The 72,089-nt window shown below is 37.1% G+C and overlaps 3 protein-coding genes across 3 annotated transcripts; 1 reads left to right on the top strand and 2 right to left on the bottom strand.

The window, feature by feature from the left end:
- LOC109230061 lies at nucleotides 23,628-28,079 on the top strand. Its single transcript, XM_019395597.1, has 2 exons — nucleotides 23,628-24,178; nucleotides 27,843-28,079. Exons 1-2 carry the CDS (start codon nucleotides 23,708-23,710, stop codon nucleotides 27,885-27,887), a joined length of 516 nt encoding a protein of 171 aa, XP_019251142.1. The 5' UTR covers nucleotides 23,628-23,707; the 3' UTR covers nucleotides 27,888-28,079.
- On the bottom strand, nucleotides 30,245-35,825 carry LOC109230055 (F-box/kelch-repeat protein At1g55270-like). The gene is made up of 2 exons (XM_019395590.1): nucleotides 35,155-35,825; nucleotides 30,245-32,240 (listed from the first exon to the last, which is right to left on the bottom strand). The coding sequence occupies exons 1-2, from the start codon at nucleotides 35,215-35,217 to the stop codon at nucleotides 30,990-30,992; spliced, it is 1,314 nt and encodes a 437-aa protein (XP_019251135.1). The 5' UTR covers nucleotides 35,218-35,825; the 3' UTR covers nucleotides 30,245-30,989.
- LOC109238191 (uncharacterized mitochondrial protein AtMg00810-like) lies at nucleotides 47,547-48,305 on the bottom strand. The gene has a single exon (XM_019404620.1). It carries the CDS (start codon nucleotides 48,303-48,305, stop codon nucleotides 47,547-47,549), a length of 759 nt encoding a protein of 252 aa, XP_019260165.1.

Raw genomic sequence — 72,089 nt, 5'->3', positions numbered from 1 at the left:
GAGCTGGTCCTGCTAGAACAGTCTAAGCTAGAGCCTCCTCATCAAAATCCACCTGAGGCTTTGCCGCTAGTGCTGCTGCTCGAGCTCTAGGTTGAGCCCTGCCCCTGCCCTGCCTCGGCCTTTGCCCCTCGTAGGGGATGCCACTAGGGGCTCTGCCTGCTGCTCAGTTGAAGATGTGGTACATGTTCTCGCCATCTGCGAGAGATATAAGTGTAGAAAAGATTTCAATTAGCAATGAGAGAACAAAATCACATGACAGAGAAGAATAGAAGTGTTTTTGTTCCTAAACTTCATAGCCTCAGGAAGATAAGTACAGACGTCTCCGTACCTATCCTCCAGACTCTACTACGCCTGCTCGTGAATTGTGAGACTTAGGCAACCTAGTGCTCTGATATCAACTTGTCACGACCCAAAATTCCCACCGTCAGGATCGTGATAGCGCCTAACATTCCACTTGTTAGGAAAGCCAAAATTAGAAGATTACTAATCCAAACCTTACTCAATTCAACAAGTAACAGTAAATAAGTTAAAGTGAAATACACCGGATGCGGAATAATATAATAACTTCATCATTTACTACTACCCGGATCTGGTGTCACAAATTCACGAACATTCTAGGATTTACTGCAAGTCGAAGTCTGAAAGAAGTACAACTGTTTGAATGAAAGAAGCAGTAAAACAGAAAAGATAGACGGGGACTTCTAAGTCTATGAACCCCGATAGATCTACTTTGAGTCTCTGGTGACCCGGTCTGAGCCGCTATGCCTCTCAATTAATGGGGACCAATACCAAAATTTGCATAGGAAGTGCAGAGTGCAGTATCGGTACAACCGGCCCCATGTATTGGTAAGTGTCGAGTCTAACCTCAGCGAAGTAGTGACGAGGCTATGACAAGACACCTACAAACAAATCTATGCCGTATAGCAGTATAAGTACAAAGATAACGACAAGTAAAAGCTAGGCAAGAAATATCGGGAAGGGGACATGCTGAGGGGACCACAAGATAAAGAATCACAGCAGTAATAAGAACTTAATCAACTGATATACCTTGAACAGATAGGAACAAGTAAACACAGTAAAGGAAATGCACAACATCACCCTTCGAGCTTTTACAAACCTCACCATATGATTCAATAGAAACGGCACAGTATCACCTTTCGTGCATTTACTCTCTCATAACATCGCACAGCATCACTCTTCTTGCATTAACACACAAAATATGGCACGGCATCACCCTTCGTGCATTAACACTCACAAAACATGGCACGATATCACCTTTCGAGCATTAACACTCTCCCTCACCCAAACAATGAACAATAACAACAGGGAGATGCAAATAACATGAACATGTCTTACTTCAATGTCTGGATCCACAATACCAACCTCAACTTTGAATCAATACTGAATCAATACCAAAGTCCGTAAACATGGTAAGAACGATTAACATAATCATTAACTAGTCTAAGCATGGATAATATGATCACGGAAAGCAACAATTGCAAGAATAAGAACCACCGCATGCTATGACCCGACAACAACGCATAGGTACTCGTCACCTCACTTATACGTTGTACCCAACATTCAAACACGTTGCAAATAGGCAAATAAGACCTAATCACTCAAGCCAAGGTTAACCACGACATTTACCTCGCTCCAACAGCTAAACTCAAAGCTCAACCACGCCTTTTACCTTCAAACAAGCCTCCGGACCAATAGAATCTAGCAAATTACCAACCAAACGATTCAAATAAAGCCTTAAGGACTACCCATGATTGCAAAGAATTCAATTTAGGCCATTATTGAAAAAGTCAACAAAAGTCAACACCCGAGCCCTCTTGGTCCAAACCTAAAATTCGAATCAAAACCCGAATACCCATTCACCCCCGAGCCCGGTTATGTAATTTTTTTGGAAATTGACCTCAATTTGAGGTCTAAATCCCCAATTTATCAAATCCCTAGTTTCTACCCAAAAAAAAACCCAATTTCACCATGAAAACGTTAGATTTTTTATTGAAATCTTGTAAAATATAGTGAAAGATTGAAAGAAGATAGTTTAGAATATCTTACCAATGAGTTGGGGAAGAAAAGTTCTTTGGAAAATTGCCTCTAAGGTTTTAGGTTTTGAAAATTTTGAAGAATGAGAGAAAAATCTCGTCCAAGTCATATTTACCCAACTGCAGATGTCGGAAATGCGATTTGGACTTCGCAAATGCGAGAAAGGCTTCGCAAATGCGAAACTCCACACTTTTTTTGCCTTCGCAAATGCGAACAAAGTGTTCGCAAATGCGGAACTTGAGGATCGCAAATGCGACCCATGTCTTCACAAATTCGAAAAATCCCTGCCTAGACTTATTTCGCAAGTGCGAAGGATATTTTGCAAATGCAAAACATGTGTGGACCAGCTTCTCTTCGCATTTGTGATGAGAAGATCGTAAAAGCGAACCCCTCAGAGGTCGCAAATGCGATGCTTGATCTCGCAAATGGGAGATCAGAGGCCTGCAACAAGATCAAATACACTAGCAATTTTTCCAAGTCAATTTTCACTCTGTAGCCTATCTGAAACTCACCCGAGCATCGGGGTTCCCATCCAAACATGCACACAAGTCCTAAAACATCATATAAACTTGCTCTCTTGATCAAAATACCAAAATAACACCTTAAACTACGTATTTAGCACCAAATCAAATGAAATTTTCAAGAAAAACTTTGAAACTTCTAATTTCTCAACCGGACAACCTAATCACGTCAAACCAACTCCGTTTCTCCCCAAATTTCACAAACAAGTCATAAATATGGTATTGAACCTATACCGGGTTCCAGACCAAAATACGGACCCAATATCCAAAAAGTCAAACTTTGGTCAAACACTTCAAATTCACTAAACCTTTAACTCTCAAATTTTAACAAAGTCCGATATCTCGGGCTAGGGACTTCCGATTTTGATTTCGGGCATATGCTCAAGTCCCAAATTATGATACAGACCCACCGGGATTGTCAAAATACGAATCTGGTCCTTTTACCAAAAATGTTGATCGAAGTCAACTCAAATGAAGTTTTAAGTAAAATTTCTTATTTTTATCAACTTTTAACATAAAAGCTTTTCGGAAATACGCTTGGACTGTGCACGTAAATTTAGGAGGGTAAACAATGAAACTTTGAAGGCTTAAAAGTGCAGAATTGAGTTCTAAAACATAAGATGACCTTTTGGATCATCACAACTACGGTTTGACTTTTGAGTAAACGACCTCTGAATCGGGATTTGAAGATTCTAATAGGTTCGTATGATAATTTTGGACTTGGCGTATGTTTGGTTTGAGTATCGGGTGGTTCGGGATCATTTCGGCGCTTATTATGGAAAGTTCGCATTTTGAAGGCTTTAAAATTTCCTAAGTTTGGTTTGATGTGGACTTTGGTGTTATCGATGTCCGCTTGGGGTTCCGAGCCTTGGAATAGGTTCGTATTGTGATTTATGACTTGTGCGTAAAGTTTAGCGTCATTCCCGAATATTTAAGTATGAATCGGATGTGTTCGGTGAAGTTTAAAAGTTTGAAAGTTTAAAGAAAGGTTTCGATCTTCAATTTGTAATTTTGATGTTGATTGACATGATTCGAGGCTTTGACTAAGTCCATATCGTGTTTTGGGATGTATCGGTATATTTGGATGGGTCCCTAGGGGCCTCAAGGGTGATTCGGGTTGAAAAACGGGTTATAAAACGGGTTGAAATTTGGATTTGAGGGAATGCTATTGCTGCGGAAGACTGGTGTCATCGCACCTGCGGAAGGAGTGGCCGAAGGTGCGGTCACACAGGTGCGGAGGGGTTGTCGGAGGTGCGAGATTTGTGGAGGAAACTTGGGAGCGCAGGTGCGAGGAATCATCCGCACCTGCGAGGTAGCATATGCGGGCAGGCGGTCGTAGAAGCGGACCTTGATGGGGAAGTCTGTCGTCGGAGAAGCTGAGGGTTCTCCGCAGGGGCGGTCCTGGAGGACTGGACCTTGGACCACAGAAGCAGGATTTTCTGCCGCAGAAGCGGCTAGTCGGATTCTTAGTGACCTTCGTAGAAGCGGAGATTTTTCCGCAAAAGTGAACCGCTGGTGCGGAAAGTCGTCTGGGCAGATTATATTTTAGCCAAGACGGATTTGCTCATTTCATCCCATTGTTCTCTCTTGGAACCGACTTTAGGGAGATTCTTGGAGGGCTATTTCATCCACCTCTTGGGGATAAGTGTCTCTAAGCCACCTTTGATTATATTTCATTAACATATATAGGATTTTAACATGAAAAATATGGAAATTGTGGGATTTTAAGAGAAAACCTAGAAATTCGTACTTTATTTGGCCACGAAATTGGATGTGGAATTTGAAATAAATTATATATTTGAGTTTGTGGTGATATGGATAATGATTATCTTCAAGAATTTTCGGAATCCAAGCACGTGGGTCCGAGGGTATTATTGTTTTTTTGAACGAAGTTGAGAATTATTATAAATTATAAAATTATATGCATTGGAGTATATTTTGATTGATTTTCACATTGTTTGACTAGTTTCGGATCGATGGGCATTGGTTTGAGGTGTTAGACAGGCGTTGGAGCCGATTATGGAACTTCGGAGCGAGGTAAGTCTCCTGTCTAATTTTGTGAGGGGGAAAGTACCCCGTAAGTATTAAAAAATATTATGTGCTACTAGTTGTGGGTTTTACGTAAGCACAAGGTAACGAGAATCCGTACATATCTAAACCATATTTAAGGCCGGGTAGACTTAGGACTCTATCGTGTAATATTTGAGTTATATGAACCCATTCCTCTAGTTTGATTAATTTAATTTATAATTGGAATCGATCTAGGAATATTTATTAGGCGAGCCTTATCATTTTGAGTTGTTGTTAAATTATTTGAGAAATGGTAAAGGTTATATTCACTTTATGCCCCTATACCTCTATTGTAAGCACGTGTCTCGTAATTCATTAAGTTCTTTCCTTTCTTTTGGAGCGGGCCGAATGCCTCGGCAGTATATTGAGATGCATATATGGTTCGCACCGGTCGACCCTCAGCAATGTACACACCACTCTGGATTGGGTCGTACGACTTCGCATAATCGTGCGTTATATCGCTAACAGTCCGGATATTCACGAGAATTCCCTTCTACTGGTGCCTAGCACTTTATATGGTATTTCATATCCGTTTGGATTGGCACTTGATATTTCTGATATGTTGAGATAGAATATGAGGTTTGAGAGATTTATATCTCCAAGGAAATGTTGGGGGATTATGCTAGTTACCGTTTTACATCTTTATTATATTTGTACTTCATATATGTTTATGATTTATCATACTGATTTATTGGACCACTAGTAAGTGTCGATGTTGACGCCTCGTCACTACTTCTCCGGTGTTAAGCTAGATACTTAGTGGGTATGCGTTTATTTACGTACTCATGCTATACTTTTACACTAATTGTCCAGGACCTGAGAGGTTCATTTGGTGGTCATCTTGGCGCGTAGGTGCAGCTGCTGAGGAGACTTTATAGTGAGCTGCACTCCAGGCTTCATATCGTAGCCCACAGAGTCTCCGTCGTACTATTTACTTTATCATGTCTTATTTACATTCCAGATATATGTTTTATTATTATTGTACTCTGTCCATGCACTTGTGACACCGGATTTTAGGATACTCTAGTGGTTGTTTATGGTTCGGCTTGATATTGTCATCTTTTATTTTATATCATACTATTTTAAGTATTCATGATTTTTGAACGCATCGAATCCTTTACCTAATAAGACTTATGATTTTAAAAATAACAAAAGAAATAATTGAATTGATAGTTCACCGCTAGCTTGCCTAATGGCGACGTTGGGCGCCATTACGACCTATAGTGGGAAATTGTATCGTGACAATTTCGTTAAGGGGCTTCATGCTTTTTAATATAGTCAAAATATAGAAGATATGGATATAGATTACTGGCTATAATAATCTTTCCAATTAGAGTTAATCTCAGTCAAGTCATTTTAGATAGCCATATTTCAATTTTTATACCTAATTTAGCTAAAAAATAATTATGATTCTTGTAATGTATTTATTTTAATTAATACTCTTGGAAACTTAGCCATTTACCTTTTCTGACCTGTTTTTTTCCATATATCTTGCACATTTCTTCCTATATATTGTTCATAACACCTCAATCCAGACATCAAAAGCCCCATAGATACAGTATTATATTTGAACTTTTATTCGTATTGATACAAAAAATCATGAAGAACTTCTCAAGCATAGCTTTCTTTATATTTGCCCTCTTTGTTCTTCTTGGTAAGTTGCATCTACATATGTCCAATCCTTTTAATTAATTGAAATCTTATCAAATAGTTGTTCAATTTTCTAATCTCAAAATGTTTTTTTTTTTTTTTTTTTTTGTCCAAACAAATGAAGACGCTAAAACAAGCCTCGGAGATCAAGAAATATGTAAAATTCAACCCCCGGGAGCTGCCACACCTTGTGAAATAACAAACTGCTCCAACACATGCGACAAGTTCAAAGGAAAGCCTGCACCTCCTGGTATTTCTGGACCATTATTTGGGGCGAGTTGCTCAGCAACTGATACTTGTATTTGCATTTTTTGTTGTAAACCCCAGTGCAAATAATATCTCCGTACATCAGTTCTTTTGCTAGCCTTTTTTTTTTTTTTTGGTTTTTCATTTATCAATATCGTATTGAAGTCCGATTAAATTTGAATATTTATGAGTTTTCATGGTAGCTATTTCTTGATGGAATAATTAAATTTATACAGTTCCTTTTTGTTATGGTGTCAATTTCCCCTTTGCTTTTAAGGTAGTGGCTTTTAAAACCCACAGTGAAATTAATTCTCTTAAATTTGTCATAGGGTATTCACAAATATTTAGAAAATTCATACGCACTCTGACAATAACGAATAAAGGGAAGTTTCACCCAGGAAGTATTTAATTGTCTAAGGGATATATGAGCGAGAATTTAAAAGTAATACAAATAATACTGTAATAATTACAATTCAAAATAAGGTATATGACAAAACTACCGTTAAAAAAGTTATCAGACTCTCAAAATCCGAACACCGCTATATAATTTGGGACGAAAAATGTGCGACAGAATAGTTCTAGATTTTAGGAAGGTATTTAGCAGTTAGAACTCTACTCCAAATATAATCCTAATTTCTGATTCGGGAACATTCATTTTATTTTTTCTTTATCCTTTCATCCTAAAAGCGCCAAGACCTCCAACATCTTTAGAAGTGGTGATGTGTGTCACGACCCGAAATACTCAATCGAGGCGTAATGACGCCTAACATACGCTTACTAGGCAAATTAATATTAGTACACACCTAATTATTTTTAGACAATTGAAAGCAATATAATAACGGTTAAAGTTGTAGAATTTCAAAATAGACATAATAATTCGAACGCTGGCTAGCCAAAACCCGAATCTGGTGTCGCAAGTACATGAGGCTGTAGTTTGTACTTTATGCATCTTTGGGTCTGAGGCCACAGTTATGTATATGTATACTTGGGCCCGAGGCCGCAGTTTGTGCACATATATATTGGGCTTGAGGACACAATTTATTTATTCAGATAAACTGGCAGTTCATTATTAAAAAGATGGGGTATTCATATCCTTACTTTCTATGTTCTATTTTGTTATCGGTTATCATTTTAGTTATCAGTTATCAGCTATCATTTTAGTTTCAGTTTCAGCAGTTATCATTTCAGTTATCAATTATCAATTCTCAATTATCAGCTTAGTATCAGTTTCAGCATTTATAGTTCTTTCTTTCAATTGATTTACATACCAGTGCAATTCAAATGTACTGACGTCCCTTTTGCTCAGGGCCTGCATCTCACGATGTAGGTAATGATTTACAGGCTGACGATTCATAGCGCTAGGATTCTCGTACCAGCTATTTGGTGATCCCCAGTTCTTTCGGGGCATTATAATTACCTTACATTCTTCAGTATTTTCAGACAGTCAGTGTTTTTAGTATTTCATTAGAGGCTTCATAGACTAGAGTAACAGTTAGACAGAGTCGTAGGCTTTTCAAATTAAGCCACATTGGCTACAAATATGTTTTAGAATTGTATTAGTGTTTTCACACTTTGATTTATTATCATTCAAACTTTCAGTATATCAGGATATGTTAGTGTATCTTCCGTATTCAGTATGTTACGATATCACATGTTGATTCAGTCACAGTTGGTTCGCTAGGTCACATGTAGTCGGGCACCGGGTGCCGTGTTACGCCCAGGCCATGGTTCGAGGCGTGACACTTACAATTTAAATATAATAGATAATAAAAGTGTGTATATGGTAAGCAAAAATCACAAATACCTTCTAGAACATCCCAAAATCCGGTGTCACAAGTACATGAGCATTTACTAAGGAGTACAATAATAATACAATATTTGTCTAAAATATAAATAAGACAGGATAGAGTAAATGGTACGATGGGGACTCTATGGGCTGCGATACATAGCTCGGAATGCAGCTCACCATAAAGTCTCCTCAACGGCTATGCCTACGCATAGATAACCACCAATTGAACCTGTCAGATCCTGCACATTTAGTGCAGAAGTGTAGCATGAGTACGTAAATCAACACGTACCCAGTAAGTATCTAGCCTCACCTCGGAGAAGTAGTGACGAGAGGTCGACATTGACACTTACTAGAGCTCCAATAAAGCAATCTGATAAATCATAACCAGTATGAAGCACAACAGCAATAATGGGGTAAAATTATAAGTTACATAATCTTCCAAAAATTTCTTTTAAAGATATGAATTTCTCAGTCTCGTATTCCATCTCAATAGCTCATATGTATCAAGTGCCAGTATCAAACGGATAAGGAATACCATATAAAATGCAAAGCATCAGTGGAAGGATAATCTCGTGAATAATCGGACTGCTAGCAGTATAATGCACGATTATGCTGAGGTCGTTCGGCCTAATCCAGAATAATGTGTACACTACCGAGGGTCGAACAAAATGAACCATAGATTCATCTATTATACTACCGAGGTGTTCGTCCCGCTCCACAAGAAAGGAAGGAAATTAACGAATTACTAGTGCTTACAATATAGTACATGAGCACAAAGTGATATAACCTTTACGTGTGTGTGTGTATATATATATATATATTCCTAAATCATTTTCAATTATAGATTCAATTAATTAAGCCAGCAAAATGAGTTTAAATAATTCAAATATTACTTGATAAATGCCCAAGTATAGCCGGACATAAACATGCTTTAGCTACATACGGACTCTCATCACCTCGTGCGTACGTAGCACCCACAACTAGTAGCACATAACAATTACATCACCTAGGGGCTAGTTTCCCCTCACAAGGTTAGACAGGAGACTTACCTCGCTACGAAGTGCCATAACCTGCTCCAAGGCCTCTCTAACACCTCAACTCAAAGTCAAACGTTCCGAAACTAGTCAAACAACGTGCAAATAAATTAAATATACTCCAATGCTTACAATTTAACATTTATAATGATTCCCAACTCCGCTTGAAAAGGCAATAAGGTCAAACCTCGGGTCCACGTGTCCCGATTCCAAAATTTTTTGAAGATAAACTTTACCCATAACACCACAAACTCAAATATATAATTTATTCCTAATTTCAGGCCTAACTTCGTGGTAAAAGTCTAAAAATACCAATTTCTAGATTTTTCTTCAAAATCTCAAAAAATTTCCACAAATTCCCATGTTAAATCCTTATAGAATCCATGTAATTAACTTACAATATGTGAGAACAACTTACCATGCAATAGATGATAAATATCTTCCCTTGAAGCTCTCTAAAAACCGCCCAGACCAAGAGAGATAAATGGTGAGCTAAAACCCGAAATAAGTTAAAGTTAGCCCAGGTCCTTTCCTCTTCGCGATTGTGAAGGCAAAAAATCCACTGACCCCAAAGCTCTTCTTTGCGTTCGCGTCACCTACGCCGCGTTCGGGATGCCTCAAGGTCCTGATGCTTCGCATTCGCGGTAACATAGCCGCGTTCGCGAAGGCTTAACACCTCCAGGCCCCCGGCTCCCCTTCCTTCTTCGTGTTTGCGGCCTCCATGTCACGTTCGTGTAGGCTGCTCCGGGTTCTCTTCCGCGTTGGCGACCCCTGTGTCGCGTTCGCAATGAACAAAAATCTAGCAAGCCAAAATCCTTCTTCGCGAACTTGTGAGACCCTTCTTGTTCGCGAAGAACAAAACCAGACACCAGCACCAGCAGCTGCAAAATTACCCAAACTTGGTCCGAAACCATCCCGAAACACACCCAAGGCCCCCGGGACCCCGTCCAATCCCAACAACCAATCCCAAAACATGACACGAACCTGCTGGAGGCCTCTAACCACACCAAACAACATTAAAACTACGAATCAACGATCAAAACCTTTCTTTAAGCTTTCAAACATTCAAACTTCGACAACGTGTCCAATTTATACTTAAACAGTCCGGAATGACATTAAACTTTACGCACAAGTCACAAATCACGATATGAACCTATTCCAAGGCTCAAAAACCCAAACGGACATCGATAACACCAAAATTTACTTCAAATCGAAAATCTAGAAATTCTTAAACTTTCAAAATGTCAACTTTCCGTAATAAGCGCGAAAATGCTCCCGGACCACCCAATACTCAACCCGAACATACGCCCAAGTCCGAAAGTACCTTACAAACCTATTGGAACCTTCAAATTCCGATTCCGAGGTCGTTTACTCAAAAGTCAAACCTTTAGTCAACTCTTCCTACTTAAAGCTTCCGAATTTAGAATTTCCTATCTGAATCAACTCTGAACTTCCCGAAATTCGATTTCGACTATGCATACAAGTCATAAACACATGAAATGAAGCTACTCAAACCACCGAACGACGCGCTAGAGCTCAAAACGACCATTACAGAAACTTTGAGAACAAAAACTATAATATAGAATACTATTATTAGTGGAATAATCTTGTATATATTCATAAATATTCTAATATAGAAGAGTTTCATATAAATCAGAACATAAAAGTTTGAAAAAAAATCGACCACTTCCGTTATTGTCCAAAGCCAAACGTATTTCCTCTTTCATTAATATTTTTATTCTTTCCTTTATTTATTTTATTTGTTATTTATGTATAATTTACGTGTGAAATTTATATAAGGTAAAATATTAATGATTTTAAAGTTCTAAATGTTATAATTTTTATTGTAGTTCAAATAAGGAAAAAATTTATTATACAAACTCCTAAATGTTAGAGAATTAATTAAATGATTATTTCTATATATTAGAAAAATAATCAAATGATTATATTATTCAGTGCGAGCTCTTTTTTAAAAGGTAAAAAAGACGAGAGACATTTTTGCTAAGAGCCTTCGTGTTTTTAATATAATATAGATATAGAGATAGATAAGTACATGTAACGTTACGTGAGAGAGTTAACTTTTTAGGAAGAAAACATACTCATAATGACAAGTTAAAAGTTGTTTTTACCTAAATTCAAATAAGGAATATATTTATATAAGTTAAATTTTACTTGACTTTAAATACCTAAATAATAGGATTTTTTTATACCCAAATAAGAAAAAACTTTGCAGTCGAACATTTAGTTTCAAGCTCCTAAATATCAGGAAAATAGGTAAATGACGATTTTGTTTAATATCATTTCTATTTTAAAAGGGTAAAAAAGACGAACGACATTTCGCTAAGGGGCTTCGTGCTTTTAGTATAGTACAGATATAGAAGATATAGATATAGATTACTGGTTGTAATAGTCTTTCCATATGAGAGTTAATCACAATCAAGTCATTTTAGAAAGCCATATTTCAATTTTTATACCTAAATTAGTTAAAAATTAATTATGATTCTTGTAATTTATTTGGTTTCATTAATACTCTTGGAAACTTTGCCATTTACCTTTTCTGACCTCTTTTTCCATACTTCTTGCACATTTCTTCCTATATATTGTTCATAACACCTTAATCCTGACACCAAAAGCCCCATAGATAGAGTTTTATTTTTGATCTTTTACTGGTATTGATACAAAAAATCATGAAGAACTTCTCAAGCGTAGCTTTCTTTATATTTGCCCTCTTTGTTCTTCTTAGTAAGTTTCATCTATATTCTCAAACTGCTTTTATTTAATGGAAATCTTATCAAATAGTTGTTCAATTTTCTAATCTTACAATGTTTTTATTTTTTGTCCAAACAAATGAAGACGCTAAAACGAGCCTTGGAGATAAAGAAGTATGTGATATTCAACCCCCGGGAGCTGCCATACCTTGTGAAATAACAAACTGCACCAACACATGCATTAAACATTTCCAAGGAAAGCCTGCACCTCCTGGCATTTCTGGACCATTTTTTGATGCGAATTGCTCACCAACTCATACTTGTATTTGCTCTTTTTGTTGTAAACCCCAGTGCCAATAAGAACTATCTTGCTATTTTTTTTTTTTTTTTTTTTTTGGTGTTCGGTACCGTATTGGGGTCCGAATGAATTCGGATTTACGAGTTCTCTTGCTAGCTATTTCTTGATGGAGTAAATTTATACGCATCTTTTTTGTTAGTGTCAGGTTTCCCTTTGCTTTTGATGTAGTAGTATATGGATCATTTGACCCCAAAGTGAAATTAATTCTCTTTAATTTGTCATAGGGTATTCATAGATTTTAGAAAACACATACGCACTCTGACAAGAACAAATAAACAAAAGTTTCAACCAAGAAGTATTTAATTGTCTAAGGGATCTGGAGCGAGAATTTTATCTGCGTTGATGTATTAAAATTAAAAGTTTTCTTCTTATATATCTATCAAAATCTTAGCGTGACGAGTTATAATATTTAACAACTTAAAATATTTTGACTCTGGAAATAAGGAGGGATTTTTATTTCTCGTCTGTGGAGTGTGGACCTCCAAATAAAATTCGTTTGAGATCCAAACTGCACCAACACATCGTTAACTAGTTAAATATTTTGCGTGACATGGTTAGGAATGGAAGATAAAGTAGCCTTAGCTAGAGTAATTCTACGAGCTAAATTAAGATATTTACTTTTCCAACCATTGAGTTTATTATTAACCTTGTTAAGGATACATATAAATAGTCAGACTTTTCCGGATTATATTTAGTTAGAGGGAAACTTAAGTATTTTTTTAAGGTTTTCGATTCATTGATGGAAAGTCTTTTGGTACAGTTAAAAAAACAAATAAAATATTTACAATCGTTCCTAAGCTACCTCGCTAGAAGAAATTCATGTTTGGTGTTGCATTAAGGGCTCGTTTGGTTTGCGGGTAGGGAGAATTAATCCCTATATAAAATTATGTACTATAATTTATTTGTTATAAAAAAAAAATACTGCAAAGTGTTTAGTAAAAAAACTAGACTTCTCGGTCAAAGTGAATATTTAGAAGAAAACAGGTTACTGATAATCAAGATTTACTTCACTTTCCCGACAATTTTCGGAAGAATAGATCAAAGAGTGGAAATGATTGGCAAAGAAAAATACGAAATGAACTAATAATCATTCCCCAAAAATAAAGCTTAAAACTTGGAGAGTAAAGCAAAGAATAGTAGTATGTATTTCAATAATAATCGTAACTTGTCCTTAATTACAAATGAGATTTCTGTCCTTATATAGGAGCATATAATTATAACAGTTCTCACACTTTGGTATTAGTTGTATTGATTGCCCCGCTAACATATGTAACCGTAACTGATACATTTATGACTAAAGATTCCTTGTAACTGTACCGATTTTCCTTCCCTATTTACTTCTAGTTCATGTATCTTCCCTTATTTGCAGTCTTTATTCATTTCGTTTTTGTTTCTCTTTTAACAACTATCAGGCCCAGTTCTTTTCTCTACATAACCCCGTGGGTGTTTCTCCCGTGCCTTTTCTGCATTCTTAATTCATCTAATTAAGAATGCCAATTGTCGTTACATGGATGCTCCACGTGTCATGCCCCGTCAGCTTGTTGACAGTCCACGTATCATTTTTTTTTCACCAATACAAATAGTCCCCCCACTTTCTGAATATTCGAAAAGTGGTAAGTTTTTATGGAGGGAATTCTTTGCCGCCGTTTCTCGAGTATCATCATGTCTCCTTCAGAATCGATGTGACGTATGTCACATTCATTTAATGCCCATGCCACGTGGCTTCTTACGATTGGATTTACAGTTTCTCGGTGCTTTTTAGGGTTTTTTCTGCGGCTGCGTCAGTCACGAAGTGACGGTTCCATTATGACACTTCATAATGACCAATTTTAACGATGGTTGTATCTGCTTATAAATACTTCACTCTTTTTGATTTCTTGAAGCCTTCTTCCTCCAGTATCCATTACCTTAATCCTATTTCGTATCCCTGTACCCTTTCTTCTCTATTTTCTTTGTTAAACATGTCTTCGTCAACACGAGTCCCTTGCAAAGTTGTGATTGTTGACGAACTTGCTCATTCCACTGCCACTACTCGAAGTAGGAGAGGTTGTAGACTTCGTAGCCTTGGTTCATTATCTAATCATGGTTCCTCTTCTCAAAGTAGTTCTGCCAGGCCATCTTCTTCTAGACCTAGGGCTCCTCTAACCCCTAGATCTTCTTCTAGAAATAGGGACCTGAATGAACCTGCGCGTGAACTTACAGTTGCAGAGATTGGTCCTCAACAGTTTTCTTTTGTAACAGACCGTGAGACCATGAGAAATCAAGTCTCTTCTATAGCTTCCTTTAACCACGCTGAACTTTACCCAAGTTCAATCACTGCCGATCTTCGTTCCTTAGTTCGACGAGAATGTCATTGAAAACCAGATTTCCCAATTTTAGTCCCCAGTGTCAACAAAGAATCACCTCTTACCATGCCTGTTTTTCTTTTGTTTATACATACCCCTTTACTTTAGGGTTTAAGCCTCCCATTGATCCAGTGAACATATATTTTTGTCGCTACTTTAATGTGTGCCTTGGCCAGGTTGGCCCTATCGTGTGGAGGGCTGTAGCATGCCTTCATTATTTGTCGATTTGGTTTCCATCCCTTTTACCTTTCTACACTTACTTTATCTTTATTCCCCCAAGTTGTTTCGTGAAGAATTTTTTTCCTTCGTAGCTAGAAGTAAAAGAGTATTAGTTAGCCCCGAGGATGACCGAGACTATGGTTGGTATGCACGCTTTGTTGCTACCCCTACTAGTGGGTGAAGAAAACATGCCTTTTCCATAAAAGTGGAACTTTGCACATAAGTTTTCTTCTCTTTTTCTTTTTATATGTCTTGAACTACTTCATGAATTCACATACCCATCTTTTCAGCAACCATGGAAGTCTTTGATGAGATTCCCGACTTCCGTGCTTGGGTAGAAAAGATGTCTGCTGCTCTTATGGACAAAATATCTTGGAAGTTTCTTTCTCAAAAATTCGGTTGCAAAGTGAAAACGCAGGGTAATTTTTACCTTCATAATTCTTTTTCTTCTTTTACTTGTTCATATGAAAATTTTTCATCCTCCCCCTTTTTTTATTAGGGTTTGTTATTCTTGGAATTAGTCGCGCGTCTGTTCCATCAACCCAAGCTTACTGTGAGTCTTGCCCAGGAACGGATTTTGAGCGCTTCTTCCTCCAAGAGGAAAACTGATGAGCTCGTGGCTCTAATGATGAAGAGGAGGCAGAAGAAGGTTCTTTGGTGAGAAAACTGCGCGTCAGGAGACGCGTGATTTCTGATGATGAAACTCCTGCTTCTTATGACCTTCCATCGAGTTCAATTCCTTTCAAACTCATAGATGAGCCAGAAAATGCTCCTTTAGTGATTCTTTGAACTTGATTACTTGAAGCTTGAAACTTGTGGAGAAATTTACAACGTTTGATCCACGAGCTCTTTCTTGCTTCTTGTTATAACTTCTGGTGTCTTTTCTAGGTTATGAGGATCCTTATTTATAGTTGTGGAAGGGAAGAGTTGTGATGAGAACAAACTCTTTCCGACCAATCAGATTGAAGAGTGACAAGGTCGCATTTTATTGGCAAAACATGTCACTTGCACATGTGGCACAGTGTTATTGGTGATTTAATTTGATTTGGCATGCCTTGTCATTTTTACACGTGGCATGATCCTATTGGCTCTTCCATTTGACTTGGTGAGCCACGTCATTTGACACGTGGCACCAAATTTGGCTTCTAGGAAGATGATATAGTGGGCTCATCGTGTGTACCCCAGTTAAATAGGCTAGCCCAACGGATTAAGACCTATTTATTTAACCTATATAAACTAGACATATACAATTGATCCAATTATATTAGCCCACTATATTTATTTGGACCAAAATATATTTAATTTAAAGTATAGTCCAAATTATTTTATGAATTTAATTCTCATAAAATTTGTATGCCTACTACGTCCACATCCCAACAAGTGTTGAAGTATTGGGCATTTGTAAGCATACAAAAATTGTTGGATTTAAATTCAATAAAATATTTGGACTATATTTTAAATATATATTGGACTCCAAATTAATTGCATGGACCAATATAATTAGATTAATTATATTGGTCTAATATATATATATGAGTTAAATAAATTAGTCCAAATCCATTGGGATGCCCCATGTGATTGGGTTAAAAGTGATGAACTCATTTTATTAAACCCAAGATGTCGTCTTCTTAGACTAGTTTGGTGCCACGTGTAAAATAACATGGCACGCCAAGTCAAACGGAAGAGCCAATAGGATCATGTCACATGTCAAAATGAAAGGCATGCCAAGTCACAGTAAAAGACCAGTGAAATCGCATCACATATGCTAGTGACATATTCTGGCCAATCAAATGCGGCCTTATCACACAATCTGATTGGTCAGAAAGAATTTATTCTCATTATAACTATTCCCTCCAACAAATATTAATAGGGGTCTTCATAACTCAGAAAAGGGACCAGAAGTTATAAGAAGAAGCAAAAAAGAGCTCGTGAATCAAACGCTGCAAATTCACAAGTTTCAAGCTTCAAGCAATCAAGTTCAAGTTCAAGAAATCAAGTTCAAGCTCAAGAACGAAGAACAAATCAACATTCGAGGAGTACAAGTTCAATGAAAGTTTGTGCTACTTGAATTCAAGATCATCATTTGTGAAAATAAACATAGATTCATGATCAAGCTCAAAGGCCCTTGAATTTATTTACTATTGGAAAGAAGAATCAGAGGATTCACAGAGATTGTACACTCATATGATTTAAAATTAAATACTACGATTGTTGCAATATTTTTTCGGTCTCAATTATTTTCTTAACGCAAATTTATTGTCTACAACTATATATTTCTTGCAAACTCTCGTGCTTATCCATCAGTAGAGATGAAAATAATAAATCATGGTTCCTTCTTGCAATATTGTTCTTCATGAACAAATTTATCGCATGAATTTCCAAGTGAACTAATTAGCCTCCTTAGGACAAATGAACAAAAATCATACTATTAGTAGCACAAAACAGGAATATTTGATGTGAAGGAAGTACTAACCATTTGAGTAGGACTCATAATTATAGTGATTGGTTCTGATTTGTATCCATAGGCTATTTCTAATTCAACTCAACGAACAGTTAGTGTTAAGCAAATATATGAAAGTGCAAAAGTTAATGTTACGGTTGCTACAAACCTACTTCAAGATGACAAATCAACAAGGAAAAATAATTTGTCGTTCACAAAGACAAAGTGATATAGTAAAATCGTTAAGCCAAACATCGAATCATTTCCATGCTTACTTTGCTAATATGGAAATAAAATAGCGACGCCAAAGAAATATCAATCGTTCAACCCACTGTATAAAGGGTAGAAATCCATAAATACAATAATTTGGTCTTACTTATAGTGAGAACTGATGCCTTTGGATGAGGATAACTACAGTAATACATCTTTCAAAGTAAGTGCTCAAGGCAAGAGTCTCGTACTAACAACGTGTTATAAGATAAATACTGTAGAGCAAATAAACCAAAGACAAGTATAGAGAGAGACTCATATATTATCCAACTTCAAACTGATGTACATAATGAATTGAATTATCCTCTATTTATAAAAGAACGAAAGCAGTTGCGAGGCTTTCAGGGATCAGCTACGAGGCTTTTCTTGAGCTCCTTGCAAGATGTCTGCGTGAGCTGCTTGCAACCTGCCTGTTTAATAAAAAATTGCTGCAAGTCGTTTTATTGAGTTGCTTGTAACCTGCCTGCATCAGCTGCTTATAGATAAACTTTAATGAAGTACTAAATGGATAATCTTCTTGAGGAAGATTATCTACAGTAAAATATTAAATTAACATCCACAATATAATATTTTCATAACATTATTTCATTATTTGATTAGTATTGTAAGAAAAGTTAATCTTGGTATAGAATCCAATATAGATTATATAATATTTGGTTAGGTTTTCTTTATACCCGTATAAATAATACCTGTATAAAATAATGAAAGAACTTCTGTACTATTTTATGCAGGATAAATGTGGAATGAGAATATGCGTATTAAATAACACCTGATTTAAACTAACAAATGATAAAAATACACTTTTATGCTAATGGTTTGTAACGATCCGGGTGGTCGTTTTGGGAGTTGGAGCCCCGATCCCCTATTAACTGCTTTTTCTGTATCTTTTTCTGCTATTATGACTTGCCGGGAGGTTTCATTTTAGATTTTGGGGTATTTTAGGACACTTAGTCCCTAAACAGAGGTTTAAGTCATAGAAATTGGACTATAGTCGGAACTGTGTGAAGACGTGTCACGACCCAAAAACCACAAGTCGTGATGGCACCTAACTCAACCCGCTAGGTAAGCCAACTAACAAAAAATACAACTCAACTGAGATTATAAGAGAATAATAAATAGATAACTGAACATTTATAAATTTACCCAAGACCTAGTAGTACAAATCACGAGCTTCTAAGATTTGAAATTTCAAAACTAATACAAATAAATACACGTTCTGTTTGAAGGTTACTTAAACATATTAGCAATAATTTAGACTACCAAGGACAAGTGACATCAATAACCAAATGCACAAACATCTTCTGGATCAGCACCCGACGTCACCAGCAACTCCACTCCAAAATCTGCACGAAACGTGCAGAAGTGCGGTATCAGTACAACCTACCCCATATACTGGTAAGTATTTTGTCTAACCTCGTCGAAGTAGTGACGAGGCTTTTAGTTAAAAAGATGCTTATTTCTATAACATGTACAACCGACACATTTTCTCTTACCTTCAACATCATCCACTCTAACCCTTTTGCTCTTCTTTTTCTTAGATTTTCCAACAACATCCTTTCGAGATTCTAACACTTTAACACTGTCGGAACGATTTTTCCTTCCCATATTTCATTCATCAATCAATTTATTAACTAAAATCGGGGTTGAATGAGGAGATAAACTCGTTGACCTAGTTTCTCTTCTCATGTTGCTCGATTTTTCAATTGAAACCGACTTTGAATAAGGAGATGAACTCATCGAATGAGTTTGTCTTGTCATATTGCTCTGTTTCACATTTGAAACTAGGTTGAATGAAAATTTTAAAAAAAAAAATATTTATACGAACAAACGGTTACAGAATTTTGTGAAGAAATTGATACAAAACTCAACAAAACCTAACAAAGTCATCTGTAATAGATACCTACAATGCACTCTAACTAAAGAATTCAGTCGCAAAAGCCTAAAATAAAGCAACATCGCTTCTCCAAAAACACATGCAATCCGAAAAAATATACAAAATAAGATATTTTCTACTCCAAATTACCTGGAATCAGACGAAAATAACAGCGAATGTATCTTGTTTTGTCGCCAATTTCAGCAATTTTGGTTTAATTTAGCAAAAAATCACATAGAGAGAGATAGAGAGAGAGTGAAAACTTAGAGAAGAGAGAGAACGGTGTCTGTAAACATAAAACATTAATTGAAACTATTTGGGCCTAAAATGATATTTGAGCTTTTTTAGTAGATATTTTATTTTGGATTATTTTTGATTGGAAAAGTTTATAGAGTGACAATGTAACGATCTGACCGGTCATTTTTCCTTTTAGAACCCCGTTCCCCTAAATAAGAATTTTCGTACTTGCTTTTACTGATTTATGATTTATGGGGATGGTTAGTTCGAGATTTGGAGGAGTTCAGGTTGAAATCGTAACACTTGGTTCCTTAAGGTTGGCTTAAAAGGCCAAGTTTGACTTCGGTCAACATTTTGAGTAAACGACCTCGGAATCAGGATTTGACGGTTCCAATAGGTTCGTATGATGATTTCGGACTTGGGCGTATGTTTGGATTGGGTTTTGATGACCTGGGAGCATTTTAGCGCCTAATAGCGAAAGTTGGTTTTGAAGGTTTTAGAAGTTCTTTAAAATTTGGCTTGGAGCGGGTTTTGGTCATATCGAGGTCCAAATAAAATTCCAAGATCGAGAATTATTCCGTAATGTCATTTAAGATTTTCACACAAAATTTGGTATCATTATGAGTGGTATAAGTACGTTTCGGCGCATTTAAAGTAAATTGAAGAACTTGAAGTTCTTAAATTTGATTCAATTAGTTTTAGGGTGTGATTTTTAGTTTTAATGTTGTTTAGGGCGTTCCGAGAGTTCGAGCAAGTCCGTTTTATGATTTCAAACTTGTTGGTATGTTCGGGCGGGAGCCTGGGGTCCCTGAGTGTCAATCGGACGAGGCTCGGACCAAGTTAGAAATTTGGAACAAGCAATTAAATGCCTCGGATCTGTCATAACCGCACCTGCGGTTGGTTAGCGCAGGTGCGGGCTAAGTCTCGCAGATGCGATCAAAACAGGGCAGCCCAAACTCCATAGGTGTGGCCCCTCCACTGCAAAAGCGGTAAAACGCCCGAGAAGCGGTCTCAATCAGCCCAGCAATTTCCGCAGAAGAGGACTCTTGTCCGCAGAAGCGAGGACGCAGATGTGGCCCTTTGACCGCAGGTGCAGAAAAGCTGGAGGCAGTGAGGTTTTAATACGGGAGGGGAGTTGGACCAAAACATTTCACTCACTCCTTGGGCGATTTTTGGAGCTTTTTGAGAGGGATTTTCACCTAGCTTTTGGAGGTAAGTAATTTCTACCAAAAGTGAGTTAAATACTTAGATTTTGGGTACATTAACATGTAAAAATTAGTGAAAAATAAAGTTTTAAAGGAAAACCTAGGGTTTTTTAAAAATGAGATTTTACAATGAAAATGATTATGGAACTTAGTGAAAATCACATATTTATGTTCCTAAGGTTATGAGTAACATATTCCTTAGAAAATTTCTAGAATCCGGGCACGTGGGTCCGGAAGTGAATTTTAGGAATCTTGCATTTAGAGTTGAGAAATTACTTTAAAAGTTAGAATAAACTTTTGAACATATATTGATTAGTTCTTACACTATTTGAACAGTTTTGGATTGCTCGGCTCTGATCTGAGGGTTGAGTGCATTCTTGAGTTTGGAAGTAGGCTTTGGGATGAGGTAAGTCTCTTTTCTAACCTTGTAAGAGGGAAATTTCCCCATAGGTGAACTTAATCAATATGTGCTTATTTGTGGGGGCTACGTACGCACGAAGTGATGAGAATCCGTACGTAGCTACTATTCCTGATTATGTCCGGGTAGTTTTAGGTTTACACCATGCTTTGTGGATACTATTATTTTATTATATTTGCTAATTGTAACAAATGTAATTAAGTTGAGGATTTCTAAGGACTTAAAGGCTTCAAGTTGAGTTGTCTTTATTTTTTAAAAAGAATCAAGAAAGGGTTATGATTTAAATGATAAAATTATACTTGACCGCGTCGCACGTATGATCCGCGAGCGGAGTAATTCCTTAAATTTATATCTGACCGCATCACATGTATGATTCGCGAGCGGAGTGAATAGATGCATCTATGGTTCGCGTCGTTCTACCCTCGGCAGTGCACAATTTATATTTATGTTGGATCGGGCCGAACGTCATCGGTGGAATTTGTGTGTGTTAATAGAACTGGCAGTCCTTTTATAACTTGAATAAAATCATCATTGAGAGATCATTTGTTTTAAATAAAGGAAGTGTTTTGGGTTCTTAAATATGATGAAAGAATTGTTCAGCTATTTCTTGTTCTGAGTTTTATTGTTGTCTCTACTTATCATGCTTAATTAGAATCTCATGTCATTATATTGTTGGCGCTAGTAATGTCGAAGTCGATCCCTCGTCACTACTTTTTCGAGGTTAGACTAGATACTTATTGGGTACATATTTTTATGTACTCACGCTACACGTATGTACTTAATTGTACAGGATTTGAGGCAGGTGCATCTGGCCATCAGTCCGGCGCGTAGATTTGACCCCATCTTGAGACTTCACGGGTGAGATGCCTTCTGAGCCGTCCTGCAGCAGGTGGAGTCTTCTTTATGTTATATTTTCTGTGTATTTTCTTTCAGACAATAGGCTAGCATTCTTTTGTATATTCCACTAGATTGCCCACATACTTGTGACACAGGTCGTGGCACACACACTAGTGGACTTATGATTTTGGTATTGTATATATGATTACTGCTCGTATTCGTTACTTTCGTTTTAATTTCTGCTTTATTGGTAAATTTATAAATCCTTTAACAAAAGAAGAGTTTTTATGGACTTGGTAATTTATTTAAATGCGAAATTATTAATTTGTGTTGGCTTGACTAACAATGGTGTTAGGCGTCATCACGACCTACGATGGAATTGGATTGCGACAGACAATTTGGGTAATTTTTCCTACTATAAATTACTCCTATATGCCTTTCCTTTCTTTTCCAAAACGTACACGAATGTGACCCACATTTTGATAATGCAGAACACTTTCAATTGACAAGAAATTTGACCTCTACCACACAAAATGTCCAAAACAATTTTCTCTCTTCTCAAATTATAGTACAACTCTTTCGGTGTTATGTACAGCCACTTAAGAGCCTGTTTGGATGAGTTTAAAAACTGGTCAAATCAACTTTTAAGTCTTTTTTAACTTTTGAAGTGTTTGGCAACTAGAAAAATGGCTTAAAAAAAGCTAAAATCAGCTTAAAAAATGCCAAAACCAACAAGTTGGGTAAATCCAATTTTTTTTGAATTGGCTTAAAAGCCATATTGCTTTGACCAAGGATATTACATTCTTATCCCTTATAATTTTTCTTAATCTCAAAATTACCCTTCAGTACCAAACTTGAAATTGCAGCTGTCTTCTTCCTCCCAAAATTGCAGCATCTACTTTCTTCATTTTACTCTTTTTCTTTCCATATTTCTCCAGATGGTAACGTTTGTTTGCTTTCTATTTTTTGTTTTTTACTAATTTTCTTTGAAATATTAATTATTGTTTTCATTTGATTTCTTCATATCGAAATTGGGTTAGTTTTCGTTTGCTTTCTTCATACTACTTTTAGTTTTTTAAATTAAAAGTGAATTAAAATATTAATTATTATGTATTTATATTATTTAAAATAAAATATTATAGTAATAAGCTTCTTTATAAGTTTAACAGCTTTAAGGATATTTCAGTAATTTTAATAGAAAAAATGCTTACTAACACTTGTTTACCAAACACTTCAATAACTTTTTTTCAGCTCCAACACTTTTATCGAAATACGTAGCTGGTTATTTGTAAAATCAGCTCCAGCACTTATAAAGTGCTTTTATTAAAAACTACTTTTTTTAAGCCAATCCAAACGGACTCTAAACCATCACCGGCCTCCCAAACTGCACTATATTTGCCCTCTCTCCCCTTTCCCTGGAACATCAAGAACAATGGGTTTCAATCCAAGAATCCAACTGGGTATTCTCCTACTACTACTCTTATCCCTATACACTTCTGCCAACAACACAACAGTATACGAAATCCTCACAAAATACAGCCTTCCGAAAGGGCTTTTACCAGACTCTGTAAAATCCTATTCTCTTTCCAAAGATGGCAATTTTGAAGTTGAACTAGAAAAGCCTTGTTATGTAGAGTTTGAATACTTAGTTTATTATGCTGAGAAGATTAGTGGGAAGCTAAGTATTGGGTCAATTACTGACTTAGAAGGAATCCAAGTTAAAAGATTCTTTCTTTGGTTAAATGTGAATGAGATCCGAGTGGATTTGCCATCATCTGGTAGTATTTACTTTCATGTTGGGATTATTAACAAGAAGCTTGATATGAATCAGTTTGAGACTGTTCATAGTTGCCGTGACAATGCTTTGGCCTTGTGTGGAGGTTCTCTGAGACAGGTTCTTCAGGTGATTTTCAAGTTTCATTCGTGTTTGATTGATTATTTTTCTTCAATGGTATAGCTCCCTCCATTCAATTTTATGCGTCACTGTTTGATTGGGCACGAGAATTTGAAAGTTAAATTGTTTTTAAATATAGAGATGTGTCATTTGTTTTGGACACCCGGTAAAAGAAAGTGTGACACGTAAATTGAGACATGCGACAGAGGGAATAATATATTATTGATGGAGAAAATGTTAAATACTACTTCCTCCCTCCCAATTTATATGATGGTACTTGACTGGAGTTTAGAATGTTAATTTGACCTGTAAATTATATTAATGATGTGGAAGAAAATATTATAAAGGTTGAATAGTTAGTTTGGTTGAAGTACATAATATTCGTATCAAAGGATACAAATTGGGACACAGTGATGAGTAAGTAGGTCATATGGCCATGTCCAATAACCCGTTAATGAGATCCGCAGAAACGTGAGTTTTAGAATGTACTGAAATTAATGTGATTGAAATTGTGTTTTTTGCGCGTTTGGCAACCACTTATATTGTGATTGAATTTGACCACTTATATTTTTTGGTTCTCGTATATGTCAACGTGGTTTTGTGAGAATTAAGTGCTAATTTCTCTTCATTGAGAGACAATTTTTTGTGCAAAATGTGAGCTTTGGAAAATTGTTGTCTTACATGTCCAAGACTTGCAGGTTTTGGCATGATTTTGTGTATATGGTTCGATATTGTAGACCTAAAAGTGGAACTTAAAAATCACAATTCACAACGAAGCAGGAGATTCCTAGAATAGAAATTAGGATCTGTAGTGGAACTAAGGAAAGGGAAAATTTGGGCTTTGGTGGTTTGGCAAGGGAGGGGGTTGGAAGGGAAGTAACGACGTTATCTTTCAACGTCATCGTTACCCCACAATATCTTCTCCATTATTCTCTTGGTCAAGCAGAACAGCTTCTGGAGAATGCAAAATGATGAAGCAATTTTGGTCACATATGTATATGGGCAAATTAAACATTGCAAATCGAAAATTGATTCACTTTCTTCTTCACAAAGTTGTTGAGCATTAAGTCTTTAGTTGAGAAAATCCTGATTAAAATTTACATATTAGTTTAATTTTTGCCAAACCATGCGATTGATTAATTTTCAAGGTTAGGTGGTAATTGGTGCTGTAGTGTCTAGTTAATTTCTTTGTTCAGCTGTATTGATTTATTCTCCATGAATGCTCTTGTATTTGCAGTTGTTGCAAGCCTTTCTTTTATTAGAGAAAGAATGTCCCCTTTGCAACTCTATATTGTGGTTATCGTGTTGAGTTAGTTCTATATTATTCACCTAGCAAGATTTGGAGAAATACTTCCCTCTCACTTTTTGTTTTCGTCTTGGTTTACTCATTGCTTCTCTTCTTGTCTTTCTGACTTGCTTTAGCGGAGCTCCAATTCTACTGCGCAAACATACTTGATAACAAAAGATAAAGAAGGAGTAATAGAATTTCCTGTCCGGATGCTTCCTCCTCCTCTAAGTTTACTCATTGTTTCTGTTTTATTTCTCTCGATTTACAACTTGGCTTGACAGAATGCCAATTTTCTCAGAAATTTATAGAAAAGGAAGAACAGTAAGTAATGACACAGGCTGTTTTCATTAGCTAATTTAACGAAACAGAAAAATGATGATAGCCTTCTTACAGAGCTACTCTTTGTCTGGTTGGGCGAAGCTATTGTTCACCACTATTATCAAAGGTTGGAAAACTTCTCTCCAGCTAATTTTTTGTCAAATGACTTTTTGGAGGATACCGTTGTTTGAAATTTTGGGTGAGTGTGGACAGTTAACTTGTGCTTAAGCATTTCTACTGATCCTAGATATGAGAATCTCTACAACAGGTCAAAGTTTTGTTTTAATCAGTGATTGACGAAATTACTCTTTTAAGCATATTATTTCCAAATGACCTATCTGACGACTGATGAGATTAAGGGAAATGCATAGGATTGAAATGAATAGAAGTAATAAAGCTTAAGAAAGAGCGGCAGTATCTAGTCTTAAGTTCCAAAATGCATTGCAAGCTTATGATTAAAGACAAGTAGCTTGGCTAATGGCATTGTTCCTTTTTTTCATGTCCAAGTTCTCAAGCTTGAGAAATGATCTTAATTTATCAATCATTTTTCTCGGCTCATACAATCTTCAACTTGTCCAAAATGAGCTAATTTAGTTCTAGAAATTAGGTAAACCGAAAAAAGGAAAAAATGCTGAGACTTTCTAGCTTCTATTGCCGTCCACCCCCTTCTTCTCCATCCCCTTGTTTGAGATCTCTCATACCTATGCCAACTCCCTGTAATATGTTAATCGTTCTCCCCATGTTATTGCCATCCCTACTGGTTCATGATGGGATTGGGGACTGTGATTTGCTGGGTTCACAGTGCGATGTTGGTGAGGTTACCGGGAGTTCGGTAGCTGGAGCAGTTGAAGACGGCAATGGAGGACTGTAAAAGCTAGTGGAACTTTTGAATTTCTGCTTAATCATATTGACTCTTTAACCAGAGGACTTGCTTTTTGATAAGTTTTATTAATAGGAGTTCCAAGATGGTACACAAAGCTACAATAGAAACAGACAGCATCTGCAAGAACATGCAGTTACATATTTCCTAGCAAATCCAAAAATTGATCCATACTGTCTACTAGACACCTCTTACACCAAAAAAACGGATTTTGCTTTTCTAATAAGGTGATTTTAAAGTGTGTTGAGTGCTGAGTAGACAAGCAAGGGAAGTAAATTTCCTTTAACATTCTGTTACTTTCAAGCATGAAAGGCGAAAAGACCTCGGTGCTATTGTAGCATATTCTCTTGATGGTGATTACCTGGTCTGCATCTAGTTCAAGTACATCTCTGATTCTTTTGACATTCTATTACTCCTTGAAGGAAGGAATATAGGAGGAAAACATATTTTATACACATGGTTCTTGACGAGATTTGTGCACCGGGCTGCCCTATGGTACTTGATGAGATTTGTCGTTTCAAATCTTTGTCTCCTTTACCAATCTGTCTCCTTTAGTGCTTGCTGGTGTGACGACTAATCCTCAGCTTCTAGGTTCCAAATGTAGGTCAAGTGCAGCAATTTGTGTTAATCCTATTGAACCATTTTCACAAGAGCCCTAACCTTTCAAAACACTCATACTTCAATTAAAGAAGGCTCCTCGGTGTTAATGACTTGCAACAAGCAAAGGTTTGTGACTGGTAGTTGCACTTTGTAGAATTGTATGCTGTAATCGTCTTGGTTCTTTTTATTGTTATTAGTTATTGTCTATCTGACTGTTAGGTGAAAACCTCATTCGTCACTTGATAACACCTTAATAGCGAACGTGACAATTAGAATATAATAAAAATAGCTACTTTTGCGTTAGGGTTACACTGCTATCTACTTTGTCGAGTACATGTGATGATCTCTGTTTGGTTGATATTTCACTCTTCCAGTTCTTTTTCCTGTATGTTGGAAGGAGAAGAAAGAAGACCATTACACTGGTCTGCTATGTTTCTCGGACCCTGCAAAAATACCGCCGCACACTTTTTGGAGGGTTTGACATGTGTGCGGTGGCATCTTTTGGCTCGAGCTACATAGCTGGTTTGAACTTGACCTTCTGGTCAAGTCTTGATATTTCAAACTGACTGATCTCTCATTTTTTACAGCTTCCGAACCCTGTCAATGATATGCCAATGCTTATTACAGAGTAGATGCGATCTAGTACACATCTCGAGCCAAAAGTTGCAGCAGCTGGACATATCATTTGCTTGGTTTCTTTTGGAATCAGGGTCATTAAGTCTTCATGTACTAGATGTATGATCAAGTAAATTAAGATTCCACGAATGTATCGTGTTTAACGAGTTTTTCAATTATTTAGTTCTGATGCATATTTCTTTCTCGCACCTACTCCCTCTCCTCCTGCCCTGTTTTTGCTGTTTTCGTGCAAGCTAAGACGAAAAGAAGCAGCGCTAGTCACAGAAGAAAATGGATAAAACCCATTGTTGGAGTTGAATTTCAAATAGAATTTGGATGGTCAAGAGCAATAACCATAGGAAGTTAACAACTCCTTTTTGTTATTTCTTAATGTTGCTAACTTAATTTTTGGCAGGAGTCTACAACTAATTGATTACTCGTGATTCTAAAGTAGGTTGATTTTACCCAAACTTTACAAATAACCAATCTATTAATATCACCATGATCCATGATTTTGCATTGATGAGAAATTTCATACTTAATTATCTTGTAACAATTAAAATCCACTAAGAATATTGTTTGTTTTAGCTCTAGGCTTACACAATTTCAAATTTGAATAGTTGATTAACCGCAATAGCTTCCCCTCCGCATGGCGAAGGGAGAGACTAGACGTAAGATTGCACTGAGGTTCCAAAATTTGAGTTAGCTTCAAATAGAAAAGGGCCGCCTAGTGCACTAAGCTCCGGTCAAGGGCCCGACCACAAGGTTCTTTTGTTTATTGCCTTACCTTGCATTTTACTTAAATTATACATTGTGTTTATTTTTTGAAAGAAACTTTGTTGTCTAGTAAATAAAATTTTGCACTAAGTTTTCCCATTTAAAAGCCATCATTCATTAATTTTAAAATATGTTCTATTCACAAATTTTATAGTCGGTTTCTTGCACTGAAACAAACAAATCCTGCTTGCAAGTTCCTTAAAGGCAGAACCACTATAGAAACTTAAAGCTGGCTATATACCTAAAATAAGAAAGTGTGTTTCTTTGTGGCTTCAAATATCCAAGAAAATGCCTTTCACGCATGAAAAAACATCAATAACCAAATTTTCTAACCTTTACTTTGCTTTTTTCCATGAAAATCTGATGCTTTAAAGCCAAAAACAACCCCCCTAAACAGTTAAAACTCTTCACCTCTTATCTATCTTTCCTACTATATATAGCCATTGTTGCTGGCTAGCAATCCATCAATTAAGAAATTTTTTTTACCTCCCCGCCTAGCGCGAAAATTATACAATAATCTTCAAATGGATCATCGACAAAATTCCAACTTGAAGAATTTGGAAAAAGTTGGCAAGAAAAGAGAGAGAAAAGCAGCAGGGACGCGGTTCGTGGTGGAGGATGTGAACAAGTTGGCTGATGATTTTATCAAAAATTTCAGGAAGCAACTTAAGTTTGAAAGAGAAGAATCATTTAAGCGTTTCCAAGAGATGATTAGAAGAGGAACATAGGACTGATGTTTGTTCAATTATCTTTCATAATGTACGTTGAAAGTTTATATTCTTTCTGTTATGTCAATGGATTCTCTAGTATTTTTTTTTATATTGGTGCAAGTTCAAGGAATAAAGTTGCTAACTATTACAAATGAGAGTATATTTATGTGACACTGGGAAATGATTTCCAAAATAAGAGTTCGTGAGTTCATACTTGATAAAAATCTATATATACTACAAAGGAAGTATCCAACTTTTAGTTTGTAAAAAATCTATATATACCTCTAGGGTGCGGCCCTTCCCACTTCCCGGGCCTTGCGTAAATGGGGAATGCTTTGTGCACCGGAGAACATCAATTCAATACTTTGCTCTCTTGAATCACAGTATTTCAAACTTTTATACCAATCCTCGTCAAGAAATTTGTCTGTTAATTGTTTAATACATCGGGGCGCAGGTAAGCATTTTTTTTCTATGCCTTTTGGTATAGCTGCAAATATTAGAACATCTTAGCAGCAAATTTTCCCAAAAAAAAAAAAAAAAAGCTTTGGAGTTAAATTTAGATTGGATAACTTGGAAGGCAATTCTTTGAAATGTAGTGCAACAACCCATAACTGAACTTTTCAAGATATACAGAGCTTCAACAAGAAAGGAGGAGGAGATCAAGACATAACTTCGAGCCTAACCAACATGATAACATACCCAGTATAATCCCCACATAATAGGGTCCGGGGAGGGTAGTATGTACGCAGACCTTACCCCTAGCCTTGTGAAAGTAGATGTTTCCAATAGACCCTCGAATCAATACTTAGGCTAACCATATTTCAATAATTCAATGCGACTCCCACCCAATGAAATAAAAATATTGAAATCAAGAGAGGAGGAGAAAGTAAGAAGCAAAGGTTCCAGCTATATTTCATGATCAATGACCAAACTATATTCACAAAAGGGTATCTAAGACTAGAAGCTATCGGTACAAGACTACAGACCAAAAGGATGTACAAACATATAGCTGTCTGATTTCTTTGTGAATGTTTATGAATAGCACATTTTTACAGCCAAAATTATCAAGAAGATAGCTCTGATTGATGCATGGCAAAGTACGAAATTACCATAGAAATTCATGCACGAGCCATTAATGAAGAATCGCAACCCCCTTCTCTTTCGAGGCTACTGTGAGCCAATCCGAACAATTCCAGAAGACATCCATCCACAAGCACTTGAAGCCACGCACTAGCTGCAGAGGACTGGAGAGAAGAAATTCTCACGAATAAGATATAATACTCAAACTTATCGCATACAACTTTTATTTACGACAAGCCTCAGCTCTTTTCCTTATAGACTCTTCGCTCCATCTGTTGGTGCTCTAGCTGTCGGAAAGCCATGAGCAGCTACTGGCCTGGACTGATAGTAAAGAAAGAAGCTAAGAGGCCGCCTCAGAAAGGGTACTGTATTCGGGGTGCTGCCGAAGGACATTGGGAATTGTAAAAGAACAGAAATTGTTTGCTTCATAACCAACACAGGAGCATGTCGATGATGTCAAAAGTGCTTCTCCGGAAAATCTTGTTCTTGAGATGAGAGAAGTTGAAGTAACTCTCGGTTTCTCATCAACGATAAGTGGCTAAGATCCAATGCTCAAGCTTGTAAGACCTGACAGTGCACAATATGACTCTTCAACCCTGCTCGTCCTGCGATGCTTGACCATAAATTTGTGAACAAAGTTCTGAAGTGACCTTTACCAGCAATGTTCTCCCAAAGATGCGGGTTAGTTTCCACTCGCTTATCAGGATTTTTCACATCAACTATGCTGATGCTCATGTTGTTACGAATTATACAAAGTTTACCATTAAGTGGAACCAGAGCGGCAGCCTCCAAAGCACGAGAGCTTCCAAGGTGGAGCTTGCTATCAATAAACCTGATCCATGAATTCATAGATTCATCATATACTCTAATTTTACACCCATCAGGACAGTCCAAAGCATATAGACGACCATCCATCGAGATGCTCGGGTTGCGCCAACCAGCAACCATCCTGTTGTTGACTGGGCTCCACGCATTGATATCAGGGTTATAAGCTTCACTGAGAACTTCTCTGCGGGATCCCAACCCTTTTATGAACCACTTCCCATCATATACAACCCCAATAAAGGGCACCATCGCTGTGCTCATATCAGCTATAAAACTCCAGCGCTTCCGGTTGGGGTCATAAACTTCAGCTGAACGGAGAGTCCTTTGTATTCCTTCACATTCTCCACCAGCAACATAAAGACAATTATTAATTACACAAGAACCAAAAAAATGGCGTTTGCGGAGCATGTCTGGTGCCCTGTGCCATTTATTTGTTCGAGCATTATAAAAGATTACCCGTCGCATAGACCCCCTGATTGGATCTTTTCCTCCAATCAAATAAAGATGGCAACCGCTAAGAACAGCACAACCAAATCCAAGGGCTTCACTATAATCCCCTGGAATGGGTGGAAGTGGCTGCCAAAGTTGGTAAGTTGGGTCAAATGCATGCCATGAAATCCGTCCATCACGATCTCTTTTTATAACGTATACCCACTCTTCAGCCATTCCAAGACTCTTCCTTTGAGAGTAAAAGAAGTTACCAGCAAGAAGCCGATACCACCTTTTGCAAACTAGACGGAGCTTGCTATGTTCAGCACGAGGAACACGCACGAGACAAGCAATTGCAAGATCATCAGGCAGGCCAGGTAGAAGAGGTGGCTGCACTCTTGACCTCTCTCTACGAGAATTTTTTGTCTTGTGTGCATGAGAACTGATGTCTGACTGGATGCAAAGTTTTGATCCTGGGACAAATTTTCTTGCACCGGCAACTGTTTTTAACCCCGAATCAACATTGCAATAGCATGACACAGAATCAACCTGCAAATTGTTTGCCAATTAGGAAATGCATTTCTCTTAACAATCAGAAAACTGCAATTTAAAACGCCTGAGCAAGGTATATACACCAGAGCTTGAAAACTGACGAGCATAATTTTAATAGCAAAAGCTGTTCAAGTAAGCCCTACCCGATAATAAACCACAAGCATTTTTGTCGATTTCCGTTCTTCTTCGTTTTTTTTTCTTTCTCTCTCAGGAGATTAGAGTCTTATTGATCATTACTGTAAAAATAGATCAATAAAGATACACTTCGAAAAAAATAGCTCAATAAAGCACAAGACAGCCCGATATGCTTATAATTTAAGTTGCTCGGACTCAGGTGCAGGTGTCCGATACGGGTACGGATCTAGAGGTCGGATCCTTCATGATCTAAATGTTTAAGATTCGGGGGTACGGATGTGAGGATTCGGCTAAAAATAATTCAAATATCTAAAAGTAGAGTTATAAAAATATATCTAAATTATGAGACATTATGTGAAAAATTTATAAGGTATTTTAAGAAGGAAAAATATTAATCAAGAGGAGAATCCGAGGAGATAAAAGAAAAAAGACTGACATAGAATTCTATATACAAGGTATTCTATTTCTTCAATTTCACCGTAACCCTTGTTTTGATTTCAAAAATCATTGTATCTGTCCCGAATTTATTCGTCGATTTTGGTCAAAGTACCCGAAATCGATTGATCATTTGATGAAGTGAATACCGAGCAACTTAGCTTATAATAGCAAGGTAAAAGCTGGGCCTTTCTCATACGTAACTAACTAAACAATCTCCCTCCACAACCTTCATTAACAGAGAGAAAAAAGATAAATGAGTGGCCCTTAATATTCAATCCAGTACCACAATGAGATCTGGACCACTTAAAAGATCATAGTACTTGGAGCTATTAACACAATGTGGTATGCATATAACTTATATTTCCCAAGAAAAAGAGTGACTGGAAAATTTCTATTTCACTTATTGCAAGTACTTTCAGATAATTAGCACTCCCAAATAATTTATTGTAATAACAATATGCCTACCCAATGTTAACCGTTTGACTTTTAGTGCCTTCGATGCACATCAAAGCTACATAGCCTAACAATTTATCCATGCTCTGCATCTTTGCAGCTCCCAACTCTGGAAAAGTTAAATTCACAAAATTAGCTCAGATGCTAACCACATCAGAATTAGCTAGTCTAAGGACTATCTATATCCTGATCAAAGGTAAATACACTGCTGATTCCTGATCTTCAGTAAGTGTTCTATTGCTCTTATAAATCCATATTTTTTCCTCCAACGTAGTTCCACTTTTTGTGTGACGCATCTTCATCATTGTACCAGTACGAATAAAGAGCACACCTGACAGAAAGGCACTTCTATAAAAGTTGCTAAATATAGCAGTTGAAGCTTTCAGAATGCTGAGCACCAATATTAGAGAGTACCTCATTGTTACTGAACACTCCTTTTTCTTCACTTTCACTTGTTGATTTTATTGCTTTTACCTTCAACTTTACCGGTCACTCCCTAGAAAATATCAAGCTTATATGTTTTCTCATCGTTAGCTTCCCTCATTTAACCAATCACTTTTTGCACCTCTTTCTGATAAAAGAATTACCACCTCATTCACTAAAGAGTACTTAAAGTGCTACTTATCCACGATCAATCTCCCCAAACACCATAATAATTTTAATATCCATACATCCATGAATGCTTTGTGCCCGCATAAAGTAAGCTACTATTTCTAGTAGTTAAACTATTCTTAGTCCATCCGGAAGAATGACCTACTCTTTAATGTTGTGTTAATGGCATTGTACCACACCTTATGGCTTCATTTACAGCAGCACTTTATCAGTCCTAAGGGGAAAAAAATTCAACATGCAGACATATGAATCTACCTAGATTAAGACCAAATATACCACGCCAAAATCAACCAAAATATTCCTTGGTGAATCGGGCGAAAACTTGAACTATGTACATACATACTTTTAAAAAAGGGTAAACCCAACAGACATATAAAAACTGGTGCTATTGCGGCTACACCTTCCGCTTTGTTAGGTATACTACGAAGAATGGCAACATAGCATACTATTCATCTAGATTCTCCACCAAAGTCAAGGTCAGCTAATAGCAAGAAATTTGAGTTAAGAAGCAAGGCTGGCTGATGTCATGTGGAAGTTTTTTCTTAGGCATATTCATCTGTTTACTGCCAAGAATTTGATAATCTGGCAACTATCCTTGCACTCAACGATATGGCCTAGTGGTCAATAAAGTGGATGAAAATCATGAGATATCACGGTTGAAAAGCCCTCTCAGCTGAGGAAAAAAAAAGTTAGGTGATTTCTTTCTATTGCCTAAGTCTTGATGGACAGAGTTACTCGATACTTGTATTGGTAGGAGGTAGCAAGTACCCATTGGATTAGTCAGGGTTTGTGCAAGATGGCCGGAACACCATCATTATTAAAGGAAACAAAAACAATTTTTTGGCATCTATCCTTGCCATACCATGTGAAATTTTCCAAAACAACTGGCAAAGAAAGAGCTACCTAAAGTGAATAGCAAAATTCTAACCAAGCTTAAATATCCTTTTTAGGCAAAAACTCTGTGACTTCATTGTCAAAATATGTAAGAATGGAGTATTTGCACAAAATGTAAACCCCAAAAGTCATGTTGAAAAACGACCTTAGCTGAAGTCTAAGGAAAAATGTTGAAGATTCAGCAGCAATTTTATGCTAATCCAAGCCCCAAAATACCAAATTCAAACAAGACTCATGAAAGAAAAAACCAATTCTTGCAAAAGTTGCTTCTTTACCAGGAATTTTCATAAGGGAATTTAAAGAAAGCCATTAATCAAAGAAATTAACTGTAAAAAAAAAAAAAAAAAAAAAAAAAAAAAAAAGGACAATGAACACTCACCAGTGGAGCTTGAACTCGGAAACCCCTTTGTGCATTTGAAGACCTTTCAATTGTTTGGTCCATTTTTCTACTGAAAGTTTCATCAACAGATATTCTTGACAGGATCCAGAATCAAAAAAATCAAGATTTCACCCCTCTAAGACTCAGATCAAGACCTTTCTGATCCAAAATTCACAAATATATAATTTCTCTTTCAAATTCTACATAAATATTGAATTAAAAAATGCAACAAATCATAGTTCAAAAGAAGACCTTTTTGGTATCTCCTTTTACTTTATACACTTCAAATGCAAACAAGAAACAAATATACAAAAAGTGCTTATAGCCACCCAAGGCTATAGTGGTCAAGTGGGCAGATAATTATGACGTTTTTTTTGTAGAGACGAAAAATATTTTTTCTTAAAAATCATGTTATAAATTAGAACCACAGCAACTTCAGAAGGTGAGCAGTATCTTTCACTCTCTCTCTTTCTCTCTCTAATTAAACACTACGCTTTTCTTATTATGAGCAAACATAAACTGAAGATTACAGCTGGATAAATTGTCTTTTACCTCTTAAATTTTCTTTGCAGATTTTGGTATCACTTACATTATTGTGGTAATCTTGTGTAAGTTGAGACAATTATTTCAGTTCTTGCCAAAGGACAAAAACTTTACCAGACTTTTTTAGTGGTCGCATTTAATTTATTGGGTCAAATCCAAACCGTTGTGTCTTAGTTTTTGTGTGTGTGAATGAAAGAGAAAGACATGCCAGTTTGTGGCGCGGAAGCCGGGGATGTTACACTTAAAATAATGACACTCGTAGGAATATACCATTCACCAACTCTAATATATTATTCCATCTGTTGTGATATTTTTTGCTTTCCTACGGTCAATTTGATAATTATTGTAGTTAAATTTGATTAGATCAACTTAGTTTAAATTTAAATACTTATAACTATATGAATAAAAAACTATAAATACAATTCTTCTCAGGTCAAATATGAGAAAAATATATATTTTAAAATATAGGTCAAAGTTTACGAGAATTTAAATATCGACATCCAAAAAGTATCATATAAATTGAAATGAAAAGAGTAATAAAATACTTTTAAAATTTTGATTTGTTTAAAGTCTTCTGCATGGCGATATTCTTTTTTAATGTTAGTTACTAGTTAGTAATATGTTGTACCTGAAACGTTTTCTTAAGGAAGAAGATCAACATTGTCCTTGTATTATCTTATATTTATTACGAACTTAGCTCAAAGTAATAATATAAAACAAGAAAATAGACAAGAATGTAGGGAACAAGAGAGGAGAGATTCTTATTTCTTCCATGTATTCAAGTGTGTACAATGTGATGTCCAAACCCTCTATTTATAGGATGACATTGAGGTATACAAAGGGATATCATAAACATGGTATTAACTATTGAGATCATGGGGAGGTTATGGAGGTGTGGGAGTTACAATTATAATGGTGAGAAGTAGTGGGAGTTATCTACATAATGGAGAAGAGTAGTGGGAGTAACTTCTTTAGGAGTTATAGACATCCACTATAAAATAATATTTCATAACACTCCCCCTTGGATGTCTATAGATAATGTGCCTCGTTAAAACCTTACTAAGAAAAAACCCTGTGGGAAAAAATCTTAGTGAAGGAAAAAGAGTACACATATCTTGTAATACGCATTATTTGCTGCCTCATTAAAAACCTTGCCAGAAAAACCTAGTGGGATAAAATCTTAGCTAAGGGAAAAAGAGTACAGCGCGTATTTGTCTCCCCCTGATGAAAACATCACTTTATTCTTCGGAGACGACGAATTCCAAGCTTGTATAACAACTTCTCTAATATTGAGATCCCCAATGTCTTGTGAAGAAGTTTGTCAAATTATCACTTGAACAAATTTGTTGAAGAACTTTGGTGAATGTGCTTTATTTTGTCTCATTCAATAGTCCTTCTTTCAATTGATATAAGCAAACAACATTATCTTCAGTATTATTGGAATCTTCTCTTCAAAGTTAAGTCACACGTCTGTTGTGTGTTGAGCCCCTTGCTTTATCAGTTGCTTATCTTAGCATGACTTGAATAAGTATCAATAATTAATTGCCTTGTAAAATGATAATATGGCAGTACTCTCACATGCAAATGGAATGTTTGAAGAACGAACTTCAGGAAAATGCCTGCATTTGCATAACCAACAAACTTGGCAATATTTGTTAGAATAAACAAATCTACATCAAGTATTCTTTTTGAAATAAAATACTAATTGTATTCCAATATCTCCACATTGGAATAAAACTATATCTTGCTAGCATATTGTTATACTCATGGTTCTAGCTAGATATATTAGTGCACCAATTGCACTAGACAGAAAAATAAATCATGTACGCCATGATCGCTCTAATCTACATAAGGATCTGCCGAAGATTTATTTAATAAATTTCTTGGGAACCTTAATATGCTTCAGAACAATTTAAATCATTCAAGGATTTTCATTACATGCATATCAAATGTATTGTCAGACCAAAATCTGAAATGACTCCATTCCCCACAGGAGAACATGTCTCCTAATACCAGGATATTTACGAAAAATTTGTGCCACAAGTCGTTTTTATGTCTATCGACTTGATTTTTCGTTTCACTTTCAGGTGTGGGGACTATCCGTCCAACTTCACATTTTTCAGGTGAAGTCAATTTCATTGCATATTTTTCTTTTGGCCAATCATTTATCTATCTAAATTTCATGACAAATTTGAGCTCAAGATCCTCATCAATATTAATAATATTGAGCGCTACATTATATTAACAACATCGTCGACGATCATTTTACATCGATTCCTATCATCGCACAATAAAGACATAACTTATCCAGATCTCATTATTTTCAGGTACATGGGCCTCTTCCATGAGGTCTTATAAAATGTTATGTCATGGTGCTCTTATAAAGCACTTGCCTCCTTATTATGACCATCTTGAACATTTTCTCCCTCCTTCTTCAAGGAGTTTTATCTTTGTAACCGATTTGTCTATTACGCTTCAAGAGTGCCATAGACTATGTCCATCATGGACTTTATTCTATTTGGAGCATTAGTAGCTGAAATATGACATTTAGTTTGGGTCAGCAAATGCGCATGGAAATATTTTGCAAATGAATTATCACTTGAACTTCAAGTTCATATTTTCTTGTACGAGGATCTAATATACTCATAATAATTCATTCCATGTATTACTTTTTTTTCAGCTGCTCATTTTCTCCCCCTAATGTTGGGATCACCAACACATATCCTCCAACCTTCATTGAGACCAATCTTTGTGCATTGTGGTGGCACAATTAAATCATATAGTACATCCATATTTCTAGATGAAAATATTTGGTTCCTGACCCTGAACCAATTGTGATGTGGAGAATTTATCATAACTTGTTGGCTAGATGCGTACAAGTGCTGTTGTATATTAAATAATATACTTAATACAAAATTTCTATTTGGAGTTTTGTTCTCATAACCAATGGTTTAGCTATAATTGGAGGCATACAATTTCTGCTAAACCAATTTGGATTTAAACCATCATTATCAAGATAAATTATCATAATATATATTCTGGAACTGTGCTCTAATAATTTGAGTAAACAACCTTGCAAAAACCAAAGTGCAAGTTGATAACAAACGCACATGTGACCATACAATAGATGCATCTATTAAAATCATATAATAGTAAACGGTCCACATGGCAGGTGATTGAGCCCATACATATATATCACCATTTATTCGTTCCAGATATCAAGGGATTCAATCCCAACCTTAACTGGTATATCATGAGAAAAAAACAGCACAAGAGAATTCTTGAAGAATCTTCTATTTTTTTAATATATGCCAATGTGAATTCTCAATCAATTTTCACATCATAATTGTGGTCAACCGGTCATGCCAACTAATATTTGTTTCAATAAACCTCTAGTTTATTTTGGCATGTGATTCTATCATCATACTTATACATCTGTAGTACAAATAGAAGAAAAGTCGAGTAACCTTTCATATTTACCCGGTATGTTATAGTAATATGAAGATAATCAATCTTCCTTTCATTTATAGTCTCAATATGCCAACCACTTTGGCTAATACATTTGAAACTCAAAAAGTTTCTTTTGAGACTTACTACCGCCAATGCCATGAATAATTTTATTTATTCGGGTAGTAATAAATTCGCTCTTCTGGAGCTCTCAATAATTTTGCACTACAAGATCTTTTATAACACCATCCAAGTGGTAAATTTTTCCTCCACAGAGAAAATTATCTTATCATAATAATTGTCATGGTCTAAATCATCATAAGCAAAATCTTTTCTTGCTTTAATTTTGCCTTTAATAACTTTTTATAAGGCATGTCAAATTATTTTTGGCGTACCACATGTACGCGACCAATGACATATTCATGTAATCACACAGTAATATTCATTATCTCTCTTTCTCTCAAACCTCCCTTAGAGCTGAGTTGTGGTGTATATCCAATCATGCATTGCACGTCTTTATTCATTACTTTTATCACATATTGTTACATTCACCTTCAGGAATGAATCTGCATTCTCAATGCACAAGTCACATTCTCTTCAAAGAATGGAGTATAATTATCGCAACGTGCTTTATAAATTTTTCATGCCAATAAGATGGTAAATATTTCCTTCACCCATTGAAGGATTACTTCGAGAACCCTTAATGTTCTCCTTTTACAGTTACCATAGTGATGACAACTATTATTTCGTCGCTTGCCATGCCCTCGTACATACATACAGTCATGAAAAATTATTTTCATTAGTCATCATTAGATCATCAATATGGTGCATTAGGACTCAAACCCAGTACCTTACCCATATAAAACATGCTAGGCCATAATAAGTTTGGACTCAAATCCAACTCTTATTATCATAGTGCATCAGGACTTGAACCCGATGTCTTACCCTTATAGTGCGCTGGGACTTGAACCCACCGTCTTACCCTCAATTAATAGCATATTAAACCAAAGTATACTGGGACTCGCCCTCGAGTATTTAAAAGTGTTACATCACTTTCGGCAACCATACATACTATATAACTCTGTCATGGTTCAAGTATATTTTCTTATGAAAAACATTCAATTTAAAGAACTATTGCATGATAATCCTAGGTACTAATAATAAACAAAACCAATGTAGCAGCAGCCAAGTGTTAAGAAATTATCGTAATTCATTGACAAGCAAATCTTATAAGCGTTCACTGTTAGCTACCACTTATCATCTCTTATTCTTACATCTCTAAATTAAATGTGTCTTAAATGGTGTGACGAAAGCATATGGACATTCATAAAATATCATAACAATGAAGAAATTTTTCAACTGTTTTAGGCAAACTCACAAATTAATTTTGAAACGGTAATCCATACACATTATAACCCCATAAAATACGATTAAAAGTACTATCATATCCTTTCATCTTTATTAATATAATATCAACCAATAATAAAACATTAGAAAGAGCTATTATCAAACCAAAATCATGGGTTCATTTGGTTATTAGAGCACGTAATCGTATAAAAAAAAGTTTTCTTTGGTATTGGACAGTGAGGTAAGCACAAAGAGAAAATGACAAATATCAAACATTCAATAAATTACCTAATAGCTTGGTAGGTCTCTATTATATTACTTAATTGTCATCCTTATTTGTACGTTAAAAAAAAGAGCATGATTAGCATAAATGAGGAATGGGTAAAATCAAAAGAAGTAGATTCCATCTACACAAACACACGTTGCTGTACCTATTAGCATACCTGATTTTGAACCTATACTCATTCTTTCGCGCTGATAACGTATTACGAACTTAGCTCAAAGTAATAATATAAAATAAGAAAATAGACAAGAATGTAGGGAGCAAGAGAGGAGAGATTCTTATTTCTTCCATGTATTCAAGTGTGTACAATGTGATGTCCAAACCCTCTATTTATATGATGACATTGAGGTATACAAAGGGATATCATAAACGTGGTATTAACTATTGAGATCATGGGGAAAGATCATGGGGAGGTTATGGAGGTGTGGGAGTTACAATTATAATGGTGAGAAGTAGTGGGAGTTATCTACATAATGGAGAAGAGTAGTGGGAGTAACTTCTTTAGGAGTTATATACATCCACTATAAAATAATATTTCATAACAGTATTAAGATATTTTGAGATTAGTTAGATTTTTGGTCTAATGTGCTGTTAGAAGAAAAAAAATTATGTTTGCCCTCGAGTCCTAGCAGAGCTTTAACTTTGAAAGTAATTTTAAGGGTATATTTGGTACGAAATAAAATATTTTTTAATTATTTCATGTTTGATTGGCTTAAATGTTATGAAAAATATTTTTCTAATAAACTTATCTTTCTCCAACTAAAGGAAAATGACTTTCAACTCTCTTTCAACCTTCCATATTCCTATTGCGACCCTCTAATTCACACCCTCGCCACCTCGGGTTACCAGAACCCGACTTATACCACCTTGCACCCCGACCTCACCCACCCACCCATGACCTACCCCGACACTCCTCGCGTATCGTCCAACCCCACGGCCCCGCCCACCTCCCCCTCCCTAGCAAACCCCCCACCACTAACCTGCCCTCCCCCCCCAACTTATTCCACCCCTCCCCTTCACCCCAGGTCCACCAACTCTCATAATTCCTCCCCCCACTCAACCCAGACTTGGCGATCCGAAACAAGAATGTCGAGGTTCGGGATCGTGGATCATGGTTGGGGTCGGGGTTCAACGTCAAGGTCCAAGTTCGGGGTCGGGTTTCAATGTTGGGATTCGAGTTCAGGGTTGAGCTCGAGGGCAGGGATCAGGGTCGTGGTTCAAAGTCGAGTGTCAAGGTTTAGGGTCCGGATTATATTATTTAAAATACTCATGAGATAATTTTTTTTTCTTACTAACTAAACACCAGAAAATAAGTAAGAAAACTACTTGTAATCCAAAAAAAATACTTTCTCTCAAAATATTATTCCTGAAAAATTATTTAAAATCATACCAATTATATCCTAAATTATAATCAAAGATGAAGGGTAGATGTGAACTTTTATTCTCAATTAATTTGGATACACAAGATCCATTCATTTGACACGAACTTTTTAATGGCAAGGGAAATACGAAATGTTTGCTAAATATAATAATATGAATGAACCAAAAATATAACTTACAAAAAAATAGCAATTTTGAGGAGAAATTTTCACAAACTACTATTGTTTAGTGGTTATTAGCTAGTTGTAACTATCATTTACTATATTACTTCCTATAACTATGGTTTCAGGTTTTTAGAGTGTATTCGATGTATTTAAGCTACTGTATTCATGAATACAGTAGCATTTCTCGGCGTGAAATAGGGGATTATAGCTGACAGATTATTTTATTCGACTGTATTCACGGCGTGAAACAGGGGATTACAGCTAGACAGATTATTGTATTCGGTTGTATTCGACTGTATTCACGATATATATTTGTGAATACAGTAACGTAAATAGCGCAACTCATGGTCTATTTAGCTGTTTTTAAACGAAAAGTGAATCAATTCACATAACAGACTCCTAATATAACTCAAATCAATTATAACACACAAAATTTATATTTTCAGTTATAAAAGAGATTCTCAATCGAAAAACACCCCAAAAACATAGCAATCTTCAGAGAAATTATATAATTACATTGAATACAGTTAAATACATAAAAATACACTGAATACATGAAGTATAGCAGGTCATCTATAGTGCAAAAACATATGAATACATACTGCAGATAAATTTGAATACATATACACATCTGAATACATAAATTATATTAATTAAAAAAACATATGAATACATTCATGGAATAGAGCGAGACAGTGAATACAATGAAATACATGGAATACAGCGGGATACATTGAAATTCAATGAAAGAAAAAGACAATGAATACAATGAAATACATAGAATACAACGAGATACATTAATTAGAATGAAAAAAAAGGTAACAGACTCTTCAAGTTGCTCAGCACCAAACTCTGTCGTCTTTGTTCAAGAATAACCCTAATATCGTCTCGTCAAGAGGGTCGCGATTCTGACTCGAAACTCTCAAAATTTGGCGCAAAAACAAAAGAAATTCCTTATTTTCAATAGTAGATTGTCTTCTTTTGTTAGTAATTGCGAATTTGGTAGATGAAGAAAAGCAGCAATGGAGGTGTTGAGAGGCAAGAGTTGCAATGGTCATGTCCAGCTTTCATTGCAAAGCAACAGCCATCAGAATGAGGTGGATCTTTCTCTCTAGGGCTTGATTTCGACATTGATTCAAAACCCCAACCCACTGACAACGAAAATTTTGTGAGACAATGGAGATAAATCTGTGGAGAATAGTGGTTGTATTCATGGAGAAAGACTGGCGTTGAGAGAGAGTGGGTACAGAAAAATCTGAAAGAATAAGAGAGAAAAATAACACAAAGAGTATTTTATGGCTTAAGGGTAGGAGGTAATCATAAATAGATATTTGGCTATAAAAATCAAAAGGTAGCTATGGAATATAATTCTTTAAAAGGGTATTTATTTAAAATAAATAAGGTATCAACTTTTGTTATAAAAGGTAAAAAAATCCAATTTTGAATAGTATCGGGCCTAATTTGGACATTTTTCATTTTTTTCAAAGCAATAATAGATAACTGAGATTTCATAAACATGATAAAGTATAAAAAAAAAATCAAGAGACATATTATCGAATTAAAATATTGTAGTAATTTGTTTTTGGTTTAAACTCACGTATAACAGTAAGATGTCAGGGGAAAGTGAAGTTAGCTACCTTTTTTGTGTGAACTGTGAAGGGAAAAGACATCATTTTAAAAGTGCTTCAAAAAGGAAAGACATTAGAATCATACGTAGAGCTCGTTTGGATGGGTTTATTTTAAGTGATTTTTAAACTAAAATAGCATTTAAGCCATAAGTTAGAAATTCTAGTTTTTGGTTTGTTTTTTTCATTTTAGTTTAAAAAAAACAAGTGCTTAAAAGCACTTTTTTACTTTATTCAAATACTACGAAATGACTTAAAAGTTATTTTAGCTTAAAAGCACTTAAAATAGAGAAAATCTCACTTTATACCTATTAATTCCAAACTATTTACCCTTTAATGCCCAGACCCAACCTATTTTCTATTTCTACCTATGCTGCCCAAACTATTTACCCGGTTATTTCCCAATAATATGAGGGAGTAATAACTGGAATCACGTGCAGCTTGTCCCTCATCTCAACTGCTTCTCCAACTCTTACTCCACTCTGCTCTTTTTTCATTTGAAGCAAAAACGGCAATCCCAATTTCAGCAATCAAAAATCCAAATCTCGTATTTAGAGATGCTATACTTTCTGTATACACCAGTAAGCTTCCTAGTTGCAGCCTTCTGATGGAAAGAAATCATCAGTCTTGAGCACTCTCTGTTATATAAAAAAGAAATCGAACCACAACACTCAGAGGGCTCTCTTTGTTTATTCGATAAAAACAATTCATTGATTCAAACAAAGAAAAGTAGATAATGCTTACAAAAACAATTCTTTCTCTTCACCCAAACTGTTTTTTGGAGATCTATTGTACAAAAATTCAAATACACCATTGAAGGACCTTGAAGCTTGAAACTCATAACTTGGTTTGTTTGAGTTTTTAATTATTTTGATCCGATCCTATATGGGTTTGTTTGGAAAGTTGATTGGAGGTTGTAGCTAAAGTTCTAGATAATTTGGTGGAGATTTTGTAGTAGATTTTAGAAGTTTGGGTTGAAATATAGTTGAACTAGAGAAGAAGACGAATTTGTATTCTATACTCAAATAGTATACAAATATACCATTTTGGTATACAATTCATTGCAACTATATACCCCATTAGTATAGCTATATACTATATTAGTATCATATGCTAGTTGAATCATTTTTTGGTTGTATTAGCTGCATTTATTAGTACAATATTTGATTTTATTTTAATAATAGTAATATAGTACAATATCTTGAAATACTTTATTATATTAATATGTGGTACACTATTTTTTTATTTTTCTCTTTATGCATGTGTGTTATGTAATAGTAGTATAGTCATATAGTTGTCGGTAATTAACCAGTAAAACTGTATACCATGTTGGTATAGTTATATGCCATATTGGTATCATATGGTAATTTGAACATTGTTTTGGTTGTTTTAGCTGCATTTTAAGTGAATTGTATTATGAAATTATTTATATGAACATGAGTTGCAATGCTGGAATTTTTTGTGCGCCGATGGACATAAATTATGTGTATTATGTAATAGTTTTTATAGTTATAGGCAATTGTTGGAACGACCACATACAACTATATACCCTCTTAGTATACGAAATGAGCAAGTTGTTTTACGAATATTTAGCTTGCAATACGAGCATGTAATTTTCTCATACTTTTATTGCGTCCTTTAATGTTTTGGTACAGTAGTATAGTCGCAGATAGTTGTAGCAATATTCTAGAGAAATCATATGCTCTGTTGGTATATATATATACCATATTGGTATCACATGGTACTAGAAGTCTTTTTTGCTACTTATACTTTTGTTGCATTTTTTAATATTTTATTATCATTTTTATTCTAACTAGTATATATGGAGATTTGGTTGCCGTAGATTATGTTTTCTTGCTCTATAACTGATTGTGTTAGTGCTAATGGTAGAGTGTGTACTGATATTTATAGGGAAGGAGATCAAGATTTGAATGCAATCACGTGTTGATTCTTAGAATCTGATTATGTAATTTATGGTGCTTAGCAGCAGTCAATGTGATATTCAGTGAATTAGATCAAGTGACAACTGATATTATTTCAGTTTAATAATTGAATTTAAAAAATGAGAAAAAAAATAAATAAAAGGTATATTGTACTAGTTATATTAAAAAGGGTGAACAAATATTTACTATATCAATTATTTTTTCTTATTGTATAAAAAAAGAATAATAAAAAATTAGTGAAAACGGTAAAGAAAATTAGATTATGAAGAGAAAAAGAATATAAAAAAAAGAAGTTAAATGAAATTAAAAAAGGAAAAAAAGAAAAAAATAAGAAGAAAACGAGAAAAAAGAAAAGGAGAAAAGAAAAAAGAGAAAAAAAGAAGAAAAGAAGCATAGAAATAAAAAAGAATTGGAGAATAAAGAAAAAATTATCCACAAAAACTACTATGGGTAGAAAATGTAATTAGTTTATGGGTAGAAAAATAAATGGGTAGACAAGGGTAAATAGTTTTATTTTTGTGGGTAACTATGTCGAAACCCCCATAAAATAAGTCAAACCAAATGGGCTCATAGAAAGGTGTAAAAAGGAAGGGAGCGTGGAGAAGAGAGCGAGTACTAGGAAAATTGTTACTCGCCTCAAATTAGTTCGATCAGGAAATTAAGTTGAAGTAAATATTTTTAATTGATAGTCATCAATTAATATATTTGAGATATAGCATAAAATTACACATAAACTACTTACGTCAAGTTTAAATTCAAATATTATATAGTATAATTTAACCTTAAATTTGTGATTTGGTTGACAAATGAAAGGGGATATTAAAAAGCAATAGGTTAACAAGAAATAATGGGGATCTTAGAACATAACATAACAAAAAGCACTATAAAACACAAGAAAAATACAAAATTGAGAACTCGATTCTCTTTTCGCGTTGAAATCGACAAGAAGACATGTAAAACATAGGTTCACCTTACACATGCTCGAGGTGAGCAACAATGGAGATCGGGGGGAGATAGAATTTGCATGACGAAGAGAGAGAAGAAGGAAAAATCTAGAATGGGCCAACCGACTTTAATTACATCTGTAACATCAATATATACAAAGTTCACTAACTAAAATGAATAACAAAAATAGCCTCCTAACAAATTAACTAACCAGCCACTTTATAAGTACATAGTCACATTTACATAATTAGCCATCTCAACCCCCCCCCTCCCCCTCAATTTGGTGGTGTAGCAAACACTGCCAACTTGTGCAAAGTTGGTGAATGTTTGACTCCTGTTAATGCTTTAGTTAAGACATCTGCAAGCTGGTCTGTAGTTCCTACATGTTGTAATGAAATCAGTCCTTCTTGTAGCTTGCTTATGACAAAATGACAATCCACCTCTATGTGTTTGGTTCTTCATGGAACACTGGGTTTCTTGCTATGTGCATGGCAGACTGGCTATCACAGAACACTGTAATGGACTTAGGGAAAGGAACTGTAAGCTCCTCAAATAGCCTACTAAGCCATACCAATTCCCCCACCACCTTTCTTAGAGCTCTATACTCAGCTTCTGCAAAGGACAATAAAATGGTGTCTTGCTTCTTTGATTTCCAGCTAATAGGGCTGCTCCCCAAAAGTACAAGATACCTACTCACAGATTTTCGGGAATTTGGTTATGCTGCCCAGTCAGAGTTACAGTAGGCCTTGATAGTATAATCTGCATCTTTGGACATGAATATCCCTAGAGTTGGGTCCCCCTTCAAATATCTAAGTAGATGAAAGGCTGCTTTCAAGTGAGGCTGTCTGGGGTCATCCATGAATTGGCTAAGATTTTGTACAATGTAGGCTATATCCAATCTAGTATTTGTGAGGAAGTTAAGCTTCCCTAGTAGTTTCCTATAGTAGGTAGGATCAGTCAGAACCTCTCCTTCTTTTGCCCTGAGTTTGACTGTTAGATCTAGTGGTGAAGTAAAGCTGTTATAATCCATGCACTGATATTCTTTGAGCAAGTTAAGAGTGAACTTCCTCTGAGATATTATCGCACCATCAACTTTGTAAAGAACTTCTAGTCCCAGAAAATAGTGCAACCTGGCTAGATCTTTTATCTTGAAGTTGTCATTCAGAAAAGCTTTCAAGTCTTCAATCTCCTTTATGTCAGTGCCTGTCACCACAATGTCATCTATATACACTGCTATATAGACAGTTGAGTTTTCTGTTTTCTTGTAAAATAAAGAGTAGTCATACATAGAGTGTGCATAACCTCTTGAACATAAGGCTTCAGTGAGCTTAGCATACCATTGCCTACTGGCTTGTTTCAGCCCATAAAGTGACTTATTTAGCTTGCAAACCAATTCTGAATTATCTACAGTCAGGCCCTGAGGAACCTCCATGTAGACTTCTTCATTTAGGAACTTCCATGTAGACTTCTTCATTTAGGTCACCATGTAGGAAGGCATTATTCACATCCAATTGGGACATGTGCCACCCTTTCTTCACAGCAACAACTAGCAGAGAACTCACAGTTGTCATCTTGACTACAGAGGAGAATGTCTCTGTATAGTCAATGCGTGCTTGTTGGGTATATCCTTTCACAACTAGCCTAGCTTTGAGTCTTTCTACACTCCTATCTACTTTGTGTTTTATCTTATACACTCATTTACATCCTATAGTATTCTTCCCAGCAGGCAGGGGAACTAGGTCCCAAGTGTGGTTGGCATGTAATGCTTCAAACTCTTGGTTCATAGCTGTTTGCTAGGCAGGATTCATAGCTTCCTCGTCATATGATGAAGGCTCACCATTACTACAAATGTCTCTTACAAGACTTTGGCTTTCAAGATTCAGAGTATCAGGGGAAACATGATGACTTTTAGTAAATGCAGCATTAAGAGAGAATGGTGTAGTTGAATTATAGTGATCAGCAGGGGTTGATGATTTCAATTTTGAAAGTGAGTGTAGATAATCTTGTAAGTATAGTGGTGTTTTGAGAGGTCTTTGTGACTTCCTTAAGGTAATGGATGTTGTGGGTCCTGGCTGATCCCCAACAGGTGATGTGTTGTAGTTTGAAAGCTGTGGTGTGTCAGATTGTGGTGAGGAGGTGGAAGGTTCAGTTGACATGGAGGGTCTCACAGGTGTTAAAGGAATATTATGTTCTAAAGGCTGATTGTGTGAAATACTTGTGCCATCATCACTATCATAGAGATGTTTATCATTCTTAGGAGTACAATCAATGAAAGGAGCATGATTATTAAAGACAGGGGGAAAAGTGTGGTTTCAGATGATATAGTGAATGAAAATACACTTTCAATAAAGACAACATCCCTGGAGATATATATCTTTTTAGTGGCAAGACTTAGGACCGTGTACCCTTTTACTCCTTAAGGATAACCATTGAATATGTGTGATGATGTTCTGGGTTCAAATTTATCCCTATGCACCTTTGGCACAGAGGGATAACACATGCATCAAAAACTTTTCATGTGAGAGTATGTTGGTTTTCTTTTGTAAAGTAGTTCAAATGGGGATTTCGGGTTACTATGAGAGGAAGGTAGTCTATTTATAATGTAAGTTGCACACGGAATACATTCACCCTAGTACTTCACAAGCAACTTTGATTGGAATAAAAGGGTTCTAGCAATTTCTAGGAGGTATTTATGTTTTCTTTCTACTATGCCATTCTGTTGTGGTGTGTAGGGGCAACTCCTTTGATGGATGATGCCTTTGGATTGGAAGAATATGTTTGCTTCTGTACTAGTAAATTCTAAACCATTGTCAGATCTGATAGTTTTGATTTTGATGTTAAATTGAGTCTCAACCATGGAAACAAATATTTTTATAACTTGTAGGGTATTGCTTTTGCAGGTTAGAAGGTTGGTCCAGGTGCACCTACTATAGTCATCTACCATTGTAAGAAAATATTGGTAATGTCATGTATTGTTATAGGATAAGGTCCCCATATGTCTATGTGGAGTAATTGAAAGATTTCAGTTGTGAAGTTGGTCTTATGGGGGAATGGTAGTCTCCCTTGTCTAACCATTGGACAAATGGAACACTGGAAAGGTTGTTTGGATGGGAAGGAAACAGGAATAGACGAGATCCCTCTCATTTTAATAAAGGGTACATGCCCTAGTCTATTGTGCCACAAAATGTTCATATCATAACCAGTGGATGCACAAGAATTTAAAACAGAACTCTGATTTTTATTACTTGAACTTGAACTATTTACAAGGGGGAAAGATACACACTTATTTGTGGAGATTGAACTATGTACAAATGAATGACCATGATAGGGTGAATTATGTGTAAAGTGAATCCTATCATTAAGGCAAGAAGTTGAATTGATGACTAAAGAACCTGTATACCTGTGCCACACACACTTTGGACAAAGAAAGTACACACCATTACAAGCCTTACCAATCTCCAGATGCCTCTTCATTGAAGGGGCCTGCAGAATGCAAAGGTGATCAGTGAAAGCTATTATACTTTTGGGTTTAAACTAGCTAGACAGTGAATGGAAATCGGATTATATTTAAAAGAGGGTATAAACATTACTTTATGTAAAGTGATATCAGACACAAGTGTCGCACTACCAATTTGGGAGGACAACTAGAAGTGGGTAAGGTAATGTCACAATATTGGTAAGAAGGGATTTATTAAAGGTCATGTGATTTGAAGCTCCTAAGTCTAATATCCAAGATTCAGTCTTGTTTTTGAAACACTCACAGGATAGTTTACCAAAATTAATAGAAGAGGTGCAAACTACTATACCTACAAATTTCACATCTCCATTGCTGGAATTGCCAGCATTCATATGTTCTCCTTCATTCCCAGCTTCGAAGTGTTGCAACAGGCTCATTATTTGTCCATATTGCTCTTTAGATAGGCTGATGTTTTGGTCTTCATTCAAATCAGTGGCTTCCTCTGCCTTGTTGCAAGGTGTGTCATAGTGAACACCGGCCACCACCCTTTCTTCCTCTGTTGAAACTCTGACTTCGATTAAAACCTTGACCTTGATTGAAACTTTGATTAGGATTGTGATTTTGATTGCGTGAATGCCCAAAACTGTCAGGATAGCCGTGTAATTTATAACACTTGTCTTTAGTATGATCGGGCTTTTTGCAGTGTCACACATGGGTCTTCCCCTTCCATAACCACTGTAATTGCCATTGTTGGGTGAGTAATTGGTGCTGTAGGTATTAGACCTAGAGTTGGTGGCATTCAGTGATGTGGACTCAATGAACAATTGAGTGTTTGGTTTGATTTCTCTCTGTTTTTCGTCTTGTATTAGCAAAGAAAAAGCTTGAGCCAATGTTGGCAATGGATTCATCATCAGAATGATTCCTTGAATGACAGTATATGTCTCATTCAAACCCATGAGGAACTGTATTAGCCGCCTATCTTGTTCAACCTTGTAAAAGTTTTCCTTGGCACCGCAAGTACAATTACAGCTGCACTGGGACCTTTTACTCAAAGTGCTCAATTCCTCCCAATGCTTTTTCAATTTAGTGTAGTAGCTGGTGATATCAAGGGTCCCCTGAGATGTATCATTTATTTCCTTCTGAATTTGATACAACATAGCTCTATTTGTGTGGTCAGATCGATCCTCTAACTCCATTCATAACTCCACAACATCATTCACATATTCAACACTGTCTGCAATGTCCTTTGAGAGAGAATTGAGGATCCAGGAGGTCACCATATCATCACATCGCTCCCACTGACAGAATGTGGGCGAGTGGGGATCTGAACGCTTACATTCACCATTTATGAACCCTAGATTATTTTTTACAGACATTCCTCGCGATACACTACGCCTCCATGATCGATAACCAACTCACTTAAAGGAGTTGACACAAGCATAGCACCAGGATTATCCGACGGGTGTAGATACAAAGGATTGCTTGGATCGATTCCGGAATTTCCTTGAGTTCCTACATTCACTGATGTAGCATCTCTGTCGCTCAAATCGTCCACAACCATGAGTAATTGAAACTAGTTATGCTAGTATATCACAATTGGAGGAAGAAGCCTTTGTTTAGGCACTCGAATTAGGGCAGATGGAACTGACCTTAGAAAGCGAGCAAAATTAGGGATAAATCGAAGAGACGATGAACTGAAGAGAATAACAAAATAGAAGAGATGATCGTAATGGGATGGCCGGGCTCTGATGCCATGTAAACATAGGTCCTCACCTTACACAAGCTCTAGGTGAGCAACAATGGAGATCGAAGGGTGACTGAGTTTGCATGACGAAGAGAAAGAAGAAGGAAGAATCTAGAATGGGCCAACCGACTTTACTTACATCTGTAACATCAATATATACAAAGTTCACTAACTAAAATGAATAACAAAAATAGCCTCCTAACAAATTAACTAACTAGCCACTTTGCAAGTACATAGTCACTTTTACATAATTAGCCATCTCAAAAAGACATCTGTTGGCCCAAGTAAAGGTTTGTTTTGAAGACAGACAAAGGAACTCAGACATGAACCAGGTCCATCCAGTGGTCCATCCCTCAGGGTCACAAAAACGGGTAGATTCAAGCATGTGGGATGCACGTGAAGGAGATAAGCTTAACTTGGTGTATTTAATATCTCCTGATCGAAAAGGTTGCATAATTGATAAGGAGAAGGAGTGCTTAATCAAAGAGAACACTATCCAAGATAGGGAAGGAGTTAGAAGTTGAAATCAACTAGAACTCTTCCACCAAGGAAGAGTTGCATCAGAACTCTAGTTATTTCTTCATCTACTAACTCTATAAATTGCAGGATGTTCTCATATTAAATTTGTTGCACAAAAACGCAGAAGTTAAATGTGAATTGGGAGCAAAATAGCAAGGCTTTTTGCAAGCAGTTCGTGTGTGATTCAAGTGTGCAAACCAGAAGCTACATGAACGAGATTGAAGAACCAGCACCATAAAGAGTTTTATGTGTCTTTCTTTATTTCTAGTTCAATTGTAGTAGGTGTTTTAATATTGTACCTTTCAGCTTTCATAGAAGCAATTGCATTAGGTACTTTGAGTATTCAAGTTAGAGGTAACTTGAAGTTGTCGCAGCAGTTAGAGGCTGGTTGCCACAACGGGATTAGAGTTAATCCTTAGGTTTACAAAGAGTTTTGTAAATGCAGTTTTGGCTCAGTGATTTTAGTGGAAGTTTGGGAAAATCCTACTGAGTAGTAGGTCGTGGTTTTTTCACCTTTTGAGCTAGGTGTTTTCCACGTAAAAATCTCTGAGTTCTTTATTCTATGTACTTTTAATTCCGAAACAGCAGTCGTTAGTTCACCTAGAAGAACCAGGTCCTTCTAGAAGCAGTTTAAGCAAAAATTGGGTACCATACAAATTACCCCCCTCTTGTGTGGCATTGATGTTTAGAACATCAATTGGTATCAGAGCAGGTTATCCTTGAAGAGGCTAACACCTTAGGAAAAGATCAACATGAGTGCGCCACCTGGGAACTGGGAAGGGCAATCCACTGATAGGCCTCCACTCTTTAATGGCCACTACTACTCTTGGTGGAAAAAAAGGATGAGAGATCACATCATAGGAGAAGACTATGAACTCTGGGACATAGTCACTGATGGTCCTCTAGCAACTACAATGAAGAATGCTGAAGGAGTGGATGTGCCAAAGACAAGAGCTGACTACACTGCTGAGGACTTGAGAAAGTGGGAAAAGAATGCAAAGGCCAAGAAATGGCTTGTCTGTGGACTTGGTCCAGACGAGTACAGTAGAATTCAAAGCTGTACCACTGCTAAGGAAATCTGGGACACTTTGCAAGTGGATCATGAAGGAACACCTCAAGTGAAGAGGTCTAGAGGAACACTGCTGTATTCTCAATATGAGAATTTCACCATGAATGAAGGGGAAACCATCCAAGAGATATATACAAGGTTCACCACATTAACAAATGAACTTAAGTCTCTTGGAAGGGTTATTCTTGAAGAAGACAAAGTTGAGAAGATTTTAACAAGGGTATTGCCAATCTCTTGGGAAAGCAAAATCACAGCTATTCAGGAATCAAAGAACATTGCCACTCTTAAATTGGATGAGCTAATTGGAAATCTCACTGCCTATGAACTTAGAAGGCAAACCATGAAGATGGACGCACCCAAGAAGGAAAGGAGCATGGCATTCAGAATAACTGAAGGTGTTGATCTAGAGGAGGATGAAATGACCATGATCACAAAGGATTTCAAGAAGTACCTAATGAGAGAAAATGGTCCTTCAAGAAGTGGAAGCTACAACAAACCAAGGGTTCCTGAAAAACAAACCAATGAGGGGTGTTACAAGTGTGGGAAGATTGATCACCACATCAAAAACTGCCCTCAATGGGAAATTGAATGAAAAAAGGAAAGAGCTGAACGAAGGAACAGGAAGAAGGAACAGGTTCATCACAAGAAGAACAAAGGATCAACAAAGTCTATGGTTGCTGCTTGGGGTGAAAGCTTAGATGATGACTCAGAAGATGAAGATGGAGATGAACAAGCACTTATGGCAATTGGGAAATCCGATGAGGAATCTGAGGTAAGTATAATTCATCTCAAAAACAAGATTAAAATTTTGTCTAAAGAAAGTCTCGCTGAGTTACTTCTAGATTTCATTGATGAATTTGAGGTTATAAACAATGAAAAGGAACAACTTTCTAAGGAGTGTGTGATTCTGAAAGCTAAGTGCAAAAACCTGAAACTTAGGGCTAGTGAAAGTGATAGTAAAAATGCTGAGTTGAAGAACCAGGTTCATGAACTTGATACCACAGTCCTAGAGCTCAAATATGAAAATCTAAAATTGAAATTAGGAACTGGTAAAAAGGAATCTGATCACACACAACTCACTTTAGAAGAAAATGTAGGAAAAATGAAAGATGAGTTGTACAAAAGAGATGAGCAGATAAGAGTCCTTAAGGAGGATCTAAACAAGGTTAATCACGAGCTAGATAGAACCTGTAAATGGAATAGGTCCTCCGATGCACTTTCATGGCTACATGAACACTAGAGTAGCAATAAGAGAGGACTTGGCTACGGGACCTCTGCACCTAAGTGGGATCCCAAAAGCAAGTACCTCACACTTCCTGAGAACAAAATTTGCACACATTGTGGTAAAACTGGTCACTATAAAAGTGAATGTATTGCAAAAGAAAAGGCTAGTCAAAAGAATAAAGAATTTGTTCAAGGGAAAAATAGGCTGCCAGGTTGGGCTAAAAAGAATCTGATTCACCCTTTTGCCTATAGAAGGGGACCCAAACTAGTTTGGGTTCCTAAGACTAACCCCTGATTTCCTTTTATGGGTCCAAGTGAAAGGGAGCAGCCAAATATGGTACATGGATAGTGGCTGCTCAAAGCATATGACAGGAAGCAAGAACCAGTTTCTTTCACTTGAGGACCTCAAAGGAGGTAATGTCTCCTTTGGAAATGGGAAGAAAGGTGAGATCATTGGGGTTGGAAAGGTAGGTAAGACTGATTCTCACTCTATTGAGAATGTCTACTTGATAGATGGCCTAAAGTACAGTCTAATCAGGGTATCACAATTATGTGATAAAGGTAAATTGGTAGCATTCACCACTACCAAATATTTTGTGATTAATCTTACCATTGACAAGATTGTTTTGCAGGGAAAAAGAGTAAACAATACATACATTGTAGATTTGTCCATACTTTCAGAAAATGAACTCACTTGCTTAAGTGTGTTGGACAATGATCCCCTCCTTTGGCACAAGAGACTTGGACATGCAAGTCCGTGTCAACTCAACAAATTAGTCTCCAAGGATCTGGTGATAGGGCTGCCTAACATCAAGTTCAAGGAAGACAAAGTTTGTGAGGCTTGTGCAAGGGGGAAGCAAGTAAGATCCTCTTTTAAATGCAAAAAAGTGGTAAGCACCACCAGAATGATGGAACTGGTCCATATGGATCTCTGTGGTCCACTGAGAACATTAAGCAGAGGTGGTAAAAGATATGTGATGGTGCTTGTTGATGATTACTCTAGGTTTACTTGGACATTATTTTTAACATCTAAAGATGAAGCATCTGACATGTTTACTTCTTTTGTTAGAAAAACTCAGAAACAACTAGGTAATCAATTTGCATCAATTAGGTCTACCATGGAATTGAATTTGAAAATGCTAAGTCTGCTGAATTTTGGCATGCTACATCATAAATAGTTGCATGACTAGATCTCTTGTTAAGAAGATTCCCTATGAGTCACTTAAAGGGAGAAAGCTAAATATATTCCATCTTAGGGCATTTAGATGCAAGTGCTTTGTGCACAATAATGGCAAAGACTCCCTAGGTAAGTATGGTCCCAAAAGTAATGAGGGAGTATTCTTGGGATATTCTTCACATAGTAAAGCTTATAAGATATACAATAAAAGAACTATGTGTGTAGAAACAATGTATATGTTTTTTTTTAAAACTAACATTCTTTCTAAGAGGCGGGAACAAGATAATGCAGAGATTGGGCTGGTAAGAAATTCAAATGGTGAAACCACAGTCCAGCCTGAAGATGCCACAGGAAGAAACAAGTGATGGAACAGTTCCTTCCACCCAGGGCAACATGACAGGGGGAACTGATTAGAGAGGAACTGATCCTCAAACCTCGAGGGAACCTGTCCATGAACCTATTCCTCAGTAACAAAACCAGGAAGGAACATCCAAAGAAATTGAAACTCCTATTGCAACATCCACGAAATTAGATATAGATGAACCTGGTTCATCGTTGATCAGAAGTTGTATAGGGGAATGATTGGTTCTCCTTTGTATCTTACTACTAGCAGACCTGATATTGTTTTCAGTATAGGTCTTTGTGCTCGATTTCAAGCAAATCCAAGAAAGTCCCACTTGATTGCTGTCAAGAGAATTTTGAGATACTTAAAATGCACCACTGACCTTTTCCCTTGGTATCCAAAAGGTAGTAATTTTAACCTAGTGGGATATGTTGACGCTGATTATGCAGGTTTCCTTGTGGATAAGAAGAGCACCTCAGGTATGGCACACTTCCTTGGTTCATGTCTTGTGTCATGGGCTACTAAAAAGCAAAATTCAGTGGCCTTGTCTATTGTTGAAGCTGAATATGTTGCTGCTGCTTCGTGTTGTGCTCAATTGCTATGGATCAAACATCAGCTGGTAGATTTTGGTATTGAAGTAGGTTGCATTCCTATTTTCTGTGATAGCACTAGTGCTATTAGTATGACTTAGAATCCGGTTCATCATAAGAGAACTAAGCACATAGATGTTAGACACTATTTTTGAGGGACAACTATGAGAAAGTCTTGATCACTATGGAGTTTTGTGCTACTGACAAGCAAATTGCTGACATCTTCACAAAAGCCTTAGGTAGAGATCGCTTTGAGAGGAACAGGTTGGAATTAGGGATGATTAAGATCTCCTAAAAGGACCAGTTCAAGGTTAAACAAAAAAAATGAAAAAAAAATTGAAAAAAATTTTTGGTTAGAAAGTCAGTAAATTGTATAATTAGATTAAATCTTGCTCAGTCTCATACTTTCCATAGTATACTCTTGTGCCATGTGCTAAAATGACTCATTAATCTCTAATGATATTTTCTCTATTTTGGCAAATTCAGACTTACACAAGAGAATTTTCAGTGAAGAATCTGGTTCATCAAGATAACACGGTATGTTTTCTACACTCTACATAATTTAAAATAACTATATTTGGATCATGAGCAGAGTCCTACCAAATACCAAACTCCTTTTGGACTTATCTGTTACAAGTGAACCAGTCCTATTAAAAAGAGTCCCAATCGAATGGAAGTATCTATATTCTAGGGATACACTCCAACGTCTCTTCAAAACTAAATTTCAGTTTAATTAAACTTCGAAGAGTCTGAAAAGTTGTAGTTACCCCATCAATTATTCCCCTGTATATTGATCAGCTTTAGTGTATTCCTTACTTCATCTCTCTCAAGCGGTTAAAAAGAAACTCTCATTCTTCTTTCATCTTCCAAACACAATCTAATTCTCTTCTCTTCCATACCTTAGCCCAGATATGTCGAACACCTCTGAAAATCCTTCATCACCACCACAGGAAACCACTTCCACACCTTCTACAACACCAATCTCTAAGAAAAGATAATGGCTCGTAAGATTGTCGCTGAAGGAGAGCAGATCAAGAAAATAAACAAGCAATTGAAAGCAGGTAGGGAAAAAGAAATCTGAAGATTCATTTAAGTCTGCTACTAAGGGGGAAGAAAGTAGGTATTCCGAAACTGAACAGGTATTTTCTGATTCTAAAGTTACTCCTGAGACAATTTTTGAAGTTGCTGCAAATTTAGAGAATAATTTTGTACTGGTAGGATCTATAGCAGGTGTTGAGACTACAGAATCTGGAGAAGTTGGTGGTAAAAATAAAAAAAAAGAAAAAGAAAAAGAGAGCAAGGGTGCTAGGAGTGCTGTGAGGGAAAAGGGTAAAAGGGTGGTTGATTCTTCACCCACTCCTGTTGGTCGAACAAAAGAAACTAGTGCAATGGTTGTTTTGGGAGAGGAATTTACTGAAATAGAAGAGAGTGTGAGCAAAACAGGGGGAAGTAGGAAGCTGCTGAGGGGTAGGTTCAACTTGAGAAATATAGATGAACCTGTTCCATCTGAACAGGAAACCCTATTGGACCTACTGATAGGATTATCAATGGCACCAAAACTCATGCCATTCCCTATGGTTTCATTCTCACAACCGTGCTTGCACATTTCAAGTTACCTATGAAGAAGTGGGGTTAATACTCTGCTTGCTTGCGATTATGAAGTCAATGTCATTCTTAATGAACCTGGTTCATCTAAAAAGACACCTATCAATAGCAAAGTTAGAGTCTTGGTATAGGAGAGTGAGGCAAAGGATATTGAGATAGCAAGGCTGAAGACACGATTGTTTTAGGTAGAATCTGAGAGAAATGTTCTCAGAACTGAACTTGCAAGGAAAAAGGAGAAGAACGATGGAATTCTTCAAGACATGATGAAACTTCTCCAAGAAAATAACCCAGCCCTACCTCTTCCAAGTCTTAAATCCTAGCCTAGTGTAGATTAACCAGTGATCCAATTCGGGACTATTTGTTTCTTTTGCTCATGTTTTTAATATTTTTATTTCTTCTTATGCTTTGTGGTAGAATCTTATCAATCATCAATGAAATTCACTGCCTTTTGCTCTAACTGTTTGTTTATATTTCTTTGATGGTTAAAATTCTTAGCTTGATCTATGATGATTAATTCATGATTGCATTTGAAGTAGCCCCAGTGGCCATGAGTAAGTTTTAAAATCTGGTAATTTTTTATGCAACTTTTCGATGATGCCAAAAGGGGGAAAAAAGGCTGTGCTTTAAACAAGTGATGTTTACACTTTGAGCAGTGATGTTTATAACCTAATGTACCTGGTCCTTGATGATAAGTGATATAAAGGAAAAATATTTCTAACATTGTGTTGATGTTTGAGCTGAGTTCTGGCAGGACCTAAGTGTATGAAAAGCACAGTGTTTGTCATCATCAAAAAGGAAAAATTTGTTGGCCCAAGTAAAGGTTTGTTTTGAATACTGACAAAGGAACTTAGACATGAACCAGGTCCATCCAGTGGTCCATCCCTCAGGGTCACAAAAACGGGTAGATTCAAGCATGTGGGATGCACGTGAAGGAGATAAGCTTAACTTGGTGTATTTAATATCTCCTGATCGAAAAGGTTGCATAATTGATAAGGAGAAGGAGTCCTTAATCAAAGAGAACACTATCCAAGATAGGGAAGGAGTTAGAAGTTGAAATCAACTAGAACTCTTCCACCAAGGAAGAGTTACATCAGAACTCTAGTTATTTCTTCATCTACTAACTCTATAAGTTGCAGGATGTTCTCACATTAAATTTGTTGCACAAAAACGCAGAAGTTAAACGTGAATTGGGAGCAAAATAGCAAGGCTTTTTGCAAGCAGTTCGTGTGTGATTCAAGTGTGCAAACCGGAAGCTACATGAACGAGATTGAAGAACCAGCACCATAAAGAGTTTTATGTGTCTTTCTTTATTTCTAGTTCAATTGTAGTAGGTGTTTTAATATTGTACCTTTCAGCTTTCAAAGAAGCAATTGTATTAGGTACTTTGAGTATTCAAGTTAGAGGTAACTTGAAGTTGTCGCAGCAGTTAGAGGCTGGTTGCCACAACGGGATTAGAGTTAATCCTTAGGTTTACAAAGAGTTTTGTAAATGCAGTTTTGGCTCAGTGATTTTAGTGGAAGTTTGGGAAAATCCTACTGAGTAGTAGGTCGTGGTTTTTCACCTTTTGAGCCAGGTGTTTTCCACGTAAAAGTCTCTGAGTTCTTTATTTTATGTACTTTTAATTCCGCAAACAGCAGTCGTTAGTACACCTAGAAGAACCAGGTCCTTCCAGAAGCAGTATAAGCAAAAATTGGGTACCACATAAAACACCTCCTCTTGTGTGGCATTGACGTTTAGAACATCAACATCAAACAAAGAGAAAGGGTTTTGGCTTCAGCAAAGTTCTCCGATCCTAACGGGATATAGTGTTTGCTTTTGGTTTATAGATAGGTTCCTTTCATGTTTTGGATTTGCAAAGGTATGATTCTATATTGCCACATAGAAAAATATCTAAGCAAAATTAATTGAAAAAAGAAAACATTAAAGTGGATAAGGACATTTACTTAAATTCAAATTGTAAGTAGTCACATCATCCAATTTTAGCCCTTTTCTGCTTTTATTTTATACTCCTATCGTTCCAAACTTCATTTAAACTTCAATATTACAAGACTGGCAGTTTTAAGCTTTTGAGTAGCACTAACTACAATATCTGGTCGAAATAAACAAAGAAAATAATAGATAAATTATGTAAATCCGTCATTAAGTGTCCATAGTTACAAACAGATATACAGGAAACATGAAGCTTGCAATTTAAACTACATAGTACCTTATTTTAACGTGTATTCAGAGATTCATATATGTTGCCTACATTCTTTCTAGACTCATTTTCATTATCTACTCAAAATTTTCAGCTCCAAACCTGCATACAAGTTGAGCTGTGATAATGCGTTATATTTTTTACACAAATTCTGTTTATGCCACTGTGTATTGCTACCACCAAACTCAACACCAAATTTCCCAAGAACAATCCAATAACATCGGCTCCTCATCTAATATTACAACAAATTAACTGATAATTTGTGTACCATTATTACTTGGCGACAGGGAGAGGATTACGGAACCTAGATAAGTGGTCATTCCCATAATTCGGAGCTAGAAAATCCAAAAAGTATATTGACATATACAAAACACTGAAGTAATTTCATCTCCGATAGTCCAAAAATAAAAAAATTTGTAGTACTATTTTGAGACATTCATGAATATCACATCAAAAATAATTAAAACATTTAAGTAGCGGTGTAACAACTACAAAATAAAGTTAGATAGAATATAGAATAATGATATACAAACAAAATGCAAATCAAATAACTAAGAAACTGCATAAAGACAACAAGTTAGAAAACAATCGAGAAGGAAAGATTGAGATCTTGCCATGCCTTTTCACAACCATCTTATGAAAAGTAGGAATTAGTGATCTGCATTATTCACAATTTAAACTACTGATTTCATGTGTAATTGATTAGGAAATAATTTTTGCATCATAGGCAAAATAATTACTGTTTAACTCAAAAGATATTACAATCTTTTTGAATAAATCAATCAAAGAAAATGATGGGGTAAATCTCAGTCACACATAATGAATTCCAGATCAATGAACTAGATGAGAAGTAGAATATAAAAAGAAATGAAGATAAATGATCTTATTGAAACTTTTCAGTATAGTTCTCATTGATTGATGGAGAAGAACATGTTACATATTGCATCAATAGTCAAGGATTGCTTCGTTCCTCCTTCTATTTGTCAAAGTTACAGAGGGAGAGATAGATGGATAACTGGGGAACTAGAGAGCTGGAGAGCTGAAGGGAGAGTTCTGTTTTCCTCCCCAGTCCACCTCTCCCTTCGGAGATCTTTCTTCCCTATTTATAGTCATAGGTCTCCTGATGTATACTTGACTCGACACTTTTTTATGCCTCGTCTGCCTCGGTCGTCCTTTGGGATTATTCCTTCTCGTTTCGTCGTTTGAAAGGGGTGTTGGTCGGCCTGATCGTTGTGGTCAGATTTTGACCAATACAGTTAGTCCCTCCGTGTGTCGGGGTCGTCCCCTGTCGGGCTCAGCAGACGGATCATGATCGTTATCAACCCGAGAAAAATCTGACTACTTTCTTCTTAGCTATACCCCTAAAATTTGGACGAGATGACGGCGCTCTTTCAAGATTTCTGGACCGTTACGATGGTTTCGGAACCGAAACGTCATTGCGCTGAATCGTTATTTCGTGGTTGCTCCATTGTGACACACGTTCCCGGTGAATCGAAATGTTTTATGTGTCACCGGGTTTGATTGCCGACTCTTGGGTTTCGTGCTCAGGGGACCAATGTCTCTTATAAATAGGAGGAATACATCTTTTGATCGACACATTCCTTTGCTTTTTGTTTGAAAGAAATCTTGCGAGCATACTTTCTTCTTGATTCTTCAAACTCTTCTTGCCTCCTATGAGTCGAAAACTACCATCCCTCCCTTTCATAGCCTCTTTTCTTTGTCACTTTGGCACAATGGTTGGTAGTTCTTCTCATGCTGATCCCTCAGTCCCAATTCCGGCGCCGAAAAACGATACTCCGTCCATCGGAGGGGCAGAACTGGTGGAGGATGAGGAGGTTCCATCAGTAGCCGAGATCTTGCCCCGCCCTGGAAGAGCATGGACTGATTTCAGCAATTGCGCCGGGAAGGAGCCGGAACCTGTCCCCTCAGTGATGAAGGAGGAGGATATTGCGGATCTGAAAGCCCAGTGGGGAATTCCTGGTTATATCAAAATGCGGCCGGCGGTAGGGGACAACATCGTCCATTTTGACCGCCCCGGGTACTGCGTGTTCTACGCGTACCCCTTCCTTATTGGGTACACTCTTCCTCTCCCACTCTTGGTGGTGGACTTCTGTCGCTTTTATGAGGTATGCCCTACCCAACTTTCACCATACCTGTATAAACTATTTCTGATGTTGCTCAAGTTCGCGGAGCTCGCCGGCCGTGAGGTCACTTTGGGGCATATGCTCAACATCTTCGCCCCTCAGCATATTCGGGGTACGATGATCCACATGTGCCCTCGGGGGTCAAAGAGCCTGGTGGTGAAGATGGATGATAGGGCTAACCGTTTCTATGAGAATTACTTCTACGTGCGGATCGAGCATCTCGTGGCGGATCCGACGGGGTTCCCTGAGAAATGGAACTTTGCGCGTAAGTTTGTATGTTGTTTTATTTTTAGTCGAAGGGATGCACGACCATTTCTTGTCGTGATACTAAATCTTTGCCAATTTTTGCAGCCGCAAGATTGCCTCCTCCACATGTCGAAGGTATCCGTGAGTGGGTGGGCGCTATTCTTCCTCATACGGTGGGGGTCCGCACATGGGCGGCCTTCTATGACAAGTATGGGCGCAAACCTCTTTCTGGTAAGATGTCGTTTCTGTTCGCCATTTTTCTCCTTCCCCTCTTTATTTTTAATTTCTCACGTGCTGCTCGTCGATGTCAGGGAGGGTATGGAGAGCGAGGGCTCCTCCGTTAGCTTTCCGGCAACCAACCTCATCTACTCGCCCTATCGTAGTACCCACTACCCGACCTTCGTCAGGGGCTGCTTCAGTTGAATCTGCGGCGGCGGTTGTTCCTGCTGAGGCCACTTCACAGACTGAAGTTCCGACTCACGTTGCTCGCCCGACGGGTGAATCTCCACCTACTGAGGACGAAGGGAGGCCGTCCAAAAAGCAACGAGTGGATTTCGAGACAGCACCTCCAACTGTGATTCATCTGGATGATTCTACTTCGACGGGATCTGGAGTGGGGGTTGATACGGCTCCCCTGGTAGGGACGGAGCCAGCCCTTGCGTCTGCTCAATCAGAGATTCCAGCCATTGTTGGTGTTCAGCAACCTACCGTGATGGAGGATCAGATTTCTGGGGCCGCCATTGTAGTTTCGGACGTACCCTCGTCCTTCGCGCTTGGTCGTGCATCTTCTTCGACTGCTGAAAGAGGAAAGGGCGTGGTGGTCAACGATTACGAATCCGAGTCGGACCTCGACCCGGATGATGTTGGGATATTTGAGGGGGGCATTACTCACTCGGTGGTTCATGCGGGGGGCCCAGCCCGTATTCAGAGATCCCTTCGGATATCAATCTCCTGGGGAACACAGAAGATCTGGTGCCGCAGTTTGAGATTCTGTGTTCCGCAGCCGAGAATGCAGCCCTTCGAACCGTTCCCAATGCTGACTTGATGGACGAGGTGGCTGCTATGGGCTTAAGGGTACGTTACACTTTCTTTCGCTTTTCCCTCGTCTTTCTTGACGATAGGATTCTAACTCGTCTCTTCATTTTTCAGACGTATATGGTGGAGGTGGAGAACATTCGGAGGGCCAACATTCGGGCCAAGATTTTCTTGAAGATGCTGGAGAAATACTGTCGCTACGGCAACAAGTGTCGCGAGATGCATGAGCGGCTGAAGGCGAACCCTGGTGATCGGTCTCTTGGCGAGGAGTTGGAGAAGAGGGACCAGGAATTGATGCAGGCTGTTTGCAGCAAGAGTGTGCTTGAGGAGCAACTTCGTATAAAGGACGAGGAACTCGAGTTGAGCAAAGGGGTCGCCGCAGAGTGTAAGCATCTTCAGGAGAAATTGAGGTCGATGCAGTCGGAGATGGATCAGAACTTGATCAAGGTCGAAGCGCTGGGCGCGGAGTGGAGAGGGAAATTGGCTGAACTGGAAAACAAGGTTGCTGGGTTGGAGAGCATTGAGAGTGCTTGGTCCGCAGCTTTGGCGAGGGCGGCAGCCCTGGAGAATACCATCCGCGTCCTTCAGTCCGAGCAGGAATCGAAAAGGGCGATAGCCACACTTATGGAGGCGAGGCTTGAGGAGCGCATTAGTGAAATCGATCGGGAGGCATCGGTTCTGGGAGATCGGGTTGTAGCTCTGGAGGCAGAAAAGGAGCGACTGCTGGCTTAAATCGAATCTTCCTCCACCGCCGTTCCCTGCCACTTGAATGAGCTTTGGGTTTACGCCGAAGCCCAGCGGGATATATACAAGAGTTTGTGGGAGGCAGGCAATGTGACCGAGGCTGCATATGAAGAGGCGCAGGCGAAGGCGAGGGAGGCTCGCGTCAATTGCGGATATGACGCGGCGACGCCAGAAGCCGATGGGGGCGCGGACGCCGAAGGAGAATTTCCCGGAGATGATGGTGGAGAGGGCGGCGATGATGATGCCGAGTAGAGAGATAGTGATCTTGATCTGTTTTCTGTCTGTTGATTTCTTCCTTCGTTCTTTTTTTTGTTGTCGGTTGCCATTGTTCTTTTCTTCTTCTTTTCCCTTGTTGTTGTTTTTTTTTATATTGTTGACTTGGGCCTCATGTAATCCACGACCATTTGCGCGGTGACTTTGTATAAAGAAGAGTTTTTCGCTGTTATTTCTTGTACTTTACCTTTGTTTTTCGTGATTTCGGCGTGAGATAGATTCCCGCACGGCGAGTCCCAGTCTTTTTGTACCTTCCGACAGCCCTTGGCTTTAGTAATATTTCGAATTTTCTCTTTGGTGATGGCTTATGGCCTTGAAGGGTGTTATTTCGACTTATCGAAATGTTAAACTGTCGTCGTCCGATCGAGGTCGGACTCTTCTTTTTGGCGAAGGCCCTTGGCCTTAAAGGGTGTTATTTCGACTTATTGAAATGTTAACCCGTCATCGTTTGATCGAGGTCGAACTCTTCTTTTTGGTGAAGGCCCTTGGCCTTAAAGGGTGTTATTTCGACTTATCGAATTGTTAACCCGTCGTCGTTTGATCGAGGTCGAACTCTTCTTTTTGGCGAAGGCCCTTGGCCTTAATGGGTGTTATTTTGAACTTATCGAAATGTTAACCCGTTGTCGGTCGATCGAGGTCGAACTCTTCTTTTTGGCGAAGCCCCTTGGCCTTAAAGGGTGTTATTTCAACTTATCAAAATATTAACCCGTCGTCGTTCGTTCGAGGTCGAACTCTTCTTTTTGGCGAAGGCCCTTGGCCTTAAAGGGTGTTATTTCGACTTATCGAAATGTTAACCCGTCGTCGTTCGATCGAGGTCGAACTCTTCTTTTTGGCGAAGGCCCTTGGCCTTAAAGGGTGTTATTTCGACTTATCGAAATGTTAGCCCATCGTCGTTCGATCGAGGTCGAACTCTTCTTTTTGGCGAAGGCCCTTGGCCTTAATGGGTGTTATTTCGACTTATCAAAATGTTAACCTGTCGTTAGTCCCAACTTTTCGGAGAATCCGGCGTCTTTTGGGAGAGTCCCAGTTAGCTAGATATTGTTCGCATCAGAGGGTGTAATATTGGAGAGCACGAAACGTCGCTGTTTCGCTTATATTTGTTCGGTGCATTCATAGGAGTTTACTTATCTGACTCCTGCCTTTCGGTCTAGAGATACAATTAGCGGGCGATGTTTCGGTTGCCGTGTGGTAGTTTTCCATTCCCCAATTGAAGTGTTTCTTTGCTCGCACGCTCGCGCGGCGTTTGTATCCCTGATTTAGCAGAGAGAAGAAAGCAAGTTAGAACGATACTTTTCTTACCCCCATCCGATGAATCGGTGAATCAGAGTAGGTTTATAACGTAGCTCGTTTTGTTTGGCCTTTCGATGGTTGATGGGACCGTTCCTACATTTGATGGCTATATTCAGCTTTTTTCTCCTTTCTAGGTTGCGCCTTTCTTACGCTTGGGTAAGGCTTTGTCTTAGCGATCTTCTTGAGGGACAATCGTGTTCTTTGTCTTTGATCTGGAAAAAACTAGGAAATTTCACTAAGAAATCCCCACAGACGGCGCTAAATTGTTTAACTCAAAAGATATTAAAACCTTATTGAATAAATCAATCAAAGAAAATGATGGGGTAAATCTCAGTCACACATAATGAATTCCAGATCAATGAACTAGATGAGAAGTAGAATATAAAAAGAAATGAAGATAAATGATCTTATTGAAACTTGTCAGTATAGTTCTCATTGATTGGTGGAGAAGAACATGTTACATATTGCATCAATAGCCAAGGATTGCTTCGTTCCTCCTTCTATTTGTCAAAGTTACAGAGGGAGAGATAGATGGAGAACTGGGGAACTGGAGAGCTGGAGAGCTGGAGAGCTGAAGGGAGAGTTCTGTTTTCCTCCCCATTCCACCTCCCCCTTCGGAGATCTTTCTTCCCTATTTATAGTCATAGGTCTCCTGATGTATACTTTACTCGACACTTTTTCATGCCTCGTCTGCCTCGGTCGTCCTTTGGGATTATTCCTTCTCATTTCATCGTTTGAAAGGGGCGTTGGTCGGCCTGATCATTGTGGTCAGATTTTGACCAATACAGTTACTAGTCCCAAGGAATCTATAACGAACTCAGATTCCAATGGGACAGTAACCAAAATACTCAACTATATTAATAAAGCTGGAGTTCAATTACAATCTCTAAAAGTAAATGCCATGACTCAATTGGCTAAAGTGCAAACGGAAATGCTGAAAGTAACACTATGGATAGATAGACTGAAGAAGGAGACGAGAAGATAGACTGGAAAAGATGAGATGCCAGAAGAAACGGGGATGAGAAGCAGAGAGTTGCCTTGGCACATAATCCATAATAGCCTACTGATAGCGGTACCCCATACTATTTAACAACGCCCTCAGCCTGGATCCCAGATTAACCTTTGTGAAGGCCTAGCCCAATTGCTTCTTCTCAGCCCAATGTCTATTTGTGTGACATCTTTATTTTCCATATTTGGTTGGGGCCGATTCATAACAATACTCCCCACCTCAATAAGAACCTTTTCCTCAAGATTCGAACAGATCAACACTGATATCATATAGCGAGCTTGGTGAGGCTCGAATGTGTGTCACGGGCAGCAAGATGAAGAACAAATGCCACCACTCTTAAAATTGCCTCCTGCTCTTTCTTGCTAATACCAATAATTTCCATAGCCATCTTTGTCTTAAAAATATCCCAACCATCACGAATAACTAGGAGTTCATAGAATTTAAAATGATTGAGATGGTAAAATGATTTTGGATCCCCCAAATGACACCTTTTGATCTTCTCCTTGGTTGCTACACCAGTTGTCCTTCCATTTCGGACAAACTGATTCTCCACAATTTTACTTTGATGGCTTGAGTTGGTATTTCTAATTGTTTTGGCACTGCCAAGTGCGTCAAGAATTGGATATGACTTTCAATGGTTTTCTGACCATCAAAACAGTCAAGATAGCACATAAACACCATAGCAGTTTTAGTGTTACCCGTGCCATTTTCATCACTAACCAAGACAGTACTTTTACCCACAATGATCATTGTCCCGTTATTAATAATAGAACTAGCAATTGAAGATGTGTTCACAAATTCAACCTCAGTACAAGTATGCATAGCAAGACCTATAACCATGATTTCTTGTGCCCACTCCTTAACATGCTCAGACCCGTCGAAGCTAGAATTATTTGCCTTAAAGAACTGATAAATAGTTTTAGAAGCGCGCTCTCCACTAAATCTCTCCATTACACCTGCTATCAACCAATTACAACCATGATCTTTTTGATATACAGTGGAACTCTTGAGCATTATCAGATTGAGTTCAGTTATAACCTGCCCCACAATCCCATACCTGTTCAAGAGGATACCAGAAATTAACGCATCACCTAAGCCATGATGTAGTCTATCACTACTACAAAAAAGGCCTTTGGCGGCAACTATTTAGCGGCAATAAGGTAATTATCGCTAATGGATTATTTAAGCTGAAATATTAGCGGCACATGACCATTAGCCAGTAAAGATATCCTTTTAACAATAAAAAAAATTCCCACCAAAAATCACTAATTGAATTAATTTTTTTATTATTTTAACTTTCCCTCCCGTACAAAGAAAATAAAATCTTTCCCTCCAATTTTTTGGGATAAGAAATTACATTCCCTCCCATTAGAAAACCCTCCAACTAGAAAAACAACAGGAAAAACCCTGTAATTAGAACGAAGAACGACGCTAGGAAACGATACAGAAGAACAACGACGCTAGAAAAACCTACGCGTTAAGAGGATCACTGCAAAAGCCTCCGTCCTGCCACGGTCTCCGGCCATCCCAAGTCGTACTCAATCGAGTTATATATAATTTTGGGTTGATGCTGCTCGATTATTCTCAATCTTCGCTGTCAATCTTCTCCCTCTCATTCTTCTTCAACTTTTGTTTTCGTGTAGGTTTCAAGAATTATTGCAGAAAGCGTTGGTCTCCTTCAATTTCTTGTCTTAATCGGTAAAAAATTCTGCTTACCAGATACCAATCTTTGATTTTTGATTTTTGACATCCAACTATGGCCTTTTGGGATTAGTGAAAGTATAGCTTTTTCTATATTTACTAAGTCATTTTTGATATCTGGCCGTTGTTAGATTGATAGTGGATTGATTGAATTGATTCCTCCTCTGTTACTCTATTGTTTTTGAATTGGTTCCTCTTTTTTTTATGTCGTTGATGCATACTTCTGAAATTTTTCAGTTATTTTTGTGATTTTTCATACATCTGTTATTTTTGTGATATCGTAGTTCTGTTATTTTGTGATTTTTCAGAAATTTTCTAAGTGTGGTTGATGCATATTGATGTTTTTATTGAATGCCGGTAGTCGAGATATGAATTCAACCATGTTCAAAAAATTTTTCCGAGTATTATATATATATACTGTTTTTACTCTATTGTTAGTTGGTGATTTAGTTCATTATTAGGCTTATTACTGATATTTTCCTTATTACAAAGAGGAGTTTTAGCAGCTAAAAGGTTCGCAAAATATTTTGCAACTGATTAGTCTGTCCGCGTGAAGTTCTGAAAGGATCAAAATAATCTTTTACTTATATTTAAACACTAAAAGTATTGATTCAAAGTGAAATCTAAAAAAAATAGTAGTATTGAATAGCTGAGAATAGATAGAATAGAAGAATGAGATAAACCAGTATATACAGAACTTTGTTCTTTGTTGTATAATAATTTACTCAGAATTCTGCTTCTGTTTTGCACTGCCTGACGTGCTTGAAAGACTGGTCTTTGAGGCTGCCTCACATTCAAGCTGTTGCACCTTCTGTCCAGCATCATTGACTACTGGTTCAGTCATCAAAACTTCAAAAGAGTTAGAGGTGTTAACTTCTTTTGACGTATTTGCCTGACTTGTGTGAACTGGAGCATTCTTGTTGCTTGGAGATGCATTTATTTGCTGCACAACTGATCAGTCTTCAGGTTTTATATTGTGTACTGCTGCCTGGCCAGCTCCTTTAGCCATAGAATTACAAATAAATGTAGCTCTATCAACAGTTGCATTCCCCGCACCAGTAGACTTTAAAAGCCTAATAACAGCATGTTCAACTCCAGCTGAAGCTTTATTCACTGTCTTAGAACCTGTATCAGCAGTTGCAGCAGAAGGACGATCCTGCTTATCATAAGCTTGCACAACTGGATTCACAGCATTGAAAATCCTCGCTAAGGCTGTACTAGCAGGAACATCACGTGTAGGTTTTGGTGGACCCTTATCGATCTTTGAGGCATCATCTACAGAAACAACATTACCAGCTTGATTCAACACTTTATCTTTGTTCACGGTAACAATTTTTTTTCCTCCAACTGTTTCCTTAAGCTGCAATTTCACCAGCTGTTGTTGATCATGAGTCCCCTCTGCTGCTCTCATAACGATATTAACCACAGGAACATTAGGATATACAGTAGCAGCCTGTTGCACTCCTTAAGGCTGCAAATTTAACATCTGCTGTTGTTTACAGTTATTTTCCTCCACTGATCTTTCCTCCAAAATTTTTCGAACTCTTTTTGCGTTCAAAAAATCTCTAGCATCTCCATTTAACTGCTCAACACTGCTAGATTCAAAAGCAGGCAGAAAATCATCCTGTCCAGCACCTTTTTCCTTCGCAATTGTATCCTCTTCCTTATTTTTCCCATTCATCAGACAACATGAACATGGCCTTGATGTTTACAATATGTGCAATATCTAATTTTTTTTATATAATGTAACTAGCAACAAAACTTAAATTGTTGTTTGCTCGTATTTATTATGTCTTCAATGCAAATTTGCTTTATTTTAGAGTATTTGGGAGGGGAACGAAAATTTGTTGTGGCTGTGGAGAGGCACAGGAGGAAAATTATGTCTGTATGTTTTGAGTTTGGTGACTTCAGGAGGAAAGAAGCTCTTAAAACGTAAAGGTTGTTGGAATAGGACCATTGTTGCATTTATCATGTTCTTATGTCTTCCATTCTAGGTAATTTAGAGCTAAGAAAGGTTCGTGGGCCTACTTTATTAAAAGATATTTGGAAGCTTCCTCCAGGGAAGATAGTTGATGTGCCGTTTAATAATCATAACCAAGCTATTGGGGAAAAAGGTCGAAAGCTTGCTAGCTTTCTAGGAATTATTGCGAGAACTCCAGAACTAACACCTCTACATACAGGTGATTGGAGAAATTTTGACAAGGAGTAAAGAAGAAATTGGTGGATTTTTGAGGGTATGTTATTATTATTATTATTATTATTATTATTATTATTATTATTATTATTATTATTATTATTATTATTATACATGATATTTTCTTCTAAATGTTGGCTTTATTTTGTAGAAGAAGTTCTCTATCCCTAAACGGGAAGAAGCTTATGTCTTAAAGTCACTAGGAAAGAAATAGAAAGATTACAAGTGCGAGTTAAAAGGTGAGTATATGCGAAAATATAAGACTAAAGACGCTTTGCTGAAAAATAGACCAAGTCGCATACCGAGGGATCAATGGAGTGGTCTTGTCTCTTATTGGTTTTCGGATAAAGCTAAGGTATCAACAACTAAATATTTAAAACACCCTTGATTATTTTCAGTGTTTTGATTTTAGTTGTGCTCAAGTTTATTTATAATTGTTAAGATATCATTTTAATATTTTAACGACAGAGGTGTACCCAAACAAATAGAAATAATAGGCTAATCAAAAGATGTCTCATACCGGAGGATCTAAAAGTATTGCTACCTTGATGGATGAGCAGGTAAACCTGTAAAAAGTACTAACTATAATATTTTAAAATCCTTTTTAATGCATATCTGACATCAACTTTATTGTATTAGGCTGTAAATGTGATAGAGCCTACACGAGCAAAAAGTTTCATATTAACTCATACAAAAC

This window comes from Nicotiana attenuata, chromosome 1 (genome assembly GCF_001879085.1).
Source record: "Nicotiana attenuata strain UT chromosome 1, NIATTr2, whole genome shotgun sequence".
Taxonomy (NCBI): domain Eukaryota; kingdom Viridiplantae; phylum Streptophyta; class Magnoliopsida; order Solanales; family Solanaceae; genus Nicotiana; species Nicotiana attenuata.
This window is presented reverse-complemented; position numbering and strand designations above follow the sequence as displayed.

Excerpts from the sequence above, each read along its gene's own strand:
- LOC109230061 (XM_019395597.1), top strand. The coding sequence starts at position 23,708 with ATGGGTTTCAATCCAAGAATCCAACTGGGTATTCTCCTACTACTACTC. Across the intron at positions 24,179-27,842 it reads CTCTGAGACAGGTTCTTCAG|CTTCCGAACCCTGTCAATGA; the intron begins GTGATTTTCAAG and ends CATTTTTTACAG.
- LOC109230055 (XM_019395590.1), bottom strand. The coding sequence starts at position 35,217 with ATGGACCAAACAATTGAAAGGTCTTCAAATGCACAAAGGGGTTTCCGA. Across the intron at positions 32,241-35,154 it reads TCCGAGTTCAAGCTCCACTG|GTTGATTCTGTGTCATGCTA; the intron begins GTGAGTGTTCAT and ends AACAATTTGCAG.
- LOC109238191 (XM_019404620.1), bottom strand. The coding sequence starts at position 48,305 with ATGAAGAAGTCTACATGGAAGTTCCTAAATGAAGAAGTCTACATGGAG.